Raw genomic sequence first — 64533 nt, 5'->3', positions numbered from 1 at the left:
AACATCGCTATTGGGCAAGTCAAGCCAAAGGAGGAAGTAAAAGAGCTACAAGCCTCATCCACTCAAGTGGAAGTCACTTCCAAGGATGACTCAAAGGATGAAGACAAGTCTACATCATCACATCACCATGATGAGTCATCCGATGAAGAAGATGATGCCTCACCTCCTTTCCAAGATGCCCAAGATGAACAAGTGGTTGAAGAACAACTTCCATTTGATGACATGCACATCACAAGTGAACAAGTCCAAGCTCAAGATCAAGATGATGAATCACTAGAAGAATCAACGTCTCAAGCACAAGAGAGGCATACAAGAACTTCAAGGAATCATCCCATTGACTTGGTCATGGGTAACCCCTCTAGTGGAGTAAGAACTCGTAGACGTCAATATGCCTCTTTTTGTGAACATTACTCGTTTGTTTCTTGCCTAGAACCCACAAATATAGATGAAGCTCTTGAGGACCCGGATTGGGTGATGGCCATGCAAGAAGAGCTCAACAACTTCATCCGCAATGAAGTTTGGGTTCTTGAAGAACGTCCTCAAGACAAGAATATCATTGGTACAAAGTGGGTCTTCCGCAACAAACAAGATGAGCATGGTGTAGTGATTCGCAACAAGGCAAGACTTGTGGCAAAGGGTTTTGCACAAGTTGAAGGGTTGGACTTTGGTGAAACTTTTGCCCCCGTTGCAAGACTTGAAGCCATTCGTATCCTTTTAGCGTACGCTTCACATCATAACATGAAACTCTTTCAAATGGATGTGAAGAGTGCGTTCTTAAATGGCTTGATTAATGAGTTGGTGTTTGTTGAACAACCTCCCGGGTTTGAGGACCCTAGATATCCTAATCATGTTTATAGGTTGCACAAGGCGCTCTACGGGCTCAAGCAAGCGCCAAGGGCTTGGTATGAACGCCTTCGTGACTTCCTCATCAACAAGGGCTTCAAGATCGGGAGGGTGGATACAACTCTATTCACAAAAATCATCAATGAAGAGCTATTTGTATGTCAAATTTATGTTGATGATATCATTTTTGGTTCAACTAACCCCACTCTTTGCAAAGATTTTGGAGAAATAATGGCTAGGGAATTTGAGATGTCCATGATCGGTGAGCTCAATTTCTTCCTTGGGTTTCAAATCAAGCAATTGAAGGAAGGGACATTCATCCATCAAGAAAAGTATACAAAGGATATTCTCAAGAAATTCAAGATGGATGATTGCAAGCCGATCAAGACTCCAATGCCAACTAATGGACATCTTGACTTGGATGAGGGAGGTAAATCGGTTGACCAAACTCTCTATCGTTCTATGATTGGGTCACTTCTTTACCTAACCGCATCTAGGCCCGATATCATGTTTAGCGTATGCATGTGTGCCCGCTTTCAAGCTAATCCTAAGGAATCACACATTAGTGCCGTTAAGAGGATCCTTAGATATCTCAAGCATACGCCGAGCATAGGCTTGTGGTACCCCAAAGGCGCTAGTTTTACACTTTTGGGATACTCGGATTCGGACTTTGCCGGATGCCGTGTGGATCGCAAGAGTACATCCGGTGGGTGCCACTTGCTAGGGCGTTCTTTAGTCTCATGGTCGTCAAAGAAACAAAATTCCGTGGCCTTGTCAACCGCGGAGGCGGAATATATTGCCGCCGGGGCTTGTTGTGCTCAAATCCTCTACTTGAAGCAAAGCCTCTTGGACTATGGTGTAGTATTAGATAGGATCCCGCTCCTTTGTGATAACGAGAGTGCCGTTAAAATTGCTAATAACCCGGTTCAACACTCTCGCACCAAGCACATAGATATTCGCCATCACTTTCTAAGAGATCATGTGGCAAGGAATGATATACTACTTTGTGGTGTTCGTTCCGAAGATCAATTGGCGGATATCTTCACCAAACCTCTAGATGAGAGCACCTTTTGTAGGTTGCGAAGTGAGCTTAACGTTTTAGATGCTTCTAACGTCATATAATTGTCTTGTCATATAGATGCATTTCATATGTACATGTGCTAGGGACTTGTCTAACCTTGTCAAGATAGTGATGAACATGGGTCTTGCATGAGCCGGTGGTCTTGGTTTCGCTCATGGCATGAAGAATGGTTCATCATGAAGAAGCTTGACGAGGGTTCAAACTTGACAAGATAGTTTCAAATTTTGCAATGCATGTGCTTGTCATATAGAATGCATCCATGTTTAATTTCTCGCTTTGCATTGGCTTTGCATCACGTTAGTAGCATCACAAGGGAGCAAATCACACTTCGAGAAAGATATTCATGCGAAATATGATATATCATCTCCACAAGAGTGATAAGATCAATTTTGTGCTTTCATGCCTATTGAGCCACGTCCTATCGAACTTAAAGTTTCAATCTCTAAATTCATAAGGCAAAGTGGCTCATACATTTGTTTTTTTTGTGTTTAAGCCTCGCTTGGATCTTAATTTGCTTATGTCTATATAAAAGCTTGCGAGCACTTAGGATGAGTGTTTAAGGGGTGAGGTTGTCTCTTGAAAATGGTCCAAATTGAGTGTTTAAGGCCTTGGTTTTAAAAATTTGGATCAGAAGTAGAGTTTGTAGTTCAGCAGAATTTTTCCTTAACCACCGGTTAAACCGACGCCTGGTTTTTCTCTGCATCGGTTCAACCGGTGCTTAAAGTCTTCGTGGCTCGGTCTCTGCATTGCCTCTGGAACATCCTCCTACTTTTACAGCGAGGGCCACCGGTGCTTCCGATGCATGGCGGATGAACCGACGCTTCAGCATCGGTTCAACCGGTGCTACTACGTGGAGTAGATGGCCCTTGCATAGCCTCTGGACATTACTCCTGCAGATGCACCGACGCCAGTCGGATGTTCCGGTGCCTCAGTGGCGGATCTTCCGGTGCCCCCTTTGACCACGTTTCAATCTCGTTCAGATCCGGTCAACATTGCTCCGATGGTTACTCCGATGCTTTTTCTTTAAACCATCGGACCTTCCGGTGCTTAGGGTTGGCGGGCCCGCTCGTTCTGTTTTCTCTTAATCCTTCCGCGGGCCCACGCGTCAGTATCTCTCACTGTTTATCTTCCTTCTCGCGAAACCGCCGACCCCTCACGCGCCCGCACGCCGCTCCGCCGCCGCCACTCCAGCGCCGCCCCTCCGCTACAGCAAGCGCGCCGCTCCTGCTCTGCTTCGCCGCCGCGCCACGCGCCTGCACCCGCGCACGCGCCGCGCCTGCGCCCGCGCCACGCTGCGCCGCCCTGCGCTGCCCTGCGCCGCCCGCACCGCGCGCCGCCGCCTTCCACGCAGCGCCGCCGCTTCGCAGCTCCTCCGCACGCGCGTTCCCCTGCTCCTTTGCCCTACTCGAGCCGCAGCAAGGGCTCTGTCCCACTCTCTACACCCCTTGATCAGGCGCACTCAAGGTGCTCGAGGAATTGCCTCTTAGGTTTTTTCTTCGATTTCTTCCCTGATTTGCAAGGGTATGACCTTTACATCTTGTTGCAAAGTGAAATTCCTTTGTACATCATCTTTTGCACATATGTTTACATATATCATTCCCTTGATCAAACACATAAGAATCTTGTCACCTATCTTTGCACATGCTCACATAGTTAAATCTTTTAGCATGTCATCGATATCAAGGCTACTATCCACTAGATTTCATGTCATAGGCTCAAATCAAAACTTTGTTTTGACTCTCTATGTCAGATGGCTGGTGACAAGAAGGGCAAGAGCAAGATGGTTGTGCAGAAAAAGAAGAAGCGCACCCGTGAGGACCGCGAGCGAGAGCAGGCTGAGGCAGTGGCAGACGCAGCTGACAGGCAGGGTTCACTCCGGATCAGGGAGCCACAGCAGCAGTTACGTCGCTCAGGACGTACTCAGACAGCTCAGGCCACACCTGAGTCCCGCTCTCGTCCACGGACTCGAGGTGGTGGCACTCAGAGGGGAGCAGGCCATGCACAGCAGCACACCGACAGTCAGACTCAGACAGGTGGTCAGGACAGTGATGAGGAGTTGCCCGAGGTTGAGTTATTTGATCTCAGGGGCATACCAGGACCTAGAGTCAAGAGATTGAGATATGTCACCCCAGAGCAGTGGTTTCCCGAGCAGAGGGATGTCGGAGTTGATCGTCGCTTTTACACTCTGCTCCAGGAGTCTTTCTACCACACCTACTGCCAGTTGGACATCAAGATTAGTGAGCACAAGATGCTCCACTGGGTAGCTATGCGTGTAGCAGCAGGTGGGACTCCAGTGCTTCCTCTCTTTGAGAGATATGTTGGATTGCCTGCTCTACTCAGTGAGAGGTCCAGGTACATTCGAGAGTGGGTTCGAGTCTTCTACGCCACTCTGTTTATTGAGGAGGACCGGCAGTTTATAGACTTCATGTTCCAGGAAAGGCACTATCGCTTGACCCGAGCACGACTGGCTACCTATCTTGGAGTTCAGATTGCCGAGGAGCCACACTTCATACACTATCAGGCTTATGGCAGCACGGTACCTCCTAGACGTCCTCATGAGTCTCACGTTCCATCTGACGAGGAGATCAGTGTTCTCTTCCAGCAGCCCTTCCTGCCTGGCACACCGAGGACTCCGGACAGGCTGACTCACGTGGCACACTCTGTTCACCTAGCTTTGAGGAAGAGTCTGTTGTTCCGGATTGGATACAACGAGGGGATTACAGCTCTGCAGCAGTGGCTCTTATTGTATATCATGACAGGACGAGACTTTGACCTCGTAGACTTCTTTATCTGCGAGCTTGAGGATGTGATTCTAGATGGGATGACAGTTCACCATCGACATCCGTTTGCTCATTGGATCTGTTGGATTCTGGCTCAGCTAAGTCAGAATGATCATATGGATGAGCTGGAGCACTCGAGAACACACTTCAGTTTTTACTCACCTGCTACTCCTCGAGACGGTCGTCGTGGCTCGAGAGGACAGCGCCGAGCTCAGCGGGTTCTGGATGAGCGTTTCTTGGCTGAGGGCAGAGTTGCAAATGATCCGACAGCAGCCGAGGACGCTTCACTAGCAGCTGCAGAGGCCCAGCTCCCACACTACCTGATCACTGACTCAGAGGACTCAGAGGATGACGAGGACTTCATTCCCACTGTTACCGTCCCTCGAGGAGCTCATGATGATGAGGCAGGATCTTCTGGTGCAGCACGAGCCCCCGCTCCTCCAGTGTCCACCGCTCAGGTCACTCAGCCTGATGCACTCGCTGCTATCCTTACTCGGCTCTCAGATCAGCAGGACAGATTTGCTGCAGCTCAGCTGAGCATGCAGGCCGAGCAGGCTCGTCAGCAGGAGGCCCAGACACTTGTACTTGAGGGCATTCGGCAGCAGCAGGAGGCCATGAGGCTACAGCTACAGCAGCAGTCCCAGATACAGCAGCAGATGTTCACATTCTTCTCGGGATGCTTCGGTCAGCTGTATCGTCACACTGGACTACCTGAGCCTCAGCTCCCTACACCCCAGCAGCTCCAGTTTGACCCTACTGCTCCCGCTCCTCCTGTTGGCGGATTTGTGCAGACACCCTTATCATCTTTCCCGTTGTCACCATTTCTTCAGACCGGGTTGTTTGCCAGTCCTGTACCTACTGCTGCTCCGGCCCCTGCTCCACAGCCTAGTGTTTGGACTGCCGAGCAGCGTGCAGAATTTCATAGACAGCAGCAGATCTTACACCAGCTCCAGCACCCTTCGGCTCAGTCACTCACGTTCGAGTCACCTACACAGCCTGAGGTGCTCCGTCCGTCTGTCGTGCGCGTCACTCAGCCAGACCTGACTCCCGTCACGTCTGCTCCTCCGACGGACTCCACGATCGTCGCCGCGCCAGCTTCTACCGCTGCTCCAGCTACTTCTGCTGCTCCGACGTCTCCGGTCGCGCAGAAGTCCTCTTCGGTCGACGACGACTGGACAGACGACGACGCCGACGACTCCGCCGCTCAGTATTCCACCGGACCCAGCAAGCAGACTCCGCCTTCTCCAGCTCAGGATTAGATCGCCTTTCTTTTTGGTGCTTTGTTGCCAAAGGGGGAGATAGATAGGGGGAGTAGAGATAGGGGGAGCTTGGTGGTTTGTGGCGTGATTGGATCTTCATGGTTTTTATGTATGGACATGTTATTTGGATATTGTGTATGCTCTGTGTTGACATGTCCCTACATGTGCTTTATTTCATGTAATGCTGCTTGTTTATCGCTTTCAATTTCATATCTTGTATCTCTACTTTGTGTTGTCATCAATCACCAAAAAGGGGGAGATTGAAGTGCATCTAGGCCCATAGATGTTAATGGTAAGTTTCGGTGATTAATGACAACCGTATGCGACTAACGTATGTTTTGAAGGAAAAATTATTGATTGATTTAGTCCCATATGAAATGTGAAAAGAGACCCCTCAATTCGAAACAATCATGCGTGCCAAGGACTCAACTTCAAAGATTAAGGACCTTTCTAGTCTCAAGTGTCACAAGGAGATGAAGGACACTTGATTTAGATAGGGTTTATAGTTTTTAGTTCTTGACCGTACTATTAAGAGGGGTTCATGAGTTAGTAGCTTGATCAAACTTGAGTTGGCCTTAGAAATCTTGCACACTCGCTCTAAAAACAGCTCAAGATAGTCAATAGAAGTTAACACAACACTTGGAAGAAGAAACAATCAAAGTTGCATTGAAATCCAAGTCAATACAGCTGAAAAACAGGAAAAACAGCAGCACCGGTTGAACCGGCGCCCTAGCGTCGGAGCATCCGATGCTTGGCGGAAGGACCGATGCCCTGTCGGTCTATCTACTCTGGATGAAGGCAGAAATCAAGTCTAGCACCGGTTGAACCGATGGTCAAAAATCAAAGCACCGGTGCATTAGAAGTCCTATGTTCCAGAGAGCATGTTCTGGTGGACTTCAACTTCTCTTCAGCACCGGTTGAACCGACGGTTCAGAATCAAAGCACCGGTGCAATGAAAGTCCTTTGTTCCAGAGAGCATGTTTTGGTGAACTGCAACCTCTCTTCAGCACCGGTTGAACCGACGCTCAAAAATCAAAGCACCGGTGCATTAGAAGTCCTATGTTCCAGAGAGCTTGTTTTGATTGATGTGTAAAACTCTTCAGCACCGGTTGAACCGACGCCCCTACGGAGCATGCACCGGTGCATTGAAGCAAGCCTGGACACTGTGTCAGAACCCCAACGGTTACAATTTGGACACAGAGAGACCGGTTGAACCGACGCCTCAAAACTGACACCCATCGGTTCTTCCGGTGCTCACGGTTTTTCTGCAGTGGACTTCCAACGGCTATGTAACCACTTCCACTCTATAAAAGGGCACCCCATGGCTCATTTCAGTCGCCTTTGACACCCTGAATACTTGAGGCCACCCTTGAGAAGAAAAGAAAGTGCTTTGAGCAAACAAGAGAAGATCTAGCATTTAGTTTGTGCTTCAACCTTGAAGAATCCATCCTTTGCAAGTGTAGCAAGTGTGCTTGAGCTAGGGCCAACTGAGTGTAGGTCAAGTGAAGGCTTAGGAGCTTGTTACTCTTGGTGTTTGACGGCACCTAGCCGGTCTTGGTGATCGGGAGGTTCTTGGTGAGCTCTTGGTGTTTGTGGGAGCCCCAAGACAAGAAGATTGTATACGGTGTGAAGCTCGCCGTTCCGGAGATGGAGAAAGAGCATTCTTAGTGATCACTTGCTTCTTGGTGGAGCAAGGGAGCTACACCCTTGTGTGGGTGCTCCAACGTGGATTAGGGGGGAGCGTCAACTCCTCGATACCACGGGAAAAAATCCGGTTGTCTCGTGTCCTTTACTTTTACTTCAAGCATTTAAATCCTTTTGTTACTTTTCTTGCTTGTAGTTTGACTAGGACAACTTGCTTGGTAGAGTGAGCTTTATCTTAGGATTTGATCTTGCTAGTGTGCATCCATCTAGGCAATATGATCATGTTAGTGTGTTTACCTACCTAAGGACCCTTTGCTAGCGTGCTCTAGTAATTAGGTTTCGAATTTATAGATTGGGCAATACTAGTTTAGGTTAAGGACTGATTAGAAATTCGAAAAAGTCCCAATTCAACCCCCCCTTCTTGGGCCACGATCCTTTCAATTGGTATCAGAGCGAGGGCTCTATTTGTAGGCTTCAAATCCTAGAGAATGGCCGGGGGAAGTGGTGGTCCACCCAAGCTCGATGGGAGAAACTATGCTTATTGGAAAGCTCGCATGGCGGGTTACCTTGAGGCTATAAATCCCATCGCTTGGGCGGTCACGGAAAAACCTATTGTTGGTCCGTGGAATGAGGATCAAGTCAAATATGGTGCTAGAGCGAAGAATGCTTTATTTGATGCTCTTAGTGAGGAGATCTTTGCTCGTGTTCATAGCAAGAAGACCTCTCATGAAATTTGGGAAGCACTTGAAGCTATCTATGTTGGTTCTAAAAAGCTTCGTGAAGAAAAATATCAAGTGCTTAAGGAAAAACTTAATGAATTCAAAATGCTTCCAAATGAGTTGGTTGAACAAATGTTTGCTCGGTTAAATGTGCTTATTGAAGACATTAATGCTCTTGAAATTTCTCCTTTGTCTAACAGTGACATCATACGGAAGATCCTACATTGTCTACACAAGCCCAAGTACAACATCGTCACCTCATTGCTCTATGAGAAGGATCTTGAAACGCTTGAAGTGAGTGATGTTGTTGGGAAGATTCGGTCTCATGAGATGTTCCTCTTGGGAGAAGTTGATCCACCGCAAGACAAGAGAGATCTTGCACTCAAAGCTAAGGGTGATCACAAGTCCAAGAAAAAGAACAAGTGCAAAGTTCCATCACCAAGCTCAAGCGAAGATGAAGCTAATGAAGATTCAAGTGATGAAGATGGTGATGTTGAGCTAGCACTTCTCATGAGAAAGACCTCCAAGATGATGTCAAGGTTGAACAAGAAAGGGTACAACTATGACCCTAAGAAAAACAAGTTTCGTACCCGGAAGAGCAAAGACAATGTCAAGAAAGTTTGTTACAATTGTGGCAAATATGGTCATCTCTCATATGATTGTCCGGAGCCTTCAAAGCTCAACAAGAAACAAGAAGATGGTGACAATCAATACAAGACTTCAAAGAAAAATCATGAGAAGAAGGACCACAAGAAGAAAGGGTCTTTCACAAGAAAAGAAAAGGTCAAGGCTTTCCTTGGAGAATGGATCACGGATGGTGAATCCTCAAATGATGACTCAAGTGATGAAGAATCAAATAAAAAGATTGTGGGGATTGCCATGCATAATGATGAAGATGATGGTGATGAGGCACCTCTACCTCCACCACCCATGTGTTTCATGGCAAGAGGTAACTCCAAGGTAAGTGATAATGATGACTCCTCTAGTGATGAAAGTGAACATTGCTTATCTCCTATTGAAGTGCAAAACATCCTAGAAGAGTACCAACAAGTGATCAAGAAGTACAAATCAAAATGTAAAGTTCTTGAAAATGAATATGCCAAGCTTAAGGCCTCAAATAATGAGTTAATTGTTAGGCACAATGAGATAATAGAAACTCATGATACAAGCATTGTTCCTAGCAAACAACTTAGAGAGGAGCATGACAAGCTACTTGTTAAGCATGATGAATTAAATGTTAAATATGAGGAAGTAGTTGTGCTTAACAAGTCACTTACTTCATGCAACAAAAAGCTTAAGCTTGGTTATGCTAATTTAAATATGAAGTATCAAGAACTTGACCTTGCCTTTGATGCTTTGGATGAAGAACTAAAAGAAACTCAAACAAAAGTCATCAAAGTCAATATAGCTACTTCTTGTGATGATCTTGTGAAGTTGCCTCATCCCACTACTTGTCATCATGCTTCTCCTTCTTGTTCAAAGACTAACCATGATAGGGAGAAACAACTTGAGGAAGAACTTGAAAGCATGAGCAAATGCATGTTCAATGTGACAAGAGGAGAATACTTGCATAAAGAAATTCTCTTCCACAATGCAAGGCACTATGGGACAAATGGACTTGGATCATTTCCCAACCCTCCGGAAAATTGTCCCAAGTCGCCGGAGCTCATGGCATGTTTCAACAAGGAAGTTGGCTCTTATTGTCAACATTGTCAAGTCACCGGGCATCACACAAGGGAGTGTCCAATTCCTACACGTCCACCTCCTACCTTGCCTCCTAATTACAAGTCTCAATTCAATGAAAATCATTTCTTGTTAAGCAAACTTAAAAGTGGCAAGGTTAAGGCAAAGTTTATTGGCACTCAAATTAAGGGAAAGCTACCACGCCAACTATGGGTTCCTAAAGCTTTAGTAACTCATGTCAAAGGACCCAAACTTGCATGGGTTCCCAAACCTCAAAAGTAATTCACTTGTGTGTAGGTGAACTACAAAGCCGGTGGCAAGCATTGGGTGCTTGATAGCGGATGTACACAACACATGACCGGCTATGTAAAGATGTTCACCTCACTAGATGAAGATGTGGGCGATTATGAACATGTCACCTTTGGTGACAACTCAAAAGGAAAAGTGGTAGGTTTGGGTAAGTGATAGTGAGGTTGTAGTGACAAGCAAGGAGGACAAGAGCTTAATATTCAAAGGATTTCGACATGGTAACATCTACCTTGTTGACTTCTCATCTAATGATGCAAGCTTGGCAACATGTCTCTTCTCCAAAAACTCCATGGGTTGGCTTTGGCATCGCCGCATTGCTCATATTGGCATGAGTCAACTCAAGAAGGCCTTCAAACGAGGCATGGTGGTTGGTATTAAAGATGTTACATTTGACAAAAACAAATTGTGTAGTGCTTGTCAAGCCGGGAAGCAATTTGCATCATCACATCCCATGAAAGCTTATTTGTCAACATCAAGAAGCTTGGAGCTACTACACATGGATCTCTTTGGGCCAACCACCTACAAAAGTCTTGGCGGTAATCTCTATTGTCTTGTAATTGTTGATGATTATTCTAGATATACTTGGACTTTCTTTTTAGAGGACAAAAGCAAGACTATGGGGATCTTCAAGATTTTTTACTATTTTACTTGTCAAACCCTAATTTTAAATGGTCTCGAACCCTTAATTCAGCAAACGGCCACCGGATTCCGATTAGAACTCCGATTGACGAACCAAGGAAACAATCCTTGCTTTAGAAATAGGTAAAAGATACCTATCAGAATCACTTCCATGCATGAACATATATATGGACCAACACGCAGCATGCTATTAAGTTACAGATTGAAAGAAGCATGAAACTGATTACAGAAGGAAACACTAGTGTGCCTAACTGTGTGTTGCAAAACTTCTTCGAGGATTTGGAATCAACCACACAGGAGTTGGCCAGTTAGACCAAAGCTGTGGCGTTGTGATTTCCTCGCTGCTGTTATTTTCCAAGTCAAATACACCAATGTCGCGGCGGTTATTCTTGAAACCTGTAGTATAGAGATAGTCATCATCAGTGAAGTAGACATGATTTGCCTTCAGCTGTTGATATTCTTCAGCATGGAGGCAAAGTGATTGATTATGCCCCAGAAACAGCACGTTCTGACCCAAGCTACTTATTTTCTCAATCTTTTTTGATGCAGGCTCCACTTCATAAACAGTTATCGCGGTGGTATTGAACACAACTTTGTCACGGTCTAATTCCAGTTCTACATCTGAATCAGTTTCATCTTCGTCTTCTCCACGTGGCACTGCATCAGACCTCCATATTTGCAGCATCTCACCACCTGAACCTTGAACAATGTAAATCCTCTCGCAATAAATGTCTTTCATCTTGTCCAAAAATACCGTCTGTGTGACTGCAGGAGCACCAAGATTGAATGTATGAATTTCTCCAATTGTAGTGGATACATACAACAACCCCTCCTTGAATAAGCAGTCTTCATAGTAACTATGTGGTGGCAACCAGGTCCACTTATCGTCCCCTGCCCTTGCAAACGAGAGCTGCGAATGTGGGTTGTGGATGAGCACCACAAATTAAGTAGCCTCCCGTAGACGGATCCGAAGACAGGAAGGCCTTGTAGAACAGGTAATCCCTCAGCTTGCTGGGAGGAAAAACTGAAGGCGTGTCTGAAATCACATCTTCTCCAGTGTACCACCAATACTCATAGCTGCACACAGCACCTTCGTCATCGAAGACCGGCTTCACTTGCTCGATCGTCGTGACTGATGGTAAGGCGATATGCTTGCCAGTGATGGGATTGACAAGGTGAAGCTCGGACTTCTCATCAGCTGTGATGATCCATCCATATGAGGAGCCAATGATATACCTACTTTGGATAGGCGGGTCTGGGAGAGTCGATGTGTAGGCCTTCTTCTCCGCGATGCTGTAGAGACGTGCTTCCCTCGCATCGGTGGATTCAGAGGTGTACAGGAGGTACGGTGTCTGCCGCAACCTGCAATTTCCAGTGCTGCACAGGCTGGTGTAGGCGGCACGCCATGACGAGCAGACTGAGGGTTTGTTTGGTTCCGGGACTTTTTTTCAAAAGTCCCTATCACATCAAAAGAAATCTTACTATTTTATAATATTAAATAAAATCTGTTTATAAATGTTTTTTGACAGCTGAGTGTTTTTTCGCGAGACGAAACTAATGAGCCTAATTAATCGATGATTGGCTACAGTGATGCTACAGTAACCATTCGCTAATCATAAATTAAGATACCTCATTAGATTCGTCTCGCAGTTTAGCCCCAGGGTTCTGCAGTTAGTTTTATAATTAATATTTATTTAATACTTCTAAATACTAAAAAGTCCCTAAGACTTTTTTGAAGTCCCTGTTTCTAAACACCCCCTGATCCTGCACGCACAAGGTCAGGGACCTCCAAGATAGCAAATATACGCCGCAGGACGTCCTGCGGCACCTCCGGCGATTTGTCCATCAGCTTCCAATGTAGAGAATTACTGACTAGTCTGGATTAAAATCCAAACTTTATTGCCAAGCTTTATATCCTCATCAACTCAGACCCCACTGTTGAAATCGTGGAACTGAGAGCCACACCTGAAAGGAGATTTATTTTGGTTTCTGGTCTCCTATTTGGTTGATGAGCACCGAAAGGAGCCATCAGGATGGACTTTTATTAGATCAGCAACCATCCCATGTCCGAATCGATTCTGAAATATCAACGCTATTCGCTGAACCGTACACGAATCGGATTATAGCCCGAATCTCTCGCGAAACTGGTTAGAATTCTCGACTCTGATTCCGGCTCCAAACAGGCCACAGATCTCGCCAGTAACCACCATGTCTCGGCTAGCAAACAAGGAGATGCGAAGGATTGACTGACCAGCAGGCGCACGGAGAGGAGCAAGGGCAGCCACACCACCACGATAGGCGCATCGCCCGCGAGCCGCGATGGGCTCGGTCGCCGGCGGCTAATCCGGGGGCAGAAGCGGCGGCGGAGGGAGAATCTGGATGGGTCGCGATCGCGACCCCCTAGCGCCAGCGGGTGAAAGAAAAACTGTCGGGTTGTCATATTAACCCCTAAAGTTTCCATTTATTAATTCTCTTACAGGTGATTTCTCATCCAGACCCCTACTCTAATTTTCTCTTTCTATTTTGTAAAAGCGTTTGTAGTTCCCAGAGAGATTGATAAAATGTTTGATTTCGCATATTGTGAAACATTATGTGGGCATTTTTATTTATTTATATGTGTGTGCTTATATTCACTCAAGAAGACTACTATGTGCTGCTCTCAAAAGAAAACGAAAAAAAAGACTACTATGTGCAGAAAAGGGGCTCCAGCTAAATGAATGCCGCTCTAGACAATAATATCATATACGATGTAAAATCCTCTCAATTGTTGATTTGAATTCATCTTGCGTAGTTGCATGGTTGTTTTTCACATGGCTCAACAATTTTTTAAAAGACGTTCGTCCAAGTTTTTCTCGATGACTAGCCAATCCATTATTTATTGCTGCTGGCTCAATATTATTTTCTCGCTGACCTTTTTAATGAGTTTAGTTAATCCATACTACCTCCGTTTCAAATTGTAGATCGTTTGAATTTATTGACCATAAATTTGACCACTCGTTTTATTTAAAAAAAATTATGCAAACATTGCCAAATTTAAGTCATTCTCAAAGATCTTGTATTGATAGAGCAACCCACAACAAAAGAAGTGATATTTTGCACAAATTTTTGACTAAGACGAGTGGTCAAACTTGGAGTCAAAAAAAATCAAACGGCCTATAATTTGAACCGAAAGGAGTACTTATTATAGACGCAATGGATTTTCCAAGTTACCCCAACATTTTTTTCATGAAACTAGTTGATCCAAATCTCGCCTTTTTGTACGTCTAGCTAATCTGGATGGGTCGCGATCGCGACCCCCTAGCGCCAGCGGGTGAAAGAAAAACTGTCGGGTTGTCATATTAACCCCTAAAGTTTCCATTTATTAATTCTCTTACAGGTGATTTCTCATCCAGACCCCTACTCTAATTTTCTCTTTCTATTTTGTAAAAGCGTTTGTAGTTCCCAGAGAGATTGATAAAATGTTTGATTTCACATATTGTGAAACATTATGTGGGCATTTTTATTTATTTATATGTGTGTGCTTATATTCACTCAAGAAGACTACTATTTGCTGCTCTCAAAAGAAAAAAAAAGACTACTATGTGCAGAAAAGGGGCTCCAGCTAAATGAATGCCGCTCTAGACAATATCATATATATGTAAAAGCCTCTCAATTGTTAATTTGAATTCATCTTGCGTAGTTGCATGGTTGCTATTCACATGGCTCAACAATTTTTTAAAAGACGTTTGTCCAAGTTTTTCTTGATGACTAGCTAATCCATTAGATATTACTGCTGGCTCAATATTATTGTCTCGCTCACCTTTTTAACGAGTCTAGTTAATCCATACTACCTCCATTTCAAATTGTAGATCGTTTGAATTTATTGATTTTAAATTTAACCACTCATCTTATTTAAAAAAAATTGTGCAAATATTGTCAAATTTAAGTCATTCTTGAAAATTTTGTATTGATAAAGCAACCCACAACAAAAGGAGTGATATTTTGCACAAATTTTTGAATAAGACGAGTGGTCAAATTTGGGGTCAAAAAGTCAAATGGTCTATAATTTGAAACGAAGGGAGTACTTATTATAGACGCAATGGATTTTCTGTTGCCCCAACTTTTTTTTCATGAAACTACTTGATCCAAATCTCACATTTTTATATGTCTAGCTAATCTATGTATATCATAAATAGATAGATCAATATTTCTTTGAAGACATTGGCTCAACATTTTCTTAAGAAAAATATAAAAAGACTTCAAATAGTATAACAACATTGGGCTGTGGGCCACTTCGCCGGTGCGTGAGGGCTGCATTACTATTGGGCCGTGGGCCAGTTTGCAGGCCGCAGGCGCGAACATTGAACCGGCTTGCTGGCTTTGGTGTCCTCGCCTCCCCTCTGCTGGCGCCGCATCGCCGATCCCCCACCTGATGGCGTCTCCCACCTCGCCGGCGGCGGCCAGGTACTGTCCCGTGTGCGCTGCCATAGGAAATCACTAGTTTGCGCGGTTCCCGTGTGTGAGGGTCTGCCTGCACCCCTGATTGGGGTTTTGGGGTTATGATTTTGGAGTTCCGTTCGAGCGGGTCATCTTTTTACGAATCTGTCTGTAGTATGAGGAGTTTGGGTGGTGGAAGAGGGCGTCGCCCTCTTGATTGGGCGGTAGGTTTCCTCTGGATTGCTAGCTAGTTCGTGTGGGTTTCTTGATGTTCTATTGTTCTCTGTTTCCATCTTAATTATGTGTGTTAGGGCATGTAATCTGTAGATCTAGACGCGAAAAATTCGATAATTTCTAGCAATTATGTACAGCAACTTCTTGTCCTCCATATGTTTCGTTTACTAAAATTTCAGATACACCATCGATTTCTTGTTCCATCAGTGACCATTGTTCTGAATTAATCAGTACCTCATTAACTCTTACATTGCTAAAAAAAATTTTGACAGTTCAACGGGGGGAAACTCTTCCCCATCTGATTGATTGCATTGGAGAACAATTACAGGATTGTATCTCGGCGATTAAATTGCTATTTTTAATCTTGAAATAACCTTTGCCTCCATATCCTCTTGACTCCCTCGCTCCAACCTTGCTAATATGATCTTGTATTAATCTAGCAGTGTGCAACCCTCTTGATGGTTTATAGTCCGTGCACTCCTAACTTGGTTATGCTTCTTGTGCTGCTATTAACAGTAGTGGCACTGGTGGCAACAGCTCGGCGAACGCTGGTCAGGCCGATTGGTTCATGGCGACTTGTGCTACCAACCACATGACAGGTGACCGGACGCTCATCTCCAACCTGGTGCCTGTGAGCAACCAGGTTATCGAAGCAGGAAACGGCAAGGGGATGATGGTGTGTGGCCGAGGGTCCGTGAACACTGAGACTGTCGTTCTCCCTGATGTGTGGTACGTCCCAGGGCTCACTGTGAACCTGGTGTCGGTGGGGCAGCTAACTGAAGATCCTGATCTGAGTATCTCAATGGGTGGTGGCATGTGCCGCATCAGTAGGACCAGTGATGGGTCTGTTCTTGGTCGAGCACCTTTGAGGTCTGATACGAAGTACTATGTGGTGGACTTTCTGAAAGTTCGACGGAATTAGGTGTTCAGGTCCCTTATTTTGCAGCATGGTGGGCGTCTTCAGATTTAAAGAGGGGTCGATAGTGATTTGGGCTACTTCTTGCTTCAAATGATATCGGCTATGTCTTCCAATTAGCTACTTTTATGGGTTTTAGGATATTACATGCACAGTATGCAGATTAGAAGCTTTGATGGATCTTAGGATAATAAATGTATGGTACCTATGTATGGTTTTATATCTTATTATATATGTTTCAGTTATGTGCTAAGTACTGGACGAGCCTGTGACATCTGTGAAACTTGGTTGTCGTATCGGGCTTTGATGGTTCTGGTACAGAATGAATTCTTTGAGCAGTTCGTGTGTCTGTCGAATGCATCAAATCTCAGCTATGTGGCCAAGTACTGAATTTGCTTGTGATCCTGATCTCCATCTGTAACCCAGTGTTCCTGACTTCGGTTTAGTTTTGATGCACCCTCTGCCCTGCTGCTCATGTTGATGGTATATTCCTTCTCTGTTGTGTTGACATCTTTTTTTTTCCTTTTTTACCCTTTCAATGTTTCCTTGCAGTTGTTGCTTGAGCTGTGCCTTTTGAGTGTTGATGATTTGTTGGCGCGTGGGAACTGTTTCCATACGCTTGTTGCGTGGAAACCCTAGAAATTAAAAAAGATGTAGAACCGGAGATGTTCAGTTGGGTGCCAACTGTTACTTTGGTATAGTAAAGCTGCAAAAAAATTTATTGTAACTGATTGAAAGTTTGCTTGTTTGGATAAAAAATGCTTCGGTAGAAGAAGAGAGAAAAAAATTGTTTCGGTAGAAGACGAGAAAGAACTGCAAGGATCTCCTAAACCACGCGGTCCATGCCCTGGCACTCGGGGTGGCGCGCGCTCGGGGCGGCAGCATCTCCTAAATAAATCCAAAAAAATATTTTGGGAATGATCTAGAAAAACATATATATTACCATTGAAGAAAATTAATGAAAAGATGTCTTGTTGTCGTTTATTTTTCATTTCTATTCTTTTCGTGCTAAACTGGCTCTCAAGTTCATTCTGGAGTGAGTGCATGGCATGAGCGTTGAGTTGCTATACCATATAAATGAAAACATGTTCATTGGAGTCATCGCTAACTTGAATCCCTGTTTGATCTAATTATATGCTCATCAGGTTGGTTTCTAGCGTTGAGATTTTTTTGTATTGAGTAACATGTTTGAATTTCAAAACCGTGAATTATACTTTCATTTGACGAATAAACAGGGGTGGCCTAAAGAACCAGACTGAAGCAGTGACCTAGGCAACAGAAGAACAAATGGAGACGGGCACTGCTAAAAAAAAAAGATGGGCATGCATGAGTTGCTCAAAAAAAAAGATGGGCATGTCACAAAAAAAAAGAATCATGTATCATAGAGCTTTTTGGCAGAATAATGAGGGCATGAACTCTGCATAATCAAGAATTAGTAGAAAGTGCGTGAGTGAGGTTCCCCGGAAATATGCATATCAGCTTTCAGCATTCCACGTTCCTTGACCTTGTTGCGATATCTTGGTGGTTGTGCTTGTGCTAATAGTTTCAAGAAAACCCCCTCACAACCTCACCAAAAATGTCAATTCAAACATAATTATTTACCGCACCCCTAGTTCAAAATAGACGTCACTTTAAAGTTATGCATAGAACTAAGAAATAGTATCAAATGATAATATTACACTTCATGCATTTACACTACATTGGAGAGAGGTGCTTTATTTATTTGTGACAGTGTTAATATTTCTTTAGCAAGGGCAAGAAAGGAAGAAAATAGGAAAATGTCTAGAAGATCTTGGATAATAGGTATTTTGGGAGAAGTTTAGATGGCTCGAATGACATGTATTTAAATCATGGAGAGTATACTATTTTAACCTATATATATTTTCTTCAATGAATCCCAACTGAATGTTTACCCAAGCATTTGGAAGCTGTACATTTGCCAACCAAGCATAAGAGCCAGCATATCATGTTTATGTGTGGAGCAAGAGTCATGCTTTAGAACAAAAAAAAATATTGTTCCTAAATTATAGATAAAATGGCATATCTAGCTTGAGCAATTCAATTGTTGGTGTAACAATGACAATGGAATAGAAAATATATATTGCATGAAAACAATGTAAGAATAAGAAAATGTTTTAAGTGAAAAATAAATAATGTTGGAGACAAAAAAATATAGAGTAATGAAAGAGTACAACAGTCCTAAGGGAATTGAAAATCGCATGAGCCTACAAAAATATAGGACAATGTAAAACTAACACACCTATTATTCCATTATGTATCTAAAAAGGAATCTTCCTATCTACCCAATGAGGTCCTTAGAAGAAACAGATAGTGCATGTGAGGTGTCTATTACACTTCCAGGACTCCAAGAAAGGAGTATAGCCTATGGTGAAATGATATGTAGAATATATTGTCTATCATATTAATACTCAAATAGAGCGTAGAGCGCATTTGGAGTGTGTTAGTGTGTAAAGAGAGGGGGGATGTTGAAAGGCCTCGAGAATGGGTATTCATCTTGTGGGCCTAACTTGGGCTTGGGCTTCGAATAGGGTTACCAAAGGAGGGATGTATCTTCTGAAAATGTTTACCTAGGAACTTTCAGCCCATCATAGTGTGTACCTGTAGCTGGCTATATATACTGTACCCCAAACCCTTAGTTGGAGCGGATGCGAGATGGGGGAGGGGGAGGGGCGGCGGCGGCGGCTGCGCAAGCCAGACTTATGCACATTAGGGTTAGTTCCATCCTGAGATAGGGTGTAGCGTGAGCAAGGGAGACATCGATCGTGTATACAAGGAAGATTGCGCATATGTAAGGTTTTGTTTCCTGATTTACTTCCCCTTTTTAACATCTTGGATTTTACTTTTATCCCTTATATCATTTTAGTAGTGATTCTATTGGACATATGAATCTATAGTGAGGATCAATGTTTGGTGAAGTTTCAAGGGAGCGCAAAAATGTATTTATGAATTCTATCTTTTCTGCACCCCTTTGCGATTGAATCTGTAGTCCATGATTTGTGATTTTAGATCTAGTCCCTTTCAGGATTTCTGTCTTTTTCGCACCACTTTGTGATTGAATCTGTAGTTCAGGATTTGTGATTTTAGATCTAATCCTGTTTGGATTGGGCTAGATCTAAAGTTTTGTTCATCAAAAGTAGGATGGCGAGATGTGGGCATATGAAGTTTATGCGAGGTGATTGTACCATCGGTAGGATTGCAAAAATCTTGAGGAATGTTAGCCTCTACAGTTTTGTAACGGTTTGAGAAAAAGGAAGCCTTAGCATATGTTTCTATTTAACAGATTAACCAAAATTTTAGATGTGTAATGTATGTCCCTATATTGGAAATCAATATACGAAGAATTATAGTTTTAGATCTAGCCCCGTTTTGGATTGCGTTATCTACTGCTATGTTAATCAAAAGTAGGATTGTGAGATCTAAGCCTACAGAGTATGAGAGGAAATTACTAGCATAAGAGAGAATTGTAGAAATCATGAGGAATTATAAATATCCACTACTTGTCCTGATCTGCAGACCCCATTACGCACTAAGAAAGAGGAACTATTAGCATATTTGTATATTATATTGAGGTTATTAGCAAAATTTTGTATGCATAATATGCTTATTTTTTACAATGAATTTAAAGGTTGTATGGAATTCATCGGTGCACAAGAAAAAGAGACAGAAGGAGGTTCTTAAATTTTGTTATAACATCTAGTCATACATTGTAAGCCAGCGGCTATCTGCATTAAGGTGTGTATATCCTTCATTAAGAAATTCTTACTATTTTATTTAAAGTTTTTCAACCTAATTTGCTAACAAATTCCTCCTCAATGGATGATGACTAAAACTTTCATGTTTATTGTACTTTATTCTTGATCTGAGAGTGCAAAAGTTAGCTAGATAACTCTTTTGTTGTTTAACAAGGTGTATGGATGATCTCAGTAAGACCATGATCCAAACTATCTCGGGCTGGAATTTCGAGAATGGAATTCTCTTGCTTCTGATATATAAGTATTTCAGGTATGCCTTTCTACAAGCTAGTTGATTTCACTTGACTATGTAACTTGTTTGATCTATTAACAAAATGTACAAAGGGAAGATTTGGATTTCATCTGTCATTGATTTGGAGAATCTTTATGGCAAACTTTATTAATTGTCCAGCTGTATTTTGTTAATAGATCAAACAATAGAAAAAAATACTTGTCCAGCTGGAGAATCCAAAGCCATACTTCAGCCTAGCCTTTGGAGGCTTGCACAAAAATCTTAAGTGCATTACCCTTCTTGAATTGATGTATTTTGTTGTGTTGCTAATCAAGCACACCCTCCACTGCTTGCAACTCTTGCATGCACCTAGCAAAAGATTACCAAGATATTATATATCTTCTAAAAGATTTCATTGTATGCACTTGGTCCATTTTCTCCCACCAAAACATTTGCTCGAAATACTATTTAAATTTTCCATCAATCATTTTGGGCTTTTCCTCAATAAAAATCAGAGTTCTATTTGAACACAAATCTGTTGACCTCATCCGAGTCATGATCAAGCATAGGGGCTTAATCATGCATATGGCGCTGCAATTTTATCAATATTTATGCATGCAAATTTTTTGGGGTGCATTTATGGATGACATCTCGTAGATACACTTAGTGATGGTTATACATGAAGTACCTATTCATGCTTGTGATGAGTATGTTGGCATGCATTTAGGCATCACATTCCAAAGATTATATACTTTTAAATTCATGCTATATGTATATAACGTCATTTGTTTTAGAGGCCATTTGTTTGACCCTTTGATCCCAAGATATACATATAGCATGGATTTAAAAGTACATAATCTTTGGAATGTCATGCATAAATGCATGCCAACATACTCACAAGCATAAATAGGTACTTCCTCTATAACCACCACTAAGTGTATCTATGAGATGTCGTCCATAAATGCACCCCGAAAAAATTTTATGCATAAATATTGATAAATTTTTGACCAAACAAACAAACAAAAATGTGGAAATAACGTCTAATTTGATACCACCCTAGATCACCAATGCCCAGCCGTCCATCCCATGATAAGCGGCTCAAAGTTCCACCAACCCCCTGGCCTCACCAAGTCTCTATGATCATGACGGGGGGGTAAAATGGTCAGAAAATTTTGGGCAGCAATTAATCCGTTCCAAACAAAAAAAATAGCTAAAAAAGTCTGCCATGCAAAGCACCTTCCAGTTCAAAACTTTCCCGCTTTGCTTCACCTCCAGTTGGAAACCTTGTTTTCTTCTGCTGGACATGCAAGAGCTTCATCAATGCCACTTCTTGGATCCCATCATCTCCTTCCCGATTTCGCCTATTTAGAGTGCTCCGTCGTGTCGATCCCCTCTCGGACTCGCCGGAACGCGATCTAGCTCCGGATCTAGCTAGGCGCTTACCGAGTGAGACAGACAAGAAACCTTGGAGAGCTAGCTAGAGAGGAGGGCAATGGCGGCGGCGGCGTCGAGCTCCGGCGGGGTCCGCATCCGGGACCCGGAGGAGGTGAGGAGGAGGCGGGCGGCGCCGTGGACCTCCCTGGGGGTCGACGGGGCCGACGGCGAGGAGGAGGCGGCGGCAAGGGCGAGGACGATGGCGCGCGAGTGCGACGTCTACGTCGGGCACGGCGGCGACGCGTGGAGGATGGCGGCGTGGCTGCGCGCCGAGCTCGAGCTGCTGGGCGTGCCCTGCGTCGCGGCCAACCGGCGCCGGTGCGGGGACGCGCCGGCGCACGCAGCCGCGCGGGGCGCCATGGATGCGGCCGTGGTCGGGGTGGTCCTCGTCACGCCGGAAACGCTGCGCAACCCCCACGCCGTCGAGGAGGTCCGGGCCTTCCTGGACCGCGGCGCGCTCGTGCCGGTCTTCGTCGGCGTCACCAGGGGCGACCTCGTCGCCGACGACGTCGTGGCGGGGCGCGGCGACCTGTGGGAGAAGTACGGGGGCCATCTCTGGATGGTCTACGACGGGCCGGAGGAGGAGTGGAGGGAGGCCGTCGAGGGCCTCGCCCGCGCGGAGCCGGCGGTGGAGGTGCGCGTCGGCGACCTCCGCGACCGCGTCCTCGACGTGCTCGAGATCCTCGGCGCGCGGCTGGGGCGGCGGGCCATGGCCCCGGCGGTCAGGGCGTGGCGCGCCGAGGCGGACCTCGAGATCCCGTTCCCCTGGAACACGGGCTTCGTCGGCCGGGAGAAGGAGCTCCTCGACCTCGAGTCCATGCTGCGCGGCGGCGCTCGCGCCCACGACAAGGCCTCCGGGAAGCGGCCGATGCATCCGAGCGGCGCCGTCTTCGACGAGTGGCCCTTCCTGGACGGCGTCGTCTGCGTCTCCGGCGCGTCCGGCGCCGGCAAGACGGAGCTGGCGCTCGAGTTCGCGCACCGGCACCGGCACGAGTACAAGAAGGTGCTCTGGGTGCACGGCGAGGCGAGGTACCTGCGCCAGAGCTACCTCAAGCTCGCCGACCACCTCGGCATCGCCGTCGGCGACAGCTTCGTGCAGTCGACGGGGCGGCGGGCCGCCGCCAGGAGCCTCCACGACATCGAGGGCGACGCCATCGCCAAGATCAACAAGGAGCTCGCCCGCGACATCCCCTACCTCGTCGTCATCGACAACCTCGAGAGCGAGACGGACTGGTGGGACCGCCGCGCCGTCGTTGGGGAGCTCCTCCCCCGTGGCTGCCGGCGCACGCGCGTCATCGTCACGACGCGGCTCGCCGGCGGCCTGCCGGGGGTCAGGACGCTCGCGCTGGGAGGCCTCGACGCGTCCAACGCCATGCGCCTGATGACGGGCGCGCGCGCGCTCCGCGAGGACGACGCGGCTGTCCTTAGGGAGATTCAGGAGACGGTGGGCGGCGTGCCTCTGGGGCTCGCCCTCGTCGGCGCGATGCTCTCCGAGGTCGCCGTCGGCCCGGCCGAGCTCCGGGCCGCGATGCGCCGAGCGCCACACCGGGCGCCGACGTGGGAGGCCCGGGACGACGCCGCGCTGCGCGACAACCCGGGCCTGGTGCGGCTGCTGGACGCGTGCCTCGCCCTGCTGGGGCGCGAGGCGGAGGCCGGCGGGCTCGAGGAGGTGGCGCTCCGGCTGCTGGAGGCCAGCAGCTTCTTCGCGCCGGCGCCGATCCCGGCGGCAATGCTCGTCGACGCCGCCCGCGCGGCCGCAGCCGTCGAGACGCCGTGGAAGCGGCTCAAGCGCACGGTGAGGTTACCCTGCGCCTCGTCGCGCGCGCCGTCGTTCGCCGGCGGCGCCGAGCAGGCAGCACTGGCGACGCTGCTGCGCCTGGGAGTGGCGCGGCGGAGCACGCGGGAGGGGTGCGTCTCCGTGCACGGCGTGTTCCGGCTCTTCGGCCACAAGGCCGGCTCCGGCCGGGCCGCGCGCGCCGTCGTGGACGCCGTCTCCGCCGCCGCCGCCGCGGCGCAGGGGCGGAGCGCCGCTGACGACCACACGTGGGCGGCGTGCCTGTCGGTGTTCAGGTTCGACGCGGCATCGGCGGGCGTCGAGCTGCCGGCGCCGGAGCTGGCGCGGTTCGTCACGGGCTCCGTGCTGCCCCTCGCGTCGCGCTGCCTGGCTGGGCACTCGGCGTGCGCCGCCGCGCTCGAGCTGCTCCGGGAGGCCACCGACGGCGTCTTCGAGGCCGAGGAGAGGTACGTCGGCGGCGGCGGCGCGCCTCGCCGGAGCAGCAGCAACGGCGGCGGCGCGTACGTGGAGCTGGACCCCAAGGTGTACCGGGAGCTCGCGCGGGCGAGGGCGGAGCTCCTGGTGGCGCGGGCGAGGGTGATGATGAGGGCCGGCGAGCGCACCGTCGCCGAGGACCACTGCCAGTCGGCGATCGACATCCTGGAGGTGGTCTGCGGCGACTGGCACCCGGCGACGCTGGGCGTCCGGGAGTTTTTGGAGCAGGAGGTGCTCGTCCAAACCATGAACGGAGTAGAACCCATCACAGCGTAGCCGTGCATCGGGACCTCGTGAATTTGTAGGAATTTTGCGTGATTTTTTCCACCGGAATTCCTACAAAAATTCGTGGGGTCAAAAAGAGCAGTAGTTCATTCCAGCGTTTGGAATGAGGCGTGTTGTTCTTGCTATAGAAGTAAGTCTAGGTAATTTCGTTTAAAATATTCTCTTAATGTTGATTTTGAAGTAAGTCTAGGTAATTTCGTTTGCAATATTCTCTTAATGTTGAGTTGGTTGTTAGAACCTTGATTTACCGTAGTTATTTATTTGTATCATCATCTGAATTCAGTTCCAAGTCACCTGTTTTGATCCATTTGCTATTTCACATTCATGAGTCAAAGAATATTTCTTTCCACAAAATCAGTCGAAATTTACTGCTTCGCATATTATCAATTTATTATCAAACATATCATTACCGATGCTCATGTTGATCTCCTTCTCTGGTGACCGATATTTTTCTATGCTTTTTTGGTTGGTTGTTCATATGACTTTCTTTCATGTGTCACTAGTTTAATGCACTAAATTATTAAGACCAAGTTCAGCTACAATCTGGAGATATGAAATTTACAAAAAGATGAAATGGATAAGGATCAATCACAATTCACGTAAGATATTGCTATTTTCCTATCTTTCAATTCAAATCGAATCTGACCTCCAACACATTCAGTGCACTAAACTACTGATGGATGAAAGAAAGATAGGTAAACAACTAACCAAACCGAGGTCGTCCCGTTAGTTACGACCCATGAGCCCAAAGAAGCACAACCAAATATCGATCGCTAGAAAGGAGATGAACACAGGCAACAATGACGGTGTGGATGCAATTATGCAAATTTGTCGATTTGGACTGATTTCTTGAAAAATATTCCTTGCATCATGAATAGAAAGTTGATCAACATAAGACACTTGAAGCTGAATTCAGATGGTTTTCCATAGTAAACAAGGTTCTAACAACATCCATACCAAGATACTGTGAGCAACATGGCCTGGACCTATTCCTTGCGGCAGCAGCAGCAACAACAACATGCCTGATTCTGACCCCTGAAGTTGTAAAGACATGAGTGAAAAGAGTCCCGGAAAATTCTTACAAATACCCAGGGTCTTAATACATGGCTAGATCTTCATGGGTTTGAATCAGTTCATCATGGTCTGAACTTACACGTTCTGCTCTGAAAATGCTAGGACTCCTAGTGTCTCAGGGTGCCAATCCCCACAGATAACGTCCAGGACGCTGATCGCAGACAGTTGTCCTTGGTGATGCCGTGCTCCCTGGGCCTCGCCATCGCCATCCCAGACCGTGTTTTCATATGATTTGCCCCGTGTCCGATCTAAATCCATACCCATGAAGTTTCATATGAGAACTGATATGACTAGTTTCTGAGTGTACACATTGTCCGGAACTTGGGCATCGCTATTGGAATGTGTTCTTTGTCAATATCCATGCCTGATTCCTTTTTGAATATAAGGTTTGCTTGTTTGCTATGGTTTGATTCAAGCAATTTTGCGAATTTGTGTGGCTCTCAAACAAGGACGAAGCATGTCATGAGCATCTCCAAGAGATTAGCCAAAAAAGACTAGCTAAATTTATTGATTTAGCTACACTCTAAAATAGATTTGACAAGAAAATACTAGAGTAGTCCAACAATCTCTGTAAACCAAGAGGCTGGATGGCTAGTGAGGTAGGTTATTTAAAAATATAGAGCAAATAAAGTGGGATGGAGAGCCACTAAATCTGGAGAGTCATTTACAAAGTTTGATGGAGACATGTGTTCAAAAAAAAAAGTTTGATGGAGACATTTTTTTCTTTAGCAATAGCTAAATTTATCTTTAGCAATAGTCATTTACAAGCTGTTTTGCATATAAAATCCACTTAATTAATATATATATTTTCAATGAATTGATAGGAACTACGGCGGACCCGTTGGGTCAGCCTGAACCATTGCCATTGAAAAGAAGTGTGCAGATTACAGAGAACAGAGAGAACAGCAGGGGGAGACAAAAGGACAGAGAAAAATCAATAGGCCTTCCAGAGAGGGAGGGGAGGATAAACTAAGAAAAAAGAATAAAAATTACATAGAGCAAAAGAAAAGGCTCCAATTATCTAAGCACAGTCGGTCAGTAGCGGAGCGTGCTCGGTTGGCCCAGAGCCGAAGATCAGTAGAGCATCACCTGACCACGATTTCATTGGAGTCATCGAGGTCGCTAAACACCTTGGAGTTCCTGCACTTTCAAACATTCCACAAAATACAGGTGATAATGGTTGAGCGCATTCTCTGGTTGGGGATAACAGGCCCAAGGAAAGGAGTAGACCAGAGCCGTTCAATGGAGGGGACGGGAGACGAGTCGATGTCCAGCAGGCACCAGAAGCTTTGAGCACGCGGACAGTGAAGGAAAAGATGGGGAACATCTTCATCAGCAGCACAGAAGTGGCAATGACCGGTATTGTTGGCTCGCCGGGAGCGTAGGCGGACATGTGTGTTGAGTTTATGCTGATGAGTCAACCAGAGGAAAGACCGACAACGCGAGGGGGCGAAGTTGCGCCAAATGAGAGTAGCAAAGGGGTCATCCTCCAAATGGGAGAAAGAAATGGAGTAGCTGACAGCTGTAGAGAAGGGGGAGGAAACTGAGTTACGGCAGAAACGAAAGTCAGCTACAGAAGGATCCAATGTAGTCGAGCTGAGGCAGGAGGTGAGAGCAGCCAGTTCAGAAGACGCGGTGGACGAGAGATGAGGTTGGAGGTCCAGACAAAGGTTGTCCATAGAGAGGACTCTGGCAACCGAAGCGTTCTTGCGGTGGGAGTGGGAAAAAAGGGGAGGAAAGCGATCCGCTAAAGTTATGTCATCAAGCCAGAGATCAAGCCAGAAGGAGGTAGAGTTGCCGCCGCCCACGGTGACAGAAGTGATGTCCCGGAAACTCTGGAGTCCCAACACAAGGGCAGACCAGACCGAGGTATCAGAACGTTTGATGTCACCCAAGTCACGAGAGGAGGACCAGTCGTAGTTGGTAGTGAACCACGAGTGCTAGGGGGAGGCAGACGGTGTGTGGAGTTTCACCAGGAACTTTTGAAGGAGGCAGCGATTCTGAGTGTAAAGATCCTTGACCCCTAGACCTCGTTTTTTCCTTTGGGATGCAAACTAATTCCCAAGGGGCTTTGCAGTGACCCCCGGTGCAAGATTTGTCACCCGTCCAAAGAAAGGCGTGTCGTTTAGAATCGATGTAGTCAATGACCCCTTTAGGTTGAAGGATGGAGCACATTGCATAGATTGGGAAGCTAGAAAGAACAGAGTTGACCAGGACCTCACGCCCACCTTGACTGAGAAGATGCCCACGCCAACTAGCGAAATAGGAGTCAAAGCGATCAAGCAGAGGTTGCAGGTCAGCGAAGCGGACCTTTGTGGTGGAGAGAGGGAATCCAAGGTAAGGTTGGGGGAAGGAGGAGACAGAGCACCCAAGAGAAGCTGCCATAGCAGCAGCACTGGATTCTAGAATATTTATAGGAATGAACGTGCTCTTATCGAAGTTAATGTGTAGACCAGAGAAGGAGGAAAAGGAGTCCAGAATGTCTTTAAGGCACCCAAGTTGCTGGGGATCTCCTTTGAGGATAATGAGGGTGTCATCGGCATATTGCAGGACGGGGCAAGGAAGGGTGGGGGAGAGAGGGTGTTCAAGCGCCCCATTGCTGGACGCCAAAAGGATAAGACGCTGGAGGGTGTCAGCAATAAGGATGAAGAGGTAGGGAGAGAGAGGGTCTCCTTGTCGGAGGCCACAATGGCATTGGATCCAATTACCTGGCTTGCCGTTGAGGAGGGCGGCCGACTGACTGGTAGAGAGGAGAGAAATCATCCACTATCGCCAGAGGGGAGGAAAGCCCTTAGCATCGAGTACAAGATCGAGGGCAGACCAACTGGCTTTAGAACAATGGCAGGAGCTTTGCGCTTGTGGCAAGATTGAATGATATCAGCATCATAAATAAATTTTTCAGAGATGCTCCTTCCTTTAATAAAGCCAGTTTGATCATCATGGATGAGAGAAGGGACAAGAGGTTGCAGTCCGGAGGTGAGCATTTTGGAGGCGATTTTGGGCGAGATGTTTTGCAACGAGATTGGGCGGAAGTCGCTCGCAGTGGAAGTGCCGGGTTTCTTCGGGATTAGGACGATGTAGGACTTGTTTACTCGTCCCAGATCAGCATGGCAAGAGTGGAAGTCAGAGAGGAAGGAAAGAAGATTCTGCTTTGACAGGTCCCAGATTTTTTTGAAGAAAGCCGGTTCGAAGCCATCTGGGCCGGGACTAGCATTGGAGTTCATGCCGAGGAGGGCAAGGCGGACCTCAGAGGCATCGAAAGGGGATATCAAGGACGCAGCCTGGGAGGAATCAAGGGCAGAAGAGGAGAAAAGGGAGTGAAGGTCAAAGGTGAGGGAAAAAGGGCACGTCGATCCGAGCAATTGCGTGTAGAAATCATGAAGAATAAGAGCTTTGGCGGAGTGGCTAGTGGCCGTAAGGCCATTGCTAGAGAGAGATTTGATTTTATTTTTCTGGAAGTGGATAGTAGCACATTGGTGATGGTATGCGGTATTTTTGTCACCCAGAATGCATTGTTTGACCTTGCCACGTTGGCGCCAAAAGGTGGCGCGTTGGTCGTTGAGTCGACCAAGGGAAAGACGGATGAGAGAGCGCAGGGAGAATTCAGGTCTGCTTAGGTGGCGACGTTCCTCTATGAGATCAAGCAAATTGATCATGAGCTCACAGTTTGAGATGAGGACTTCCAGGGGACGTTGGCGTTTCCCCCAAGCACGAGCAGCACAACGTATGCGCTTGAGTCGGAGACAAAGAAGGGCCGAGGAAGAGGTTGCGCGGGGTTGACTCTCATCTACACTGGACCAATTAGAGAGAACAAGAGAGGAAAAAGAAGGGATGGACAACCAGTGGTTGTTCAGGCGGAAGATGGCAGGGCGTGGAACGTTTGTGGCTGTAGAGAGGAGTAGGGGAACGTGATCAGAGGTCGTTCTCGTAAGGGATTTGAGAGAGGTATCCGGGAACGTGGTGTTCCAGGCCATATTGACCAGCGAGCGGTCAAGATGCACAAGAGTAGGAGAAGGTTGGTTGTTAGTCCAGGTAAAGAGGCGATCAAGGAGCGGGGTTTCTACTAGACAAAGGTCGTCAATAGTAGAATTGAATAAGGCTGCTTCATGAGCATCAAAATTGTCACTGGACTTGTCATCGGGGGAGCGGATCAAGTTGAAGTCGCCAACGATAGCCCAAGGTCCAGCAATGTGCGAGGCGATAGTGGAGATTTCAGAGAGAAAGTCCGGCTTAAGGTCATGAGCGCAGGGACCGTAAACATTAGTTAAAGAGAAGGAGAGGTCCGAAGCTAAAGCACGGAAGAGTGTGGTGACAGAGTAGGTTCCAATGGAGTGACCAGCAAGCTCGTAGGACGCTTGATCCCAGGCAGTAATCACACCCCCAGAAGCACCCGCAGAGGGAAGAAAGATGATGGATTGAAGGGCATCAGGGAGGAAAGAAAGCTTCTTAAAGTGTGGGATGTCCACGAGCTTCGACTCCTGGAGACAAACGACGGAAGGTTTGTGAAGAAGGAGAGCGCGTTTAACTTCAGAACATTTATCAAAGTTGCCGAGGCCGCGGACATTCCAGAAGAGAATGGGAAGAGAGCAATTAACCATAGGAACTAGTAGAGTGCCGAAGAGTTTTTAAGTGAACAGGCCATCGCAGAACAACAAAGACAAAGAGAGTTCTAAGGCAGGCGCAAACAAGCAGTGCCCAAAAGAACAGAGAAAGCGGCAAACAAGCGCCAGTAAGCAGAGAACAGGTGCAGCTGGTGGACGGGGTACTACGAGAAACAAACCCAGCGGTTCGGCAAAAGCACCAGTGGCCAGCAGCAAGTTCCATGAGGAAACTAAGCCGCTCGGGGAGTGCTCAGGACAGAGCTATCGAAGACAGGGTCGATGTCATCCAGGGATGAAAGCTCGTCGGAAGGGACGCCGCAGGCCGCTCCAAGGATTCGGAGGTCCTGAGGGGGGATGAAATCGTCAGAAGAGGCAGCAACCTCCAGAAGCTCCACAGGAAGGGCAGCAGGGTGGTCGTTAGAGCGGCGAGCGCCCCCCTCCATCTTGCGCTTCTTGAGGATGGCCGCCTTGTCCAGCATGGACAGGAAGCCAGGCTCCGGCAGATCCTGCGAAGGCCGAAAGCACGTGGGTGAACCTGGGCGGCCGGAGGATCCAGGTCCGGCAGATCCGCCACCGGGGCAGCCGCGCGAGCAGCGGGGGCGTCCAGACCCGCATCGTAGGTAGCACGACCGAGGGCAGCCAGGGGAGCAACGCTCGGCCCGAAGAGAGGAGCCGCCCGAGTGGCAAACCCAGCAAGAGGCGGACCACCAGAGGAGGACGAGGCGGACGAGGCGGAGAGCCCAGGGCCCAAGAAAGCGGAGGAGTCGCAAACAGGACCATGAATCCAAGAAGAGTGGCCCAAGCCAGAGCAGAGCGGAGCAGCAGAGAGCACTAAGGAGCGGCGGGGACCAACAGTGGCGATGTCCTGGATGAGGCCAATGGAGGCAATGGCAAAGTTGACAACCATCATGCCACGGGGGCCGCTTGTGGGAGAAAGGGGAGCCAAGGGGATGCGGTAGTGTCCAAGGGCGCCGTTTGGGCCAAGGGCAGTAACCTCAATCTACCCAGGGAAGGCGCGAACACAGACAGCTTCCGGCCAAGAGAGCAGAGGCGCTGCGCAAACTGCAGGAGAGGCAGCCGGGAAGAGAGGAAGTGGAGGGGAGTCGGATGCCCGAGGCAGAGGATTTGATGGGGAACCAAAGGAGAAGTTGTTCAGGTGGGGGGAAGGAGGCCCGCCCGACTCTCCATCAGAGTCAAGACCAGAGTCGTCACTGGGAATGTCGATGTCCTCAATGTGGAAGATGTGGACACGCCCGACAGAGCCAGAGCTATCGTGGTTCTTGAAGTTTAAGTGGTGGGGGATGTCTGCAGAGCTCTCTGCTTTGACAATGACAATGACAGCAGAGTAGTCCATGCCAGTTAGGCAAATGGGGTCGATGTAGTGGGGATTTGCGAAGGGAGCGACACAATGGATGATGTGGTCACGGTTCCAGTGTTCAAGGGGGTAATCTTCAACAGAGAGAGCGACAAAAGCCTATGATGAAAGAGGAACCTGTTGTCAGACTCATCATGACGCTCAAGGAACACAGTGTGCTCGAGGTGGTGAAGGGGGGCTCTGTGGATAGTGGCCTCATGAGCCGCGGCACTGCTGAAGATCAGCAGCTGGGATCCACGGGAGGAGGCAGTCAAGCGGACGGGGGGGGGGGGGGGGGGGGGGGGGGGGGGGGCGGGCTACTTCCTTGGAGCTGGAGCGCCCGGTGGATGGTGTTGACCGGGGCCGGGACGAGAGGATCAGTGTAGGCAAAAGCGAGATTGTCAAAGTGAGGCATGGAGACGAAAGGCATGTAAGTGTCCATATGGTCCGGACGAGCAGGGGGTAGGAGATCCTCAGCATCGGGCACAGAGTCAGAGATAGGAATCGAGTCCGTGGAAGGGGTAGGAGTGGACGAAGGGGAAGAGGGGCGAGTGGAGGAAGGGGAGGTGGAAGAGGAGGAAGGAACAGAGAGGGGGGGTGTCAAAAACCGAGCGAGGGGAGGGAGCAGAGGAAGCAGTCCCATCATCCGCGCCGAAGTTGGAGGAGCAACGGATCTCCGACGAGGCGGCAGGGATGGGGATGAAGGATGGCGCGGAGGAGACAGGCGAGGAGGTGGAACGTGGCTCGTCGAAAGCCGGCGAGTTGGAGGCACGAGAGGTGGACAGGGATCTCGGCATGGTGTCACTGCATAAAGGTGTGGAGTTAGAAGAAGGCAGGGAAGACGAATGGTACGGCACAGGAGCTTTGCAATACCTAGCCGTGTGGCCGAGTCCCCAGCACCGCCGGCAACGAATGGGGCCGCGGCAGCGGTCGATTTTGTGGTTGAGCGCAAGACACTAGAAGCAGCGCCGCCAGAGGTCCGAGGGTGGAGGAGTGGATGGGGGCGTAGATTGTTTGGGGCGGCCATATCTGTAGGGTTCGCGGCGGTGGCCTGGGCAAAGGTTAGGGCAGACGTCGGCCGGGCAGAGGAAGCGTCGGCAAAAGCCGGCGAGATTTGGCGCGGAGCGGCATTGAGCTGGGTCGAGTTCACCACCGGGGGAAAAGCAGGGGAGGATAGGGGGGAGGAGGGGAAGCAGGGAGGGGTTCGACGGACTCGGCGCATGGAGACGCCCCTAGAATACCTTTGGCGGCTGGGCCCGAAAGACACAGGCAAATGAGTCTACTAGAAGGACCAGGAGCACGGGGAGAAAAAGGGGGTAAAGAGGAGCAAGCGACGTCACCGGAGCTGGAGGTGGGACGGTCACTTTGCCTCGCTGGAGGAGCGCCACCAGAAGGCGCCCAAGAACCAAGATGGGGGTATGGGCCCAAGATGGAGGAAAGCAACGGTGAAGTGGCGGCGGAGTTCGAAATTCGAATGAAACGGAGAGCGTCCTGTTGAACGGGGTGGAAACGGAGAATGAGTCCACCATGGACGACTCCGACGATGGTGGCGAGGAGGGCGGCTACCGAGGGGGAGGAGACAGTAGAACGGAAGAGACAAGGTTGGACAGGAACGATGCGGAGATGGTCTGACCCAAATCCCAACCAGAACAGGAGCGCATCAAGCACACACACCAAAGAGGGGGTGGAGGGGGAAGCAGAGATTACCGAAATCCAGATCGGAGTAGGCTGAAGGTGCGGGGAGGACGCCGGGACGAGATCGGCGCAGACCGGGGCGAAGAAGTTCTGGAGGACCAGGTCGACGAAGAGCTCACCGGGCGTGGTGCCCCGACGACAGGCGGCCTCGAGCAGAGACCGAATCGCCGGGAAGGGGCCGATGGAGAGGAAGCCAGGTTGAAGGAGAGGGAAGCGGGATGCGGGTTCAGATGCTGGAGAGCAGCTGCGCAGCGTCGATGAAGAGGAGGGCGCCGGCGAGGTCGGACGAGGGGGCGGCCATCCTCACCGACGAAGATCTACTTCTCCGACTGTCTATTTAATCCCGCCCGGCCCTGTTGATTACTTCCAGCAATTCCTTCGAGATCGAGATGTATGGTACAGTACTCGTGTTGCTTGCTTCTCTCTCAATCTCAGGTATGTGCAATGTGCTGCCCAATTCACCATATATTTTCAATGAAGCAACAACGCTACTAATATTATGCTTGGTTCGGCATTAAAAAAATAATTTGAAATCAAGAAACAATTAATTTGGATTGTAACAAAAAATATACAGATAAGTTACTTTTTCCCTTTCTTGCTGAGTCATCAAAACCACGCACCTTATTCCTTGGCGAAGCTCGCGCAGTCCTTGGCGGCCGGAGCCGATGCCGTGGCACACAACTCCGGCTCAGAGCACCGCCGGTCATCGCCGCCATAACTCCGTCTCGCGCACGCCACAATTCGTCGCAGACGTCAGCCGTGCTCAGCCGGCCAACTCACACGAACACCGCCCATGCATCCCATTATATTAACCGCCGCCTCCCTCTACTCGATCGATCGTCCCTGACCTCCGTCCTGCCACCGCTAACCCCGTCCCCAACCTCCCCCGGCAACCATTTCCGCCACCGTGCACCGCCATTGAATGCCCCAGCGGCGATCCGCTTTGCTAAAGCTAGCGAGCCGCGGTTGTTCCACACGCAGAAAGTGAAGCCAGAATCCATGCACTTCGTAACAGTACCCTTGCGTTATGGTGTCGTCCCCGGCCGGTCGGCGCAGCCGATCCCTCCCTTTTAAGCCCGCCGGATCCGGGTGTTTCTTCCCTGGCCGTAGGAGATCAGACGAGAGCACGAGGGTCTCCAATGGCGGTGCTGCACTGCGTTCTCGCTTGGGTTCTCGTCGCCGCGACGGCGGCAGCGATGGCGGCGGTCGCGCTCGGTGTGAACTGGGGCACGATGTCGACGCGCCGGCTGCGGCCCAAGGTGGTGGCGCCTGGCGCGGCTGCTCGCGGAAAACGGGTTCCGGAAGGTGAAGATCTTCGACGCCGACGAGCGGACCCTGGCGGGGCTCGCCGGGACGGGCATCGAGACGATGGTCGCCGCGCCCAACGACCTGCTCGCCGCCGACTACGGCCGCGCCAGGGAGTGGGTGAAGGAGAACGTCACCAGGTACGCCTTCGACGGCGGCGTCGACATCCGGTTCGTGGCCGTCGGCAACGAGCCCTTCCTCCGGGCGTACAACGGCTCGTTCGACCGCGTCACCGACTCACCGTGCCGGCGCTGCGGAACATCCAGCGCGCGCTCGACGAGGCCGGCCACGGCGGCCGGGTCAAGGCGACGGTCCCCGTGAACGCCGACGTGTACGACTCGCCGCCGGGGCGGGCGACCCGGTGCCGTCGGCGCGGAGGTTCCGCGCCGACGTGGCCGGGGTCATGGCCGAGCTGGCGTGCTTCCTCAACCACAGCGGCGCGTCAACATCTACCAGTTCCTCAGCCTGTACGGGAACGACGGCTTCCCGCTCGACTACGCCTTCTTCGACGGCGGCGGTGGCGGCGGCGGTGAAGGCGAAGCCGGTGGTGGACGGCCGGCTCACCTACACCAACGCGTTCGACGCCAACTTCGACACGCTGGTGTCGGCGCTGAGGCTCGGGCTCGGCCGCCTGCCGGTGATGATCGGCGAGGTCGGCTGGCCGACGGACGGCGACCGGCACGCCACGCCGGCGCTGGCGGAGCGGTTCTACGCGGGGCTGCTCCGGCGCCTCGCCGCGGGAAAGGGCACGCCGCTCCGGCCCGGCGCGCGCATCGAGGCGTACCTGTTCGGGCTCATCAACGAGGACGCCAAGAGCGTGGCGCCGGGCAACTTCGAGCGCCACTGGGGCCTCTTCACCTTCGACGGCCGGCCCAAGTTCCCCCTCGCCCTCCGCGGCGGCGGGCGCCCAGCGATGCCCGCCGCGGCCAGGGGCGTCGACTACCTGCTGCGGCGGTGGTGCGTGCTGAACCCGGACGCCGCCGCCGCCGGCGACGGAGACGCCGCGGGGCGGGTCGCGGACAGCGTCGGCTACGCGTGCGGCCGCGCCGAATGCACGGTGCTGGGGTACGGGTGCAGCTGCGGCGGCGCGCTGGACGCGCGCGGCAACGCGTCGTACGCGTTCAACGCCTACTACCAGGCGCAGGGGCAGGCCGAGGCAGCGTGCGACTTCCAGGGGCTCGCCGTCGTCGTCGACGAGGACGCGTCGCGGGGCAAGTGCAACTTCAGCGTGCAGGTCGTCGGGTCGGGCGCGCCGGCCCCCGTGGCCATGGCGAGGACGGCGGCCGTGCTGGCGGCTCTGCTTCTCGTCTTGCTTTGAGCTTACGCGAGGTGTGAATGCGATGCTCGTAGATTGTAGGTAGGTGGCGGGATTAAGATTGTTGTGCTAAGTTTTTTTTTTGAGGGGTTGTGCTAAGTACTTTCGATCACATGAGATGTTTTGTGCTCATATTTGAGAGATTATCAGTTCATATGTAAGCTCTTTATAGAAAAGGGAAAAAAAGAACTTAGAGTTCATTTGGAACAAAAGAACAACTCCATCAAAATAGCAATAATGTTCGAAAGTCTAAGTTGCATTTGAGAATCATGTAGCATGAGCATGCTCTTTATTCAGACGACAGCAATGTACTTTTTTTTTGGCGAGGACAGCAATGCCCAATGGGATTTTTTTTGGCAAAATAGTCATTTTAATCCCTCAATTTTATTGTAAGGGTCAAATTCATCCTTCAACTTTTTAAATAGGCCAATATACTCCCTCAACTTCCATTGGGTCATACCCGTTCTTATGATGATGTTATATACTCCATAATAACATGAGATAAATATAAAAAGTTCTTTTTACCCTTGCATTTTTCTTCTCCTCCTTAATTTCCACTTTTCACGTGCCCGCGATACAATTCAATGTTATGTTCCAAATTTAACACTTGTAAAGTTCAACTCCTAAATGGATTGATGCTCATGCCACTACACTGATCTGCTTGCATTAGCTAAGGGGAAGGAAACAAGGGTAAAGAGGAATTTTTGCATAAATCTCATATTATTATATATGGAGTATAATATAGCACAATGATGAGTTTGACCCAAAAATGAAAGTTGAGGAACTATATTGGTCTAACTAAAAGTTGAAGATGAACTTGACCATCATATCAAAGTTTAGGGATCAAATTGTCTATATTTTGCTGATTTTTTCGCATGGAAATATGATCACACAGACTCAACTCGGGTTCGTCTGTGATAATAAATTGACTATAATTTCTGTTATGCACATAAATTGCAACTCTTAATTGGATCTTAGGCTGTTTTCTTTGCCTGGTAGGGAAGGATTGCTTCCCTTAATTAATAATTGGTCAAACAATTGAGTCTCTTTATATTTCTTCAGTAATGGACTAAAAGTGCCCAGGCGGGAGAGGTTAAAATGCTTGAACATTTATAAAAATTTAAATGGATATTTTAGAGATAAATTTATTGTTTGTTCCCTTTGTTGTTAAGAAAAGCATTTCAACAACCTTTTTTTTACCGATGGCAAGGTCAGCAGGCAATTCCTTTGCATTTGTTCAGTTTTTCTATTTACAGTTGTGCTTCCTGCACATGAAGATTGATTATGTACATATATTTTTCAAGTAACCTATCAAAATTTTTAATGGGTGTAGATTTGAAAGCTGATATCACCATGAAAAACTGAACCGGTAACAAGAAGACACTGTTTTGGAGCGGACAAGGAGCCACACACATGCATTTCTACTAGTATAAGCTAGTAAGCTACACAACATGTAAACGATCCTACGCTGAGTCCACCACCGTAATTTGGTAGTCATAAACTCACATTTTGCCAGCTAGTTCGACAAAAATTTGGCAAGACAATCCTCTACGTTTTATTTGGAATCATCAAAACTTTGGCACTGTTGCAGACACCATGGCCTGCTTGTCAGCCAACCGGTGGCGGACCGGAAATCAGGTTCCTCGGCTACAAAGATGGGCCGGCCCATCAATTGATCGTCCGTCCAGGCCCCCGTTTCCAATCCAAGCCCATCAGACCTACCCGGGCCCGCGGGCCGAAGCTTCTGGCCTTCCTAGGGCTTCCTCCCCATTCGGCTTCTATAGAACACCGCGGCGGGCTCCGCATCTCCCCCGCCTCCACCACTCGCACGCACTCCCTCGCGCAGCAGCGGCCACTAGGGTTTAAACTTCCCCCCGCCGCGGATCCGCCTCGCCGCCGGCCGCCAGATCGCCGCCCGCCAGAGACCGAGGATGGTGGGGCTGGGCGCGATGCCGGGGTACGGGATCCAGTCGATGCTCAAGGAGGGTCACCACCACCTCTCCGGGCTCGACGAGGCCGTGCTCAAGAACATCGACGCCTGCGGCGAGCTCTCCGCCATCACGCGCACCTCCATCGGGCCCAACGGTGAGTTGCGCTCTCTCTCGTGCCTTCTTCCGCTCTTCGGGTTGGCTGGGGCGGGCTGGGCTGGGTCTGGGGCTTCAGGAGTGGGCAGACCGAGGCGGCGTGCGACTTCCAGGGGCCCGCCGTCGTCGTCGACGAGGACGCGTCGCGGACTCGCGGGGCAGGTGCAACTTCAGCGTTCAGGTCGTTGGGTCGGGCGCGCCGGCGGCCGCAGCGGCGGGGACGGCGGGCGCGCTGGCGGCTCTGCTTTCTCGTGGTGCTTTGAGCTTTCGCAAGGTGTGAATGCGATGCTCGTAGATTGTAGCTAGGTGACGACGGCATTAAGATTGTTGTACTAAGTACTTTCGATCACATGAGATGTTTTGTGCTCATATTTGAGAGATTATTATCAGCTCATATATAAGGCCTTTATAGAAAATGAAAAAAAAAGAACTTAGAGTTCATTTGGAACAAAAAACAACTTCATCAAAATGGCAATAATGTTCAACAAAAATAACTTTTTAAATTACACAATACAACTTAGACACAGATTAATCTCTCTCTCTCCTCTCTGAAAGTCTAAGCTATCTCTCAAACTCAAGTAAAGCATTTAAGAATCATGCAGCGTAAGTATGCTTTTTATTCACACGATAGGCGACAACAAACCACGTGCGAACTAATGTACTATGCCCAATGGGATTTTTTTCTTTGAAATAAGAGCAAACATGTAGGCACTCATGTTAACCACTCTGTTGTGCTGATGGAAAAGTTGTGTGATTTCGGCTGATTGAACCAGGAGAACAGAGTTGAGTCTCGAACTGACTACTCGAGTTTGGATGCGTGCCAATTTGCCTATCCTACTCGAGTTTGCCTCGATAAAAGGACCGTAACCAACCAAACAAACTACCGAATTTTGCCATCCATTTTGATAAAATTTGACAAGACAATCTCCTCTTCATTTTTTGGACCAAAACTTCGGCACTGTTTCGGCGACTGCAACCTAAAAAGGGCAAAGGCTTTGCATCACATCACTCTTTCAGATAATCTCAAAAAAAAAACATCACTCTTTCATATACCATGGCCCCGTTTGTCAGCGACTTGGTTGCATGCCCCGGAATCAGGCTCCTCAGCGAGATAGATGGGCCGTCAATCAACCGCCCGTCGAGGCCCATCCTGGCCCATCAGACCTCCCCGGGCCGAACCTTCTGGCCTCCCTCCTAGGGCTTCCTCCCCACATCGGCTTCTCTAGAACACCGCGACGGCCTCCGCGTCTCCCCGCCTCCACCACTCGCACGCACTCCCTCGCGCCGCAGCGGCCACTAGGGTTTATTAAACTTCCCCCGCCGCGGATCCGCCTCGCCGCCGGCCGCCAGATCGCCGCCCCCCTCCCGCCCGCCCGCCCGCCGGATACCGAGGATGGTGGGGCTGGGCGCGATGCCGGGGTACGGGATCCAGTCGATGCTCAAGGAGGGCCACCGCCACCTCTCCGGGCTCGAGGAGGCCGTGCTCAAGAACATCGACGCCTGCCGCGAGCTCTCCGCCATCACGCGCACCTCCCTCGGGCCCAACGGTGAGTTGCGCTCTCTCGTGCCGTCCGCCCCTCGCGCTGGGCTGGGGAGGGCTGGGCTGGGTCTGTGGCGGCTTGAGGAATGAGGGGGATCTGGAGCGAGGAGAGCGTCCGCGGTGGGTAAGCGTGACTGCGTGAGGCCCTGGAATCGCGCGGTTGCGGGGATGGTCGAGGGTGAGGCGAATCTGGAGCGAGGAGTGAGCTGGTTGTTGGAGCTTGGTGGGACAAGATGATGAATATTTGGGTAGTGTGAAACAATTGGCGCACGGCATGCCTTTTGAAATTGATAATTTGTTGTGTGCAATGTTTGGATCACGAGCGATTAGATTTTCCAGAACTACTAGTCTGCTACCCTCTCTGTAAATCTCATCTGAATTTCTTTCACTTAAGTGCTGAAAGGTTACACCGGTCCTTAAGATGCTGGAATGTTCTGACGTTCATGGCGGCCGCTTAGTTTTTCTTGTTTCCTGTATGCAGGAATGAACAAAATGGTTATTAATCACTTGGACAAGCTGTTCGTGACAAACGATGCTGCCACCATTGTGAACGAGCTCGAGGTTCAGCACCCGGCGGCTAAGATCCTGGTACTAGCTGGCAGGGCTCAGCAGGAAGAGATTGGGGATGGAGCTAACCTCACCATCTCGTTCGCTGGTGAACTGCTTCAGAAGGCAGAGGAGCTCATCAGGATGGGCTTGCATCCGAGCGAGATCATCATTGGCTACACCAAGGCCATCAACAAGGTGACTTACCCTCCCAGTTGAATAGGCCTTTTGTATTGTTGAAACCTGTGGTCTGATGGCAGACTCTTCGTGCCTTTGTATTTGGAATGCAGACGATTGAGATCTTGGAGGACCTTGTCGAGAAAGGCTCAGAGAATATGGATGTAAGAAATAAGGAGGAGGTTGTGTTGAGGATGAGATCAGCTGTTGCGAGCAAGCAATTTGGCCAGGAGGATATTCTGTGCCCTCTTGTGGCTGATGTGAGCTAATCCATACCAGCTTATAGGGAGCTATTTCTTTCATGCGCCATCCTGATATCAACTAATGTTGGGGTTTTGTATTGTTTCGCTTCAGGCTTGCATGCAAGTTTGCCCCAAAAATCCTGCAAACTTCAATGTTGACAATGTTAGAGTGGCTAAGCTGGTTGGAGGCGGTTTGCACAATTCTACTGTTGTCCGCGGGATGGTTCTAAAAAATGATGCCGCTGGGAGCATCAAAAGGGTGGAAAAGGCAAAGGTAACCTCAAAATACCACGCTTAATTTCATATCAGTTATCTGTCTATGTTCTATGCTGCTATCCATTCAATTAAGTTTGATGTTTCTTAATGAAAGTTGTTGTGACTTAGTTACAGAGTATTTTTCACAAAGAAACAAGTATTTTGTTGTTAGGATGCTCGGGTTAATAATCATTTAGACATGCCAACTTAATCATGCATCTATTGTTTATGTTTGGTTAGGGTTGCATGGATCACGAAGCGTTCTTTTTATGTATCTATATCCTTTATTTCTACACTGCTGCTAAACACAGTGAATTTATAGATAGAATTGTGGAACTTAAATGCGATGTGCATTAATTTGTTATATTATTAAGCTGCTAGAAATTTAATATGCACTGGAATCCTAACCATGTGTTTTCTGTACGATGTTTGTTGCTGTTTCTTTCTGAAGTCTAAGATCAATCTATATTCAGATTGCAGTATTTGCTGGTGGTGTTGATACTTCTGCAACTGAAACAAAGGGAACTGTGTTGATACATTCCGCTGAGCAGGTACGTTCTTACCATGATGAATTTTTTCCACTTACTGCCATGAAATTGTTCATTCTTTATAGTTTTGATGAGTGTTGCAAACTAAGTTGGCTTCTATTAATAGGTATAGTGTCTTACACTAGTAATTGTGCTTCCAAAGGCACATTGATGTTTCTTAATTCATGGATTTGTCTCATGTGCAGTTAATTTGGTTTCAACTCTCCGTGTCCTAATTTGTTCTTTCAAGCATGTGATATTGCTTCTCTTCTATGGTGCATGGGAAACTCTGTAATGTACAAATTACTTTTGCAGCTAGAAAATTATGCTAAGACTGAGGAAGCTAAGGTGGAGGAGCTTATCAAAGCTGTTGCTGACTCAGGTGCCAAGGTTATTGTTAGTGGGGCAGCAGTTGGTGATATGGCGCTACATTTCTGTGAACGTTACAAGTGAGTATATGCATCCATATCTGAACAGTTTTGTGGAATTTTTTTTTTGTTAAAAATTCTTTTAGACTGGAGGGCAATTATATATACTGTATCCTCTCTGAAACCCTCAATTCTAGTTGTTCACAAAAGCGTCTCAAAGTCGGATTTTAAGTATGGTAGCTGATAACTCTTGTCATGTTCATGTCTGATCACTTATTGATGTTCTGTCTGCAGACTAATGGTTCTGAAAATCAGCTCGAAGTTTGAGTTGAGAAGATTCTGCCGTACTACTGGGGCTGTTGCAATTGTAAGTTCTGTTTTTAAGCCATGCTTGTTGCAAAGTGGAAGCATACTTATTCTGGTTTTGCATGTTTTTCAAAACAGCTGAAACTTAGCCAACCAAATGCGGACGAATTAGGATATGCAGACTCTGTTTCGGTGGAGGAAATCGGTGGTGCTCGAGTATGTTTTGCCCCCCTTTGTGCTTTTGCAGAAGATGATGTTCCCTTCACTATGTTCTCACAACATAGTTTGTTCTATAGGTGACTGTTGTCAAGAATGAAGAAGGTGGAAATTCTGTGGCTACTGTTGTCTTGAGGGGCAGTACCGACAGTATACTCGATGATCTTGAAAGAGCTGTCGATGATGGTGTCAATACTTACAAGGTATGTCTGCGATATCTATAGTAGATTAGACCTACCTCTTTGCATTGTTTTGGAATATATTTTTTTTCTGTTTAGTTAATTTATCTGATTGTTGTTTTTATACCAGTCGATGTGCAGGGACAGTCGGATAATTCCTGGTGCAGCTGCGACAGAAATAGAACTGGCAAAGAGATTGAAGGAGTTTTCTTTGAAGGAAACAGGGTAGGATGTTTTTGGCATTGTACTCAATTACTTTTCATGTACACAAAGGACATCTGAAAACATGTTGCTAGTTAAAAAACAGAAGGGTCTTAACATGCATTAGCCTGCTAGTTTATGACAAGGTTCATTGATATGTGTGGAATCCAGTAGGATGTCAATTTATTGGGACACGATGATAGATGGGACAATCATGTGATTTCTTTTTGTCATCATATTTAGAGGCAAGTGCTGAGTTTATAGAGTTCTATTGATTAGTTGGGGCTAATCTATTGAATCTGTCAACTGTTTTGTTACTTTGCAATCAATTTTTGTAGTTTGGTGGATGATACCATGAAACTGTGAATTATATAAATGTTTTCCCTCATCAATGTTGATGGTTAGCTATTATGCAGGTTGGACCAGTATGCCATTGCAAAATTTGCTGAAAGTTTTGAAATGGTTCCAAGAACCCTATCTGAAAATGCTGGACTTAACGCAATGGAGATAATATCATCTCTTTATGCTGAGCATGCTGCTGGGAATACAAAAGTTGGCATTGACCTGGAGGAAGGTGTTTGCAAGGATGTCTCTGTCTTGAAAATATGGGACCTCTACGTCACAAAGTAAGTTAATCTAGTAACATATTGTAAGAACAGATGTAGTTAGAAATCAAAAGCTGTTTTGAATATGCTCTTTATCTTTATATCTAGTGTGTGTCATGGTAGTAGAACATGTACTCATTGTGGTGTGCTGATTTTGTCATAGACCATGTTTTCAAATCGTCTAGTCGGACCTAGTCGCCTTGGGACCGATCAGACGACTAGTTGCGATTAGTCGTCGATCAGGCCGATTAGTCGAGCCTAGTCGGTCCTAGTCGTCTGCCTAGTCGTCCTAGTGTCCCAGGACCGATATGATATATGTACTACATATTACTTAATAAAAAAGCAAGCATGAAGGCAACAATGATGGTGGAAGTGTATGTGCGGGAACACTTCCACAGCTCTGTGGCGTCGATCCACATCTGCACATACACATAACACTAAGCAGAGGAGAGAAAGAAGCTAGAAGAATAGCAAGCAAGAGGGGAAGCGGAGCTCGAGTATGAGCAGACAGTAAAGCAGGGGAGGGGAGAGCACAGAGAAGAAGCACGAGCAGATAGTGAAGCATGGGAGGGGAGAGCACAGAGAAGAAGCATGCCACTTACCGTCGGAGGAAGAGGAGGTCATCTTCAGGTGCTGCTGCTGGTGGCAGCCTTGCAGAACACCGGCGCCCAAGGCCTGGCGAAGGCGGAGGCAGAGCCAGGAACTTAGGAAGCGGAAGAAAGAGGGTCACCGGCCGCCGGGTCTTGCCGCGGTAGCAGCAGCAGGCCAGCAGCTGCGCCGGCGGACGTGCAGTAGGCGGCGGCGGTCCACGGGGCGGCGCAATTTTGGGCGGGGCAGCGCGATTTTGGCGCGGATTTGGCGGGCGGCGGCGGACGGCGCTCGTGGTCTGGAGGAGCGGGCGGACGGTCGTGGTCTGGAGCTGGGAGCTGCTGTGTCTGACTCTATATACCTAAAACCTAATGGGCCGCCTCTCCAGCCCACCACCGGCCCAAGCCCACAACGCAAAATAGCCCACCACTGGCTCGTGGTCTGATCGTTTTTCTAGCTGATCGGCGCGACTAATCGCGATTAGACGACGACTAATCGGACGACTAGAAAACTAGTCGCTCCAACCTAATCGGTGCCCCTTATCGAGGTCCATGGACCGATAAGCCCGACTAATCGCGATTAATCGTGATTAGTCGGACGACTAGATAACATGGGTCATAGATGTTGTGGAAAATCTGAAATGATTGCACCACAGTTGTCCTCATACACATTATGGTTTTTCAAATTCAGGGAATGGCTTTGCACAATTTCTTTAGTGGTGTGAGCTACTTTTGCTTACTGCTTTAGCACATCTAACTTTGCTTATTTTGCCTGCACAGGTTTTTTGCCCTAAAATACTCTGCTGATGCTGTATGCACTGTACTACGGGTTGACCAGGTACGGCTACTAGTCTAATGTTATAATTCTTTTTTAGGCAATAAGATTATATATGGTCCATAACTTGGATTCATGAACTGTGCAGATCATCATGGCAAAGCCAGCAGGAGGGCCAAGGAGAGATGCCCAGCCTGGTGGTGGGATGGATGAGGATTAGTTTCGCACTTCCGCTTGTGTACGCTTTTCATTGTGCGTTTGGGTGGTTTCAGAGCAGAGAACATCTGTATCTTATCTAGGCTTTGGTTCTGTAGAAGATTTTGGGTGCCTGGAGCTCACGTTTGGGAGGGGTTGCATGGTTGAGCTGATATCCCATGGGGAATCCGTCTAGTCCTTTCCTTGTGTATTGTGGTGATGATGTTCTTTCAGGGTTTGTTCTTTCAGTTTACACACAAACTGAGCTCGTGTAAGAGAAACTTTAGTTCTAGCTGGAAGACTGAAAGTTGTCTTAATGGTTATTAGCCAATTTACGAAGGCAGTGTGCCTTCTTTGCACCGATGGTGAGCATTTTATGTGAGCATATGGTAAGGGATGAGTCTCGCTCGGTGATGGTACCATCTACCCCCGTATTATCCTAGAGTTATTTTGTATCTCCACTCAGTATTTATGAGGATTGCTGGGGCCGTCACTTTGACACTTTCGCCTAAGGGTCCTACACGTCGAGACCTACCTTTCTAGCCATGTGGATCATTCTCCTATATTCATAAAACAGTTTGGATATTGTCCCTTTCAAATTGTATGTTTGACACCGTTGATATTTGGATAATATTCTATTCTAGCTTTGTCCTAATTTAAAAGGAGCACCTATATCGTATATAACATGAAACTAATTTCATTAAATTCATTGTTAAATACATATTGATAGCATATCTTCAGATGTCATTCATTGTGCTTATAAGTAAAGGCCCTCAAATGTTTCGAAAAGGATGATATTCTCATATGTTTGGAAACTAATGATGTTCTAGTATTGTCTAAACTTGATCAAGAGTAGTAATATCTAGTGTTGGTTTGGTTAGGGCGTTTAAAGCCTTTCCCGGCGTGTTATATATATATATATATAAAGCCTTTCCTGGTGCAAATTTTACGAGAATATCATTTACATTTAGTAAGATGCCACATAAAAAAAAAGACGTATCCACTGCAGGCTCCTGCACTACGCGGGGTTTGGGGGAGGTTATTAGCAGAAGGTCTTTCCCATACACCGTGCAATGTGTAGGGGCCACCGCTCAAACCTGTGATCTCTCAGTTCACAGGCGGCAAGCACTACCACTTGCATCAGGCCGCCAACAAGTCACTCGATTTCAAATTTGTCCCAAAAAACAAGTCATCCTATCATATTTAGAAAGTGCATGTAAATGCAAAAAATAATTATTGTCAAATATGGATAATAAATAGGGGCAAATATTGTTATTTTACTTTTTGTTAATTTGTCCTAAAATTTTTAGGATGACTCATTTCTCTGGACAAATTTCGAATTCTAGAGTGACTTGTTTTTTTAACGGAGGGAGTATTATATAATTTGCTAATGTGGCATCTTACTAAATGTAAATGGTACTGTCATAAAATTTGCACAAGGAAAGCTTTATGACATTATAATGTTTATAAGGCAAGTCTCAATACACAGTTTTATGACACAATTACCTAGACTAAAAACTAAATAACTGTGCCAATCGAGTTTATAGGTATGAAATTCCTCTCTCACCTATGAAACTCCCTCCTTCTCTCTCCTCGCCGTGTCGGCAAAATTGATGATATGATATAGAATTTAATGCCACGAAACTCTCAATAAAACCTCCATTGAGACTGGCCTTATACACACATAAATGTTATTTATAACCACATTTGTCATGTAAAAAGTTTATTTGTAGGCATATAATATGCGCACACTTGCCTGCAATGATTTGTGTAACCATATAAAAAAATATCATACTCCAATTGAGGTGTAGTCATTCATATTATTTTTATTTTAATGGTGAAGCAACCATTCTCTACTTTTACGTAGTCTATGTATACATTTTTCCTTTTTCAAGTGCAACACAACATTGTGTAGTTTGAAGCAACTCATCACACATATTTAATTTGAAGGGTAAAATAGTCATTTTTGTATTCAAGAATAGAATCACTCTTTTACCTACCCTATTTTTTAGGCAACACTTAAGGATAGAATCGTGTCATTTTACCTGCCCCACTCAACTCATTCATTCTTTTAGAGGTAAAATAGTCATTACACTTATGGTGGCCAAATTTGTAATTGCACTAGCCGAATATACAAAGCCCTAGAGCAAAAATCCCCGCAATTCCCCTCCCCCGAACCTCCACCGCGCCACTCCTCCACCCTCCGCCGCCCACCGCTGCGAGCCTGCGGCGACGGACGGCACGCCGGAGCACCGGCACGATCTACCGACCTCGACGGCTTGCTACTGGTATGTCACCGTGTCTCATCCAAAGCCTGGTGGAGTTCGTTTGCCACCGCATCGTCTCCTCACTCCGCGACCAGCATTTCGCGCTCGTGGGGGATAAGCGCTTCAATCGACATCCGTGTAGGGTGAGGGAGGCGCGGGGTCGCGGGGGAAGGTCGGGGATCCTCGTGCGTCGCGTAGGGTTGCCGTCGGGCGGCGAGCATTTTGGGGCGAGCGGAGCCCGGCCGCGAGCATTTGCTTGAGGTGCCCTGGGGGACCCGGCGAAGCGTCCTGCGGTTTTGGGCCAGGGAACGCGAGAAGAGTCTTTGGTTCGTGTTCGATTCGCGAGACAATCCCTGCACCTCTCGTGCCTGGAGAGTTCGTGATTCTGTAGGAAGGCAGAGCAGCGCGGTGGTGATGAGAATGGGGGTAGAGTGAAACGAAGGGCAACCAGGGCAGAGATGAGCTGTATGAGGAATTGGTACACGTAGGTTTGGGGGAATGCTTAGCTTTTGACGGCTTTATTCAATGTATTAGGAATTAGCAAATATCATTTGACATTTGACGGTTTATATAAATTTGGGGCAATGTTGGTGCTATATGCCTATATTTTCTGATTTAGTTGTGCGTGGTGTATTGCTTTGCCTGAACATCTGATTTGGTTTCTAGGGTCATCTGCTTTTGGATCTTGGAGGTACATAAATAGATATTTGTGTGCATATTGATTGTAGACTCTGTATGGGCGTCAATCGAATTAGATGCATAAATAATAAGTGTTCAGAAATAGGTCTTCTAGGCCACATAGCATGATCCGGCCTCCTACCTTTTGTCTTGTGATTGCCATTTAGAGTTTAGACCTATGGTCAGGCTGATTATGCTTTAGAGTCAGTATGAGTTAGTTAACTGAATGAATGCTTGTTGAAAAGTAGTAGTGAATATTGCCACTTATATATTACACTTCGTAGAGCTGTTTTTACAACACGAGTACACTTGTGACAGTGCATTGGCTGGAGAAACCATTTATGTTTCATTATGAATTTTGCATCCTCTGTTCATACCCGCGATACCCTCTGTGCGCGCGTGTTTATTTCTCTAATTTTCTTACTTAAAAAAAATACTACACTGTTCCGAAAATTACATAGCTTGAACACATCTAATGTTATGCTTTGCGCAGAATTTAAGGTCCAATTTTTGAGAGACAATAGAGGGCACAAAACATAGCACATGATTCAATGCATGCCAACTTATTGATATACATATGTGGATGGTTTTAGTCATGAAATATGTTGTGCAATTGTGCGGGTGACACTGGATAACAATTATTTCTTACAGAGAAAAAATGGAGCCATGAATCATAAACAGTTCACAGGGATGGCATGGTGTTGCTGTGGGCTTTCATGTGCACACCAGGTAACCCCTGTTCATAATAGTTTCCTTTCCTCTTGACATGCTTGCAGATGAAAAAAGATGTATATTACACAGAATTATTAGTCTCAGTCAGTTTACATGCCTGTTTGGATTTGGGCCATTTGTCAGCTATGTTAGCTTTTAATGAAAGTGCTAGATTTGCCTTATTGGAAAGGGATGACTCTATGCAATAAAAGTAGAAGAGGTTAATATGCAGTAACTGGTAAGGGGTTGCAGGGCTATACTGTTAATGAGGGTAGCACATAACTGCTTGGCCTTGATAGAATGTATAGCTGTGTGCGTATACTTGAGGCCCATATTGGGCGTGTAGCCCATATTGGGCGGCCCATGTTGGGCGTGTACACCTTCTTGTATTGCAAGCCACATTGGCTATATAATGAGAGGTCACTCCCACGGATAGGGCGTGCGGTGTTTCCCTATTCCCTCTACCTTTCTACATGGTATCAAGAGAAGGCAATGATCGGCCTTCCGCTTCCGCTCCCTCCCTGCGCTAGGGTTTCCCCCTTGCGCCCCACCTCTCTACCCTAGGGCGCCATCTCCTGGCGCCGCCCTCCCCTCGCTGCGCCCCTGACCTAGGGCGCAGACCTCTCCCCTCCTAGCGTCCCCTCCCCTAGGGCGCAGAAACCCTCGCGCCGCGCCCACCTCCAGGCCGCCGCCCTTGGATCAATTTGATCCAGGCCGCCGCCATGAGCTCCTCCTCCGCCGCCGGGAAGGACGGTTCCTCGCCTGTGCTCCCTGCCGCACCAACACAGGCCGTCATCGTCCACCCCTACACCACCGTCAACGTCAAGGCTCACGTTCCCGTGACCCTGTACATGAAGAGCGCCAACTACTCCAAGTGGGCTTCGTTCTTCACGGCGTTGTGCGGCAAGTTCAGCCTCTGCCGCCACATCGACGGCACTACTGCGCAGCCCAACGACCTAGATTGGGACGTAGCGAAGTGCTGCGTGCGCAGCTGGATCTTCGGGACCGTCGACGACTCCGTCCTCGACCTCGCCGCCACCAACGAGAACCAGACCGCGAACCAACTCTGGGTCGCGATCAAGGCCCTGTTCCGCACCAACACGGCCTCCCGCGCCGTCTTCCTGCTCGAGGAATTCCACACCCTCAAGCAGGGGGATTCCACCATCGACGAGTACTGCCAGCGCCTCAAGTCGAAGGCTGCCGCTCTTCGACAGGTCGGCAACCCCACCTCTGACTCCCAGCTCGTCCTCAGCCTCCTGCGCGGCCTCAACCCTCGCTTCGACTCCACCGCCGACGACATCGCCAACGCCAAGGATCTTCCGTCCTTCACGCGTGCCCACGAGCTGCTCTCCCTCAAAGAGCTACGCCTCGCCAACGACGCGAAGACCACGGCGGCCACTGCCCTCGTCGCCTCCACCACCTCCTGCTGTACCAGTCTCTGCTGCCGCTCCTCCTTCGCGGGCGTCACTACGGGTGGTAGCAGCAAGGGCGGGGACAGCGGAGGCAGCGGCGCGCCCAAGCAGAAGGGAGGCAAGGGCGGTGGCAAGGGTCGCCGATCTGGTGGCCAAGGAGGCAAGGGCAATGGCGGCCCGCAGACTGGCGCCCAGGGCGCCCCGCAGGGAGGCCAGTACCGCCCGATGGGACCCTGGTTCTGCTTCAACCCGTACGCCCCCCAGGATTCCTCGGGTCAGCAGGCTGGCCGCTTCTGGCAAGGCGGCTAGGGCGGGTGGACCAGCGGCCACGGTGGGTGGCAGGGCAGACAGGGCGGGCGCACTCCCGGCCTCCTTGGCGCCAACCCCCAGGCGCACACTGCGTTCGCCCCAGCGCAAGTCTCCACTCCGCAGATGTGGGATCAGGCCGGCCTCATTGCCGCCCTGAACCAGATGGCGCTCCAGAACTAACTCCTGGGTCATGGACTCTGGCGCTACCTCCCACATGCACTCGTCGAATGGTATACTTCTCTCCCGCCACCCCCCCTCTCATCCGTTCATCACCGTGGGCAATGGTCAGACCATCCCGGTTCCAGTCATGGCAGCTCATACGTAGCACCCACGCGTCCAATTTTTCTCTTCATAATGTTCTTGTTGTCCCTTCCCTAGTGCGCAACTTTTCAGTTCGTCAGTTCACTAAAGACAACAATTGCACTATTGAATTTGACGCATTTGGTTTTTCTGTTAAGGATATCCCGACCAGTCGCTTGATTCTTCGCTGCAATAGCTCCGACGGCCTGTACACCGTCCCCGCCAGCTCTGCAGCTCCACACGCCAGCCTCGCCATCTCCACCAGTCTCTAGCATTAGCGTCTTGGTCATCCTGGGGCCGCCACCATAGAGTTGCTTAGAAATAATGCTTCCATCCAGTGTAATAAATCTAGGCATACTCTCTGTTATTCATGTCAACTTGGCAAGCATGTGTGTCTGCCATTCAATACCTCTAGTTCTGTCAGCACTACGCCCTTTGAACTAGTTCACTGTATGTCTGGACCTCTCCTGTAGCGAGTATTTCGGGTGCTCAATATTACCTCGTTGTTCTTGATGATTTCACACATTTTTGCTGGACTTTCCCTCTTGTTCACAAGTCCGAGGTTGCTGGTCTGCCTGGTCATCTAACCAACTTCTGCATCTTTGCCCAGACACAGTTTGGCCTTCCCGTTAGAGCTGTTCAGGCTGATAACGGCACTGAGTTTGTCAATAATGCTCTCGCCGCCTTCTTTGCATCCCGAGGCATTCATCTACGGCTCTCGTGCCTTTACACCTCCCAGCAGAATAGTAAAGCCGAGCGCGTTCTTCGGACCCTCAACAATAGCATTCGCACCCTGCTTATCCATGCCGGCATGCTGCCCAAGTATTGGGCCGAGGCCCTCGCTACGGCGACCTACCTCCTAAACCGGCGCCTCTCCTCTGCTGTTCAGAACAGCGTTCCCTATGAGCTGCTATACCGCCAGCCACCCGACTATGCCCATCTTCGCGTTTTCGGCTGCCTGTGCTATCCCAACATGACTGCCACTGCCAAACACAAGCTGGCTCCACGTTCTACAGCTTGTGTCTTCCTTGGTTATCCCTCTTCTCACAAGGGGTACCGATGTCTCGACCTCACCACTCGGCAGATCATCATCTCTCGCCATGTTGTGTTCGACGAGACCCGTTTTCCCTTCAGTACTGACTCATCCAGTGCGCCCCCGAGCTCTTTGGATTTTCTTCTTTCAGGTCACGCCGCGCCGGTGCTTCGCACTGCAGCAGCGGCCCCTACTGCGGTCGCTCCGTCGCTTGTCGACGTCGAGCAGCCGCGCCCCCATGCTCACCTGGAGCTCTTCGAGAACCCTGCTGTTCTCCAGGTTGGGCCGGTTGTCGGCCTGGCACCGGCCGGCCCTCCCCCAGCTCCGGCTGGCCCTCCTCCACTCCGGGTGTACACTCGGCGTCGGACTCCGAGGGCTCCTACGGCTCCACCAGCACCTGCGCCAGCTGCTGCTGGTCCAGCAGCTGCGCCACCGGCACCTGTGCCTGCTGCTGCAGGTCAAGCAGCTGCACCTCCTGTGGCGGCACCTCCACCGCCACCTCCCCCGCCTCCTCCACCGCCGGCCTTGGTCAGCCGGCCTGTGACGCGGTTTCAGACAGGCTCTCTGCGGCCTGTTGAGCGCTACGGCTTCCCCCCGTCTTCGGGACCTACGGCTCAGATGGCTTTCGCCGCTACTCCCGTCTCCCCGATCCCGGGGAACTACAGGACTGCTCTGGCGGATCCGCAGTGGCGGGCTGCCATGACTGCGGAGTTCCAGGCGCTCGTCGACAATGACACTTGGCGGCTCGTTCCCAAGCCCCCTGGTGCCAATGTTGTGACGGGCAAGTGGATTTATAAACATAAATACCACTCCGACGGCACCCTTGCCCGTCACAAGGCTCGCTGGGTCGTTCGCGGCTTCACCAAGCGGCACAGCGTCGACCACGGCGAGACGTTCAGCTTGCCACGATCCGGGTCGTCCTCAGCATCGCTACTTCACGACACTGGTCGATCCACCAGTTTGATGTGAAGAATGCCTTCCTCCACGGACGCCTGGAGGAGATCGTCTACAGTCAGCAGCCTCCTGGCTTCGTCGACCCTGCTCATCCTGACCATGTTTGTTTGCTGCAGCGCTCTCTCTATGGTCTGAAGCAGGCTCCGCGGGCGTGGTACCAGCGTTTCGCTACCTACCTTCGCCAGTTGGGTTTCGTTGCCTCGGCCACCGACACCTCCCTCTTTGTACTTCAGGAGGGAGGTGCCACCGCCTACCTGCTGGTGTACGTCGACGACATCATCCTCACGGCTTCTTCGTCGGACCTGCTCCGGCGGATCACAGCTCGTCTTCACTCCGAGTTCGCCATGACGGACCTTGTTGAGCTGCATCACTTCCTCGGGATCTCCGTCATGCGCTCCTCCGACGGGCTGTTTCTCAGCCAGCGCCAGTACGCGCTGGATCTACTCCAGCGGGCAGGCATGGCCGAGTGTCACTCGATGTCGACACCTGTTGACACTCGCGCCAAGCTCTCGGCTACAGAGGGTCCTCTTGTCGCCGACCCCTCTGAGTACCGGACCCTGACGCGTCCGGATCTCGCATATGTAGTACAGCAAGTCTGTCTGTTCATGCATGACCCCCGGGAGCCTCACCTTGCGCTGATCAAGCGCATACTTCGTTATGTGAAGGGCTCCCTGTCAGCCGGCCTCCACATCAGCATTGGGCCGGTTGACAAGTTGGTCGCCTACTCCGACGCCGACTGGGCAGGCTGCCCCGACTCCCGCCGCTCTACATCAGGCTTCTGCGTCTTCCTTGGAGACAGCTTGGTGTCCTGGTCATCCAAACGACAAACCACGGTGTCCCGGTCCAGTGCGGAGGCCGAGTACCGGGCTGTTGCTCATGTGGTCGCCGACTGTTGCTAGCTGCGCCAACTCCTTCAGGAACTTCATGTTCCGCTAAAGGTGGCTACCGTGGTCTACTGCGACAACGTCAGCGCTGTCTACATGACTGCCAACCCGGTCCACCACTGCCGGACCAAGCACATTGAGATCGACATCCACTTTGTCCGCGAGAAGGTGGCTCTCGGCGAAGTTCGTGTTCTTCATGTGCCGTCACAATATCAGTTCGCTGATATCATGACGAAGGGGCTTCCTGTGCAGCTGTTTCAGGATTTTTGGTCCAGCCTTTGCATCCGGAATCCTGATGCTTCGACTGAGGGCGGGTGATAGAATGTATAGCTGTGTGCGTATACTTGAGGCCCATATTGGGCGGCCCATGTTGGGCGTGTACACCTTCTTGTATTGCAAGCCACATTGGCTATATAATGAGAGGTCACCCCCCCCGGATAGGGCGTGCGGTGTTTCCCTATTCCCTCTACCTTTCTACAGGCCTAAAATATCTGGGAGGATTGGTGAAATTGAAGTCTGTATGTTATGCACTTTATCGCTGTTAGTGTTTGTTTCCAGCTATTGAGGGTCCTTGTTACTTTTTCATACTTGTTATGATTCTGGACAGTTAGTCTGTTTGGAGAAGTGGGGACACCTAAAATATATAGGAGTATTGGTGAAATTGAAGTCTGTATGTTATGCACCTTATTGCTGCTAGTGTCTGTTTCCAGCTATTGAGAGTCCTTGTTACTTTTTCATATTTGTTACGATTCTGCACAGTTAGTCTGCATATCGTTTGCATCAACTGGATAATTTTTCCATCCTCCTGTTTAATTCTATTGCTTGGGCCCCATCAAACTCCTTCTCAACCCTTCGAACACTGCATTACAGTTGATTGGCAGCTCATGTTAACCTTTTCCCGGTGACTTCTTCATTGTGTCTATTCTCTAGAATTGGCTAGTTTAACAGCAAAATGAATAATTATCCAAGTATTTGTTGTCACTATCTTCTACTTTGAGTGCCTTAACTCATCTGCAAATGTTTTTTAGTCACTAAATCATGCATAATGCAAACTATGTTAACAGATCTTGCCCATCGACACCTACTATCTCGTGCAATTCTTTGATGACAGCCAACCGCAGAAGCCGCATATCTACTTCCCCAAGAAAGTTGATACGCGTAGAGGATAGAGAATAGTGCTCCACTCTAACGTGACACTGTAAGCAATACCATACTTATGTAAATTTTCATTTTGTTGATTTTGATCTTGTCCATGCTTTACTTACGTGTCTTTATTTTTCTTTATCTCCTGTTACTCTATCATTGCCTTCGTGATGATGTGTCATTGGTTCTGTTGGAAAGCATGTTATTTACAATGATATTTGAATATATTGTATACAGTCTCAGTATGTTTGTATGTTCACTTCTGTTTGTTGACTTGGTGCTATTTCAGATGCTGCAATGATTTTTAAGTCATATACATACTTGTGGATTTGCTATTCATTTGGAATGAGAGTTTCTCTTTTCTTCATTTAGAATGAGTGTTTGGATCATTCTTGGTCCTTCCCTCATGTGATAATTGTGCAGCTAAATACCTTATACCTAGAATGGAATTGTACTCAAATTATCAATAACAATTATGGGCAAGATCATATGGGTTTAATATATGAATTTGTTCTGCATATCAGCATATGTAAGAAAAGTATTGGTTGGATTGTGTTATAGATAGAATCACTGAGTATTCTTTCATTCTTGATCTCATTTTACTCCTCATGCTTTTTAACTATTAACATAACTATTTACTCCTCACTATACTCAAGTGAATTATGTTGGGAAGAAGATGACATTTTTTACACGATTCTGCATGTCTCCTTGAAGTTGCATAGTTCTTTATTGTTCCATTTTAAGTTCGACACTAGTACTTTCTTATAGAATTAAAAAAAATGTGTATTTTAGATGTTACTAATGCTATGGTTTTAAAGGCATGTTTTCAATTACATTGTTTTCTGTCTTATAAATTTTCTGGGTCTGATGCATTAAAGGTTTTGGGAAAATATTGTTTGAGAAAGTGCTCCAAAGGTGTTCTTCCACTTTCGAATAGCTTCTGCTTAATGAATGACGTTTCTCCAGAGCATATATCTGATGCAATTTTGTGCCATAATTTACAGAGAATATGATCGAATGCAATAGAGAAGAGGCCGTAAGGGCCAGGGAAATTGCTGTAAAGATGATGGAAAACAAAGATTTTGTTGGTGCAGAGAAGATTGTACTTAAAGCTCAAATGCTTTTTCCAGAGCTTGAAAATGCATCTCAGCTGTTAACCATCTGCAGTGTGCACTGCGCAGCAGAGTTAAGGGTGAACGGAGAGATAGATTTCTATGGAATCCTTCGAGTGGAGGAAGGAGCGGATGAAGCCTTGATAAGAAAGCAGTACCGCAAGCTTGCATTTTCACTTCATCCTGATAAAAATTGTTTCGTGGGTGCTGAAGCAGCTTTCAAGTTGGTTGCTGAAGCTCACTCTGTACTATGTGATCCCACAAAACGATCTCAGTATGACCTGAAAAGGAAGAATGTATTTAGAAATGTGCCAAAGCCAGCTAAGCAGCAGTCATCAAAGAAGACTGAATCAAACAAACGGAGCAGGCCTGGACCTGGTGAAGCATTTTGGACCATATGCCCACATTGTCAGATGCGATACCAGTACCTCATCAATATCTTGAACACCATGGTCCTCTGTATGAGCTGCAGAAGGAATTTTTTTGCATACAATCTGTATGAGCAGCCCATACCCACTTCATCAAGCGTACCCAACGGCTCCCAAGTTCCTGCAAACATGTTTCCTAAACAGCGTGACAGTCACGGTCAACAAGGTCACCCTGTGAAGCCTTCATGTGCAGGTAGAGACACCAATGTGAAGCCAAATGGTTCCAAAGACCCTTCACGCATGTTTCCAAATCAACAGGCTCATCCTGTGAAGCCTTCTGCAGGTGGAGACACAGATGTGAAGCTGAGGATGAATGTCTCCCAATACCAACATGATGAATACATGAATGGGTATAGCAGGCCAGGTTGTCATAAGAAGGCTAATCAACCGGAAACATCAATGGGGCAATTTCAATATTCAACACTGAAACAAGATAAATCTTCTGTCCCATCTGAAAATGGGAATATGCAGGGAAGGTCAATGCCAGATTCTGCTGATCCAAACATTGTCAACAAACAAAAGTTGGTTAGGGAAGATGCTAAATCTTCTGTCCCATCTGAAAATGGGAATACACAGGGAAGGTCAATGCTAGATTCTGCTGATCCAAACATTGTCAACAAACAAAAGTCGGTTAGAGAAGATGCATCAGTGGAGCCAGATGCCACGAATGTGCCTTGTTCTGCAAAGCTTTCTTCTGTAGGTGGAAAAACAGATGGAGATCCTAGGATAAATGTGGCAGGCAGAAGATCAATGCCAGATTCTGTTGATCCAAACATCACTGACAGAAGGAACTTGGATAAAGAAGATGCATCTACAGTACCCAGTGCTGCAGGATCCTCTGGTACCCGAAGGTCAGGTAGGAGGAAGCAAGATGCTGATGGAAATATTTTCCTGAACATAGATACCATAAAGAGGCAGAGGAAGAATGATTTGCCATCTAATGTTGGGCCATCAGATCCACCTCATGTCTCCCGCAATGTTGGCATCCAAGAGACGGAAAAAGCTACGGATACAGGTGATCAGGGAAACTTCAAGGAAGAAGCTCCTGTAACTGATATAAATGGTCAAAACAATATCAAGGATGAAGCTCCTGAAACTGCGGGCCAAAAGAAAGCTTCCTATTCTGAGTTGGTAACCTTTCCTGATCCAGATATCTTCAATTTTGAGCAGTTCAGGGATATCAATCTGTTTGCAGTTGGGCAGATATGGGCCCTTTATGATAATCTTGATGGCATGCCAAGGTATTATGCTCGAATAAAGAAATTTGATGCCTCCAACTTCAAAGTGCATTTGACTTGGCTGGAGTACGATGCGATGGATGAAGCTGAAGAGAATTGGACCAGTGAAGAACTGCCTACTGCCTGTGGAAACTTTCGCCTTGGGAAAGGAAGTGATGTAACACATGACAGGTCCATGTTTTCTCACATTGCTACATGGACGAAAGGTAAAAAAAGGAATTCGTATGTCATATATCCTAATAAGGGTGAGGTGTGGGCTCTTTACAAGGGCTGGAGCATGGAATGGAGCTCTGATGCAGATAACCATAGATCATATGAGTACGAGGTTGTGGAAATCCTATCAAATATGTCGGTCAGTGATGGTGCCACTGTTATCCCACTGGTCAGGATCAAGGGATTTGTCAGTTTATTTGCGACAGCTAAGGATAAATCTTCATTTGTGATAACATCGAGTGAGCTTCTCAGATTTTCTCATAGCATACCCTTTTATCGGACAAAAGGAAATGAAAAGGTTGGTGTCCCAGTAGGATTTCTGGAACTTGACAATGCATGTCTCCCTGCTGACCTGGATGCGGCATTTTCTTCTGTTACTCTTGACTCTTACATGTCTCTTGGCAAGAAAGAAAGCAACACATTTGTTGATATGACCACTGGCAATACAAGCCATAGAACGGATCCTGGAGATGAGCAAATTGCTCAGGAGAATCACTCTGAAGCACATGGTTGCCACCCGATGTCTACAGATAATCGTAAAGATATGTCTCCTGAACAAAATACAACCTCCAAGAAAACTGCCGGTGATGCCAATAAATTTGGTGATTTCTCTCTGCAAAACAACATTTCCCCCAACGTATATACATATCCTGATTCAGATTTCCACAGCTTTGAAGAAGGTCGCTCCTGTGAGAAGTTTGCACGTGGACAAATATGGGCCTTGTTCAGTGATGCTGATAAATTCCCCAAGTTCTATGCCTGGGTAAGAAAAGTTGAGCAAGAACCTTTCAGGGTGGAATTGATATGGCTCGAGGCTTGCCCTGAACATGAGCAGGAGAAGCAGTGGTTGGAGCAGGACATACCCATCAGCTGCGGCACATTCAGGGTTCGAACCTGGAGAGCAATGTACAACACAAACGAAACCTTCTCTCATCAAGTACGCGCCAGAGATACCCGCAGGAAGTGGGAGGTCACAATCTTCCCGGAATCAGGTGACATCTGGGCCGTCTACATGAACTGGGCGCCTGATTGGGTTCCATCCAGTGCTGGGGCTTGTGACCTCGCAATCTGCATGGTCGTCGAGCGCACTGAAGACAGCACGAAGCTCATCTTCCTGACCCAGGTCAGCGGGTACCGATCCGTGTTCAGACTCGACAATCAAAAAGGTGTCCTGGAGGTTCCTGCCAGCGAGAGGCTGAGGTTCTCCCACCAGATTCCCTCGATCCTCCTAACGGAAGAGAAAGGCGGCAAGCTCCGGGGCTTCTACGAGCTCGACCCTGCCTCTGTCCCTGACTCCTTCCTGTACAGGGACACCTGACTGGACGACGACGACCACTACTATCCACAAATGTTGCAGCAGACTCTGAAGTAGTTTAACCCAAGTTAGACTCGCACTAGAATTATTTTGTCTCGAGTTCGGCTGCCAATTAATTGGATGTACATATATGCTCGTTAGCTTAGCCTTACCATAAACATGATATGTTTATGGGGAGGCCTGGTTCTCTTGTGGGGTGGGATCTGGTAGCAAGGGTAAACCACTTATGTTCTGGTGCTTGTTAAGTGCCACCAAGTCTGGTCGATTGCGGCGGTTAATCACATTGGTCTGCAAAATCGGTGAAAGTAACACTGATTCGCCAGGCTGCTCACATGACATGTTGAATGGTTAAAAGCTAATTATTATGATGCTAGCGTGGAACTTATATTTCTTGCTGTTGCGATGTGCTTAAACTGTGCGATAGTGTGCTGTAACCTGGACAGGTAAAACACGGAGAGCTGTAAATTTAGCCCGCGTTTGGCCGCGCTCAAAACCGACTCCACTCCGCTCTCAACTACTCTACTCAAAATAACCTGTTTGTTGCGCTGCAGTTCATGCAAACTGCAAAGCAGCTACTGTAGTCTGCAGCTTGCCTTTCAACCTTCCTGGTGTTGTCCCAAAGGAAGGGAACCCTTTCTCATCACTAATGCCGCATCACATGCAAATGTAAACACTTCCTAAGAACGCGAGGCAGCCTGCGGTAGGATTTGAACTATACCAGTTAAGTAGTGTAAATGGTTTGCACTACAGTACTCAAGCTGAACCAAGTAAATTTACTTTTGAGAATGCTAGCACAACATTTTCATGTGCTTCTCTTCTAGCGTGCTGCGTGCAAGTAGTGGCCACTTTCTTCAGCTTCTCTTCCTACTCCGCAGTGCGTCCAATCGGCCTCCGATTCATATTTTTTGGAAGATTTGATAATAATAGATTTATCAAACCCAATTTGTCGGTACCCTGTAGCAAGGATATCCACTTCTACTGCAGCAAGACAGGACCCGCGTAGTCATCCGTAACTACGTGGTAAAGGACGGAGCAGCGGGCCCCATGGGTCAGACCCTTACCTCATCAGGCCAACGGCCCCGGATCCGTTCCCCGCTCAGGGACGGGTCCGGAGATGCTACGTGCCCCTGAGGAGGGGAAGCTCCGAGCTGACAGCCGAGGCCGCGGACCCCCATAGGGGTCCGGGACCTCCCGCGACCGTCCGGGACCCCTCGCGTCCACCCCCCCACGCGCGTAGAACAAACACACCGCCGGGGGGTCCGGAGCCGCCACGTGTTCCGTGAGGGCGGGCGCGGGCACGAGTCTTCTACTGGAAGGCTCGCCCACCCACCGCATTGAATGCGGGTGATTGAGGCATGCTCTGCCACCGCGGCACGCGGGGCAGACCTTGTCAGTCGCCACTGTAGACCGCGTATTACGAAGGTACACAGTGCAGCCGCCTGCGCCGCACCCGCGCAGAGCTCGTCTGCCGCATTAATTGGATACAACGGCACGACACTTTTCCATCATGCCTCCTACGCCGCAAGCGACACAACCCGTTCAGCTACGTGGCAGGTGACGCCGCTTGCTACGCCTGGCGCCGTTTCGACAAGACAGCACATGGACATGCTGAACGGGGGATTCCAGGAGTAGGCAAGGAAATCCAGGAGAGAGATCTCCTTCGCCTGCAACGCCATAATGTATGAACAATACGTTATTTTATACTACATCGTTGGGCCCACCTGTTGGGGACCCAGCAGCCATGTACGCGCCTCCCTTGAGATATAAAGGGGAGGCGCTCGCTGCACAGGCGATCTAGAACACACACAGACGCATGCTGGACTCAGCTCCAAGCTCTTCCAGACTTGAGCAATACAACACACAGTGGACGTAGGGTATTATGCTCCGGCGGCCCGAACCACTCTAAACATGCTGTGTTCATCGTGTTCTTGAGAGAGATTGGACTAGCTGCTAGCTACCCCCTGAGTACTCACCCTCTGGGCTAAGGCGGGTGCATTCCGCCACCCGGCTGTCGTTTGCCACACCACGACATTTGGCGCGCCAGGTAGGGGCTTTAGCTGGTTCCGGTTCATCTCTTGCTCGTCTTCATGGTTCGGGTGGACGATGTGGAGATGACAGAGGGTGTGGCGTCCTCCACGCCACACGCCTCTCGCGTTCCTGCTCTAGGGGCAACTGTGCCAGTGGAGCAGCCACCGTCGGTGGCGGCGCGCGCAGCTCGTCGGCAGGAGACGTGCGCCTGTCAAGGGCCCCCTCACAAGCTGCGAGCGGCGGAGTACTGGCGGCAGCTAGGGAGTTGCTCCATAACCCTCCGGCCACTGCAGCCTCGCCAGACGCCCTGAGGCAGTGGCGAGACGACGTTGACCGTCTCCTCCATCTGGCTCAGGCCTCCCCCAGTTCTGCAAAGACTGGGCAACAAACCCCGCCTGGCAATGCGGTGGTACCCTACCACCGGCACCAAGGCGGTGCGTCGGCATCCGTGCGCTCCCCCACAGTGAGGGGTGCACAAACAGAAGACCTGCGGGCGCATCTCCGTGGAGAGGGCGCGAGAGCGCCGTCTCAACATTGAGGGCCGCAACCTCAATGCTGACTTGGACGTGGCAGCACCCAAGTCTCCGGTGAACGCCCGGATACAGGCGGGCACCCCGGTGGCGGGGGTAGGCTGTGTTGCGTTGGCGGAGCACCTCCGCGCGGTGGCATGGCCGTCCAAGTTCCGCCCGCACCTGCCGGAGAAGTACGACGGTACTACTAACCCGTCGGAGTTCCTGCAGGTGTACGTTACCGCCATCACAGCAGTTGGTGGTAATGACGCCGTCATGGGGAGCTACTTTCATGTAGCCTTGTCTAGGCCAGCCCGGACTTGGCTCATGAACCTCACTCCTGGGACAATTCAGTCCTGGGAGGAGCTCTGTGCAAGGGTCACAACAAACTTCGCTAGTGCATACCAGCAGCACGGTGTGGAGGCACACCTCCACGCCGTGAGGCAAAAACCCGGAGAGACGCTCCGGGCATTCATCTTGCGCTTCACCAAGGTACAGGGTACCATTCCTCGTATCTCCGATGCATCTATTATCACTGCTTTCCGTCAGGGGGTACGTGACGAGAAGATGCTCGAGAAGCTGGCGACGCACGAGGTGGAAAGCGTTACCACACTTTTCTCCCTGGCAGACAAGTGTGCTAGGGCCGCTGAGGGCTGCGCATGGCACTTAGCCCCCAAAGACAGAGACGCCAAAGCTGGTGGCTCCGGAGCTACCACTCAGGGCGATGGCAAGAAGAAGAAGAACAAGAACCGGAGTCGTGGGGAACCGCAACTCGGCGGCCCAGCTGTTGCAGCAGCGGCACCAGCAGCGGCGGTAGCGGCTGGGTGCCAGAACGCGCATGGCAAGCATCCGTGCCCGCAGGGTGGCGGCGGAGGTTCATGCCCGGTGCATCCCACCGCTCGCCACAGCGCCGCTGACTGCCGCGAGATCCAGAAGCTCGCGAAGTGGGTCAGTGGGCGGCGTGAGCAGTCCTCCAAGGACGGCTCACCCCCTCCTCGGCAGCGGCCTGGCAAGGAGAAGGCCTCCGATAGCGGGACCGCTGCCGGGGAAAAGGACCTGGGGGTACGAATCCCTAGCTCGAGAGCTGAAGGGCGTGTACCACGATGACGACTCCAACTCCGACAATGACGACCGCCGCAAGAAGCTGTACATAATGTACGGCGGAAGCTGGGAGCTTGTCTCCCGGCGGGACGTGAAGACCCTTCGCCGAGAGGTCCTCTCGGTGAAGCCGGGGGTCCCAAAGACGGCGCCACACCAAAGGTGGATGAACACCACCATCTCTTTCGGGCCATCCGACTGCCCGGAGAATATGGCTGGGGCTGGTATACTACCTCTAGTCACCGCCCCCTGTCATATCCAACGTCAGGCTCTATCACGTGCTGATCGACGGAGGGGCTGGCCTCAACGTCATCAGCTATGCAGCATTCAAGCAGCTGCAGATCCCGGAGTCCAAGCTGACTCCCTCTCGCCCATTCTCTGGGGTGGGCCCACATCCGGTGTTCCCTCCGGGGAGCATCACCCTGCCGGTCACGTTCGGGACCGAGGAGAACTTCTGCACAGAGAGCGTCCAGTTCGATGTAGCGGAGGTGAACCTCCCGTTCAATGCTATCATTGGCCGGCCGGCTCTTTACCGCTTCATGGCCATTTCCCATTACGGGTATTTGGTCCTGAAGATGCCTTCCCTTGCCGGTGTCCTCACCGTGCGGGGTGACCGCACCGCTGCCATCGCTGCAGTTGAGAGACTGCATACTCTAGCGGCAGAGGCTGCCCGTTCCGAGGAGGACCCGTCCACCTCGCAACCCAGGGCGCCTGCAAAGGCACCTAAGGTTCAGCCGTCTGACCCGGACAATGTTCCCGTGAAGACGGTGCAGATCGGAGCGGACTCCTCCAGGACCACCCGCATTGCGGGGAACCTGGAGGAGAAATAGGAAGACGTGCTCATCGCTTTCCTCCGGGCAAATGTGGACGTGTTCGCCTGGGAACCGTCGCAGATGCCTGGGATCCCCAGGGAAGTGATCGAGCACCATCTGAGAATCTACCCCAATGCCACGCCGGTGCGCCAGAAACCTCGGAAGCAGTCCGTGGAGCGGCATAACTTCATCCGAGAAGAAGTCCACAAGCTCCTACACGCTAGCTTCATCGAGGAGGTCCACCACCCTGAGTGGTTGGCCAATCCGGTCGTCGTCCCAAAGGCCAACAGGAAGCTTCGGATGTGCATCGACTACACCAGCCTCAATAAGGCATGTCCTAGAGACCCCTATCCTCTTCTACGTATCGATCAGATCGTGGACTCCACCTCCGGGTGTGACCTTTTGTCTTTCCTAGATGCATACTCTGGTTTCCACCAGATTCAGATGTCTAGAGAGGATAGGAAGCATACTGCTTTTGTAACAGTAGATGGGCTTTATTGCTATATTGTCATGCCATATGGTCTGAGGAATGCCTTGCCCACGTTTGTACGAGCTATGAACAAAACTTTCTGTAATCTAGTCAGAGATATTGTTGAGGTGTATGTTGATGACATTGTGGTCAAGACCAAGGTAGGGTCAACACTTGTTGAGGACTTGTCCCTCGTCTTCGACCGACTGTGCACCACGTGCACGAAGCTGAATCCCAAGAAGTGCATCTTCGGCGTTTCGGCAGGGAAGCTGCTGGGTTTCCTGGTCTCACATCGAGGCATCGAGGCAAACCCAGTCAAGATCAAGGCGATCGAAGTGATGAGGCCTCCTGGTCGCATCAAGGACGTCCAGAAGCTTACTGGATCTCTCGCCGCTCTTAGCCGCCTCATATCGAGGCTGGCTAAGAGGGCCCTCCCCTTCTTCAAGCTATTGAGGAGGTCCGGCCCATTTTCTTGGACCGAAAAGGCTGAGCAAGCCTTCCAGGAGCTGAAGCAGCATCTCACCTCACTGCCAGTATTGGTGGCTCCAGAGCCCGGTGAGACGTTGTTTCTATATCTTGCCGCGTCTGCAGAAGCGGTCAGCATGGTGCTGGTCGCCGAGAGGATGGAGCAAGATCGCCAGGGGGACACCAGGGTCTCCCTGGGCAAGGATGGTGAGCCGGACCCCGGGCATGGGAGCCGGTCAGCCTCGCCTCTGTCTGAAGGTCCAGACCCCGGGCAAGGGGGTCCGGAGGAGCCTCGTTCCAATGGGAACCCAAAACCGCTGGAGGCCCGAGGTCCTGACGTGGTGGATAAGGACAAGCCGGACCCAGTCACAAGGGTCCGGACCATCCAAAAACCAGTCTACTACGTCAGCGAAGTCCTCCACGAGGCAAAGGCCAGGTACCTTGAGACGCATAAGCTAATCTATGCCATACTTATTGCGTCCAGGAAACTGTGCCATTACTTTCAGGCACACC

The 64533-nt window shown here is 49.2% G+C and overlaps 4 protein-coding genes and 1 pseudogene across 6 annotated transcripts; 4 read left to right on the top strand and 1 right to left on the bottom strand.

Annotated features, from left to right (window-relative positions):
• Nucleotides 1-11042: 11042 nt before the first annotated feature.
• On the bottom strand, nt 11043-13358 carry LOC120644733 (F-box only protein 7-like). Its single transcript, XM_039921426.1, is given in 3 exon segments — nt 11043-11903; nt 11905-12374; nt 12716-13358. Coding segments are annotated over 3 exon segments (1257 nt in total). The 5' UTR covers nt 12804-13358; the 3' UTR covers nt 11043-11204.
• An 8282-nt stretch (nt 13359-21640) lies between these two features.
• On the top strand, nt 21641-24608 carry LOC120646321. The gene has a single exon (XM_039922941.1). It carries the CDS (start codon nt 22000-22002, stop codon nt 24484-24486), a length of 2487 nt encoding a protein of 828 aa, XP_039778875.1. The 5' UTR covers nt 21641-21999; the 3' UTR covers nt 24487-24608.
• A 9750-nt stretch (nt 24609-34358) lies between these two features.
• LOC120645768 lies at nt 34359-35842 on the top strand (annotated as a pseudogene).
• A 3314-nt stretch (nt 35843-39156) lies between these two features.
• On the top strand, nt 39157-45014 carry LOC120644731 (T-complex protein 1 subunit theta-like). Of its 2 annotated transcripts, XM_039921422.1 has the most exons (13): nt 39158-39470; nt 39945-40207; nt 40300-40446; nt 40541-40702; nt 41157-41234; nt 41526-41659; nt 41873-41945; nt 42023-42100; nt 42181-42303; nt 42410-42504; nt 42897-43106; nt 44453-44510; nt 44596-45014. In XM_039921422.1, exons 1-13 carry the CDS (start codon nt 39317-39319, stop codon nt 44665-44667), a joined length of 1647 nt encoding a protein of 548 aa, XP_039777356.1. In that variant the 5' UTR covers nt 39158-39316; the 3' UTR covers nt 44668-45014. The 2 variants fall into 2 exon arrangements, with proteins under 2 accessions (XP_039777357.1, XP_039777356.1); XM_039921423.1 differs by lacking the exons at nt 44453-44510; nt 44596-45014 and adding an exon at nt 44295-44416 and having other exon boundaries at nt 39157-39470.
• A 1755-nt stretch (nt 45015-46769) lies between these two features.
• LOC120644730 lies at nt 46770-59026 on the top strand. 2 transcript variants are annotated; one of them, XM_039921421.1, is made up of 4 exons: nt 46770-46930; nt 48239-48316; nt 54302-54388; nt 55338-59026. In XM_039921421.1, the coding sequence occupies exon 4, from the start codon at nt 55343-55345 to the stop codon at nt 58640-58642; it is 3300 nt and encodes a 1099-aa protein (XP_039777355.1). In that variant the 5' UTR covers nt 46770-46930; nt 48239-48316; nt 54302-54388; nt 55338-55342; the 3' UTR covers nt 58643-59026. The 2 variants fall into 2 exon arrangements, with proteins under 2 accessions (XP_039777355.1, XP_039777354.1); XM_039921420.1 differs by having other exon boundaries at nt 54255-54388.
• Nucleotides 59027-64533: the final 5507 nt, after the last annotated feature.

This window comes from Panicum virgatum, chromosome 8K (assembly GCF_016808335.1).
Source record: "Panicum virgatum strain AP13 chromosome 8K, P.virgatum_v5, whole genome shotgun sequence".
Taxonomy (NCBI): Eukaryota; Viridiplantae; Streptophyta; class Magnoliopsida; order Poales; family Poaceae; genus Panicum; species Panicum virgatum.
Note: the sequence above shows the minus strand (reverse complement) of the source record. Positions and strands in the feature narration are given on the sequence as shown.

Coding starts and splice junctions, on each gene's coding strand:
- LOC120646321 (XM_039922941.1), top strand. CDS start 22,000: ATGGCGGCGGCGGCGTCGAGCTCCGGCGGGGTCCGCATCCGGGACCCG.
- LOC120644731 (XM_039921422.1), top strand. CDS start 39,317: ATGGTGGGGCTGGGCGCGATGCCGGGGTACGGGATCCAGTCGATGCTC. Junction 40,208..40,299: donor ACACCAAGGCCATCAACAAG/GTGACTTACCCT, acceptor TTTGGAATGCAG/ACGATTGAGATCTTGGAGGA. Junction 40,447..40,540: donor TGTGCCCTCTTGTGGCTGAT/GTGAGCTAATCC, acceptor GTTTCGCTTCAG/GCTTGCATGCAAGTTTGCCC.
- LOC120644730 (XM_039921421.1), top strand. CDS start 55,343: ATGATCGAATGCAATAGAGAAGAGGCCGTAAGGGCCAGGGAAATTGCT.